The 60,948-nt window shown below is 40.0% G+C and overlaps 3 protein-coding genes across 4 annotated transcripts; 1 reads left to right on the top strand and 2 right to left on the bottom strand.

The window, feature by feature from the left end:
* Window positions 1-1,874: 1,874 nt before the first annotated feature.
* On the top strand, window positions 1,875-10,256 carry lrif1 (ligand dependent nuclear receptor interacting factor 1). The gene is made up of 3 exons (XM_084366758.1): window positions 1,875-2,831; window positions 5,872-7,633; window positions 8,634-10,256. Exons 1-3 carry the CDS (start codon window positions 2,815-2,817, stop codon window positions 9,468-9,470), a joined length of 2,616 nt encoding a protein of 871 aa, XP_084222884.1. The 5' UTR covers window positions 1,875-2,814; the 3' UTR covers window positions 9,471-10,256.
* Window positions 10,257-15,876: 5,620 nt separating this feature from the next.
* renbp (renin binding protein) lies at window positions 15,877-28,684 on the bottom strand. 2 transcript variants are annotated; one of them, XR_014623602.1, is made up of 12 exons: window positions 28,589-28,684; window positions 27,076-27,182; window positions 26,840-26,915; window positions 26,663-26,738; window positions 24,810-24,991; window positions 22,659-22,886; window positions 20,412-20,493; window positions 20,096-20,271; window positions 19,826-19,957; window positions 18,588-18,675; window positions 17,474-17,629; window positions 15,877-17,163 (listed from the first exon to the last, which is right to left on the bottom strand). XR_014623602.1 is itself a non-coding variant. In XM_084367422.1 (11 exons), exons 2-11 carry the CDS (start codon window positions 27,174-27,176, stop codon window positions 17,547-17,549), a joined length of 1,224 nt encoding a protein of 407 aa, XP_084223548.1. In that variant the 5' UTR covers window positions 27,177-27,182; window positions 28,589-28,683; the 3' UTR covers window positions 15,877-17,546. The 2 variants fall into 2 exon arrangements, 1 of the variants encoding a protein (XP_084223548.1); XM_084367422.1 differs by having other exon boundaries at window positions 15,877-17,629; window positions 28,589-28,683.
* A 6,680-nt stretch (window positions 28,685-35,364) lies between these two features.
* On the bottom strand, window positions 35,365-39,447 carry pex10 (peroxisomal biogenesis factor 10). The gene is made up of 6 exons (XM_084366499.1): window positions 38,980-39,447; window positions 37,921-38,001; window positions 37,405-37,817; window positions 36,730-36,896; window positions 36,164-36,299; window positions 35,365-35,578 (listed from the first exon to the last, which is right to left on the bottom strand). The coding sequence occupies exons 1-6, from the start codon at window positions 39,089-39,091 to the stop codon at window positions 35,510-35,512; spliced, it is 978 nt and encodes a 325-aa protein (XP_084222625.1). The 5' UTR covers window positions 39,092-39,447; the 3' UTR covers window positions 35,365-35,509.
* Between the last annotated feature and the right edge of the window lie 21,501 nt (window positions 39,448-60,948).

The following is a 60,948-nucleotide window of genomic DNA, read 5'->3' as shown; positions in this document are numbered from 1 at the left end:
AATGACACCCAAGCTTCCGCTTCCTGACAGACGGCATGACATTTTCTCCCAGGATTTCCTGATACTTGATTGAACCCATCTTGTCCTCCACACGCTGCAGGTTTCCAGTGCCAGAGGAAGCGAAGCAGCCCCAGAGCAGCACTGAGCCACCGCCATGCTTCACTGTAGGCAGGGTGTTCTTTTCAGCATATGCTTCATTCTTCCTCCTCCAGACATACCGCTGATCCATAGGCCCGAAAAGTTCCAGTTTTGTTTTATCACTCCACAGAACAGAATCCCAAAACCTCTTTGGCTTATTTATATAGTTTTGAGCAAATTGGAGCCGACTTTTCTTGTGCTTTTGGGTCAGTAGTGGTGTACGTCTTGGAGTTTGGGCATGGAGCCTTTCAGTGTTTAGTATGTGCCTTACTGTGGAAACTGAAACCTCAGTGCCTGCTGCCACCAAGTCTTGTTGCAGGTGTTTTGCAGTCAGTCGAGGGTTTTTGACCACCTGCCTCCTCAGGACTCTGGTGGCAGCCGTTGATAGCTTCCTCTTTCTGCCACGTCCAGGTAGTGTAGCCACTATCCCTTTACTTTAAACTTGCGAACTATGCTTCCAACTGTATCTCTAGGAACATTCAGTGCCTTTGCTATCTTTTTGTATCCTTTTCCTTGTTTGTGCAAGGTAATGATCTCTTCTCTGAACGCTTTGGACAATTCTCTTGACCTAGCCATATTTCTAACATGAAATGAAACGTTACCGTCAACAGTCCAGGTATTTGAGGTGTGCTTGAGACCACACCTGATTTGCAAATGTGTTCTCTTATGAGGAATTCTATTCAGGGGGTTGAATATTTCTGAGACTACAGTAGTCATTGGAAGTAGGATTTAGTGTTGAATTTGGATAAAATCCTTGTAATATAATATATAATTTAATATTTTAATAATATTTTATTTAACTATTTAAACTGTTCTTGTGTAATTTGTTTATCGCAAACACCTGAAAGATTTTAAATTTTGCCAATAAACCTAAAATGCAATGGGGGTTGAATAGTTTTGATTGCAACTGTATATATATATATATATATATATATATATATATATATATATATATATATATATATATATAGAGAGAGAGAGATAGATAGATAGATAGATAGATAGATAGATAGATAGATAGATAGATATAGATATCTAGTAGAATGTATATTTCTCATATTCTATTTTATTATTCTTCCTTATATATAGTTTTTATTTTTCTGCATATTTTCTCAGACTTTTGAATGGGAGCAGCTGTAACACGAGCAATTTCCCCTCGGGGATCAATAAAGTATTTCTGATTCTGATTCCGAAAGAGGGACATTTAAGTGGGCTATTGATCATGCTCTTTCCACTCTGCCCTGCTTTGCCTATATGGTTTCAAATACACTTAAAAGCATACATTTTGAGACTAATTGCTCCAAACGTGTGTCTGGTACTACTTATGACAGCCAGGCATTCAAAGTGATCATTTAGAGACATTTGTCTGTCTCAGTGGTACCATATGAACGAAGGACCAAGAATGTTATATTTAATCTGGACACAGGCGTGGGGGCAAAGCCCCATTCATTCATTCATTGAAAGCTGCTCAGTAGTAGTTAATTTTTATTTTTCTACCCTTCTTCTTTACATAACTCGGTGTTATATTGCTTGTCTGTTGTCTGAATAAGGAATTGTTATTGTTGTTGTACAGGGTTATTGCTGTTATTTGATTTGTTGATGTTATTTTTGTAATTTGTGAGAACTTGAATAAAGTTACTTTGAAAGGAAAAAAAAAACCCCCGGATCTTCCGTGTTGTAGGGCCCATAGAGCATGCGCACTAGAGACTTCCGCCGACTGAGCTGGCTAACTTCCAGCTTTAGCTTTAGCGCCCGGCTACTCTAAAATAGAGTAGACTAGAACAGACTTTCCAGTTTTATTGGACATTATGACAGTGAAACAAGTCAATTCGCGGGGGTTGTGAGGCAAAAAAACCATTATCCACCATTTTACAGACGCTTCTTTTACCGTGTTAGCTTATGGGAAAAAAATCTTTCTGGGGCCCAGTGCATCACGTGACGATGTAATTACAGGGTCTGGCCACTACGAAAACTGGCCTCAAAACCTGGCGCTCTTCCCGGAGGCCTGCCAAAGGACCGCACAAATATTTCACAGAGCGGAAGAGCGGAACCGGAACCTGTTAGAGCGGATGTCAGTAGAAAAAAATGTTCAAAAGCTGCCGTGTTTTGGTAACACTACTCTACGTGTTACTTATTGCGTTAGGTGGAAAAGACATCCGCAAAAACACAGGGTGATTATATTTAATCTAAACAAGAGTATTTGCTTATAAACCACGGCTTGACAGCGAAACGTAACATCAAAACAAAGCTGAAATGATTTGCTGCATTGAATACAACCCATGTAACAGACCGGAAGTTTGTTGTAACAGATGCGACGCATGAACGGAAGCCGAGAAGTGAAGCTCAGAAGAAACAATGTGGAGTGAAGATTTTGTTTAGTATAACGCTTATGAAAACGGTGGTTTGCCCTGTCGATGATTGACCATGGCGAGGCAGCGTCCCCTTGTACGTTAAGGGCGAAAACAACGACAAAATAACTAGCGTAACGTTACATTCAGATACCAGTAACTTCATGGCCATTGCTTCAATGTAAACATAGATAACGTTAGCATGCTCCAGGATTGATTCTGTACCCTGTTTCGTCAAAGTTGATGTTTTCGCTACTGTAAACGACCGGCTGTAGACATTTACAAGTTTCACGTGATTTCATGAGCGAAGTGTCCAGCAGTTAAAGAAATGGATGCAGTTCACAGGTACGTTACAGTTACTCGGAATTAAAATACATCTGACAAATGTCATAATGTTAATCGAAAATTGAATGAATGTTAAGCAATTGGGAAACCTGTAGAGAGATAGTGCTGGTGTTATTCCTGGTCCAAATTCAGTTGTTTTATGTTCTGTGGTTTAAAAACTGACGGGAGTCAGGCCAGCATCACGAATAAGGGTATAAAAACATTTATATTTGAAACTTAATTTGAAACTTAATTTTTAATTAAAATCATGGATCATAATTTTTTAAAAAAGGTCCTATTATCGTGGCAACTAGTGTAATACCAATAGTTACTATACATTTTGATAAAAATACATACAGTACTTCTGACAATAACGTCTGATCATAATTGATATGATTAGCTGCTGCTTCTAGTACTGCTACTACTACTGCTGCTGCTGCTGCTACTACTACTACTACAGTCTTTATATTACTACTACTACTACTACTACAGTCTTTATACTACTACTACTACTACTACCACAGTCTTTATGCTACTGCTACTACTACAGTCTTTATACTACTACTACTACTACTACTACTACAGTCTTTATACTACTACTACTACTACTACTACTACCACAGTCTTTATGCTACTGCTACTACTACAGTCTTTATACTACTACTACTACTACTACAGTCTTTATACTACTACTACTACTACTACCACAGTCTTTATGCTACTGCTACTACTACAGTCTTTATACTACTACTACTACTACTACTACTACAGTCTTCATACTACTACTACTGCTGCTACTACTACTACTACAGTCTTTATACTACTACTACTGCTGCTACTACTACTACTACTACTACTACTACTACAGTCTTTATACTACTACTACTGCTGCTACTACTACTACAGTCATTACACTATTGCTACTACTACAGTCTCTATACTACTAGTACTACTACTACTACTACTTCAGTCTTAATAGTACTACTACTGCTGCTACTACTACTACAGTCTTTACACTATTGCTACTACTACTACTACAGTCTCTATACTACTAGTACTACTACTACTACTACTTCAGTCTTAATAGTACTACTACTACTGCAACCACTACTACTACTACTGCTACAGTCTTTATACTACTACTACAGTCTTTATACTATTGCTACTACTACTGCTACTACAGTCTTTATACTACTAGTACTACTACTACAGTCTTTAAACTGCTGCTACTACTACTACAGTCTTTATACTACTACTACTACTACTACTACTACAGTCTTCATACTACTACTACAGTCTTCATACTACTACTACTACTACTACAACTACAGTCTTTATACTACTACTACTGCTGCTACTACTACTACAGTCTTTACACTATTGCTACTACTACTACAGTCTCTATACTACTAGTACTACTACTACTAGTACTACTTCAGTCTTAATACTACTACTGCTACTACTACTACTACTACTACTACTGCTACAGTCTTTATACTACTACTACAGTCTTTATACTATTGCTACTACTACAGTCTTTATACTACTAGTAATACTACTACTACTACTGCAGTCTTTATACTACTACTACTGCTACTACTACTACTACTGCTACAGTGTTTATACTACTACTACTACTACTACTACTACTACATTCTTTATACTACTGCTACTACTACTACTACTACCACAGTCTTTATACTACTATTACTACTACTAAAGTCTTTATACTACTACTACTACTACTACTACTAATACTACTACTTCTGCTACTACAGTCTTTATACTACTACTACTACAGTCTTATAATACTACTACTACGACTACTACTACAGTCTTTATACTACTACTACTACAGTCTTATAATACTACTACTACGACTACTACTACTACAGTCTTATAATACTACTACTACGACTACTACTACAGTCTTTATACTACTACTACTACAGTCTTTATACTACTACTACTACTGCCACTACAGTCTTTATACTACTGCTACTACAGTCTTTATACTACTACTACTACAGTCTTTATAATACTACTACTACAGTCTTTATACTACTACTACTACTACTACTACAGTCTTTATAATACTACTACTACTACTACTACTGCTACTACAGTCTTTATACTACTACTACTACTACTACTACTACTACTTCAGTCTTTATACTACTACTACTGCTACAGCCATTGCTTAACTACTGCTACTGTTATTACAGCTTGTACAAGAACTGTCTTAAACTTGTTTGGTGGAGATATGCAGTATTACTATTAGGAGTAGTGCAGCCCTATTTTAGAAGCTCAGCTAACTTTGATTACACCTACTGCTACGTGGCAGAGTGAATAAAGCACATGTTTTGTGAAGCCGTGGTCATTTTCCACCTTTTTCACCTCAGGATAATGTTCCTGTGTATTTACTGACTTCACATATGCGTACACCTGTTTGACTGTATGATTGATTAGCTGTAGTTTCGTCTGCTGCTCGGTGGCAGAATGCGTAAAACACATGGCTCATGATCACGAGGTCAGGGGTTTGAATCTTCATCTTCTTACTTTCAGAAAAAATTCCAATGTAGTTCAAACCTTCACACATGCATACACATGGTTGATTATGCTGGAAAGGTTTTCCATAAGGAAACTGTGTAATGGCATTTTTCCATGTACGACTGCTAGCCTGGCTCTACAAGGTTTGACTCGACGTGGCAGGGATTTGCATTTCCACCACAACTGGGCAACCTGCTTGAAGATGTGTCTTTAACTAATGATGCGCTTGTCTTGAGCCCTGCAGTACCATCGATGAATTACTGTTAACCAAGTGACTAATCGATTTTGAATTGAGAATCGCTTTGAGTCAAAAATTGATTCTGAACCAAATCGGACACCTAAGAATTAGAATCGAATCGAATCAGTAAACTTTATTGTCTAAAATGACATCAATCCACCAAAACGGTAAACTTCAATGGGAAATCAATAATTATAAATTACCCCTAAAATTGTAACATGTCTTTACTTTTAGTGACTAACGTGTCTGTGCTCTGTTGTTTTTCTTTCTCAGTGGGACCGGTGTCTTCTACCAGGCAATACCTGCTATTGGAGCTGATGGAAAGAACATCATGAAGCTGATTCCTGTACAAATGGTCAATGGACATTTTTTCCGAACTCAAATAAGCAAACCCAAAACCAGTCCTACACCACAGAAAGCCATAACCATAAGTATTCCCTCATCTCCTGTTCAGGTGGTTAGAAAGGCAGTTTTGAATCCTTCTGCCACTCAGCAAGTTGTCAGAAAGCAGGTTTCCCTCGTGAATGCTTTGCCTAATCAAGTATGTTTGGATCCTAGTAATTCAATAAACAAGCATTCCCTGCAGCAACAGACTGTGAAATTAATGGCCAAAGTACTTCAAATGGCATCACCTGCAACTGCAAACTGTGAGACGTCAGGAAAACTTCCAGGTCAGCACTCAGTGACGGTGCAATCTCCAGCACTCCCCAGAGGCCAGTGCCTTCAGATTCCCCCTTGTGCAGAAAGAAAAATCAGAAAAATCCCAACATCGGGCATTAAGAAACAGATTTTTATTTCATCCGCCGGCTCCTCTCCAGGTTCAAGCGTACCCAGTGTGGTCTCCATGTCACCCATCACAACTGTGAATCAAGGTGTTTCTGCATGTCACTCACTCAGTCTGCTTTCCAAGACATCAAATAAAACTTCATGCGGATCCCCCTCAAAAGGATCAAAAAAACATTTAAAATTGATTCCAGCTGTTTCACAAAGGCCCAACAGCCCCATAAAGTGGATGGTTGAAGAAGAGGAAAGCTCAACGGCTCCAACTCTCAATCCTCTTCATTCTCCTTCTGTTACTTCAGAGATTCTTTCGGCTGTGGCAGAGAGAGAAAAAGCTAGTAAGCAACACCATGATGTCGGTACAAAACCATTTTCTCAGTTGAGTCGGGGAAAATGTGCAGTACAAGAAAAGGTCAGTACAAAACCATTTTCTCAGTTGAGTCAGGGAAAATGTGCAGTACAAGAAGAGATCAGTACAAAACCATTTTCTCAGTTGAATCAGGGAAAATGTGCAGTACAAGAAGAGATCAGTACAAAACCATTTTCTCAGTTGAATCAGGGAAAATGTGCAGTACAGGAAAAGGTTACATTCATGTGCAATGGGAAGGTGTTTTTTGTAGTCAAAAAGGACAGCCTACCAGCTGAAGTGGGAAAAGGTGAATTACCAGCCGCAGTAACAAAGAGTTATGAATTCAACAAAATGGAGGTACCATCATCCCAACCATCACTGGAGTCAGCTGCAACTGAAACAAGACAGCACCTCAGTATTATCATCCCAGATGAGTCAGATGAGGTGATTGACCTTTGTGATGATGACCAAGGTGACTCGTCCCAACGAGCAGCAGTCACCCATTGGGACGAAGACAATGTAATATTTGTGTCATATATCCCACCCAAATCTGAGTCTGGGTCAGCACAGGATTTGATACTAAAGGAAACAGACCAGATGGGCACACACAGCTCAAGCAGTGTGACAGAGCAAAAGTGCCTGGATGGTCCAACAGGCAGTGATGGCAGAGATGAAATCTGTGCTCTTGGAGGAAGGAAACCTGTCAATAATTTGACACATGTTTGTGGTTCAGCAGTGGTGAACATGCATGATAATGAAGACTCAAACATCAACTGTCAGCAGAGCATCGCCACCCAACAGTTGGAGAGCATGGATGTAGAAACCGAAAGTCCAGCAGACCCCAGCCCCTCTGATGGCAGCAGCAGAGTATGCTCTCTAATAAAGAAGGACACTCACAAAATTGAGGTGAGGGCGTCATTTGTTACTTTTGACTACTCTGTAGTGTTTTCAAGCAGGGAATTGTGTAACAACAGGACACTAAGATATTCTAACACATTTAACTGCACAGTTACTGTGGAGCAGTATCCAGCACGTCATCACACAAGATTGTTAGACCGCTACATGCTAACTTTTATCATTTCAACAGGTAAAAATCTGGCATCACAAATATAGTCACATTAAACTTCCATTAGGGCTGCATAATTAATCTTCATTTAAAGAAGCTGCCATTTATTGATACAGGTCAAATGTGTGTCAGTGCTGCAGAGGTGCCCTGGGTACAAATCTTCTCCAGATCAGGGTTCACGTTAGCACACAGTAACACAGTACAAGCTTGGAACACATTACAAACAACCACAAAATGCTGACATTTAGCTCAGTGGGCCAAGCTTCAAAAATGTATAACATGACATAAAATGTATTTGGAGCACAGCTATAGGATTTTGCAAGGTACCATGAATTTAATAGTCGTTTCAACATGAATTTTTCCAAGAAAATCCATGACATGAACTGGGTGGCCCTAGGTGAGTTGGTATGGAATGACCCTGCTAGAGTGGTGTTTTTTGTGTTCAGCTGAATTAAGGCATGCAATTCTGAGAAATGTGACAACAAAGAAGATTTACCCTGAAGGATAGTTTACAATAAATTGCTCTTAAAAGCAGCTACTTACATTCTTGACACCTGAGCTCCCATGTTAAAACTGACTTCACCAGTTCAGCATTTTATTCCACTGTAACAGCACAGCCTTCAAGGCCTACTGTTTATTTGCCAATGGGGTCAATAGACAAATTTTAGCGGGTGTACCCCTGTTAAAAAAAACCTGTGTAGACCCGCAAATGTTGGTGGAAAAGCGTTACTAGTGAGTGTAGTCCTCTCATAAGCAATGTGTGTTTTAGCAGGCTGTGGACTGGTAGTCTTGTTTATCTATTGTTTGTATTTTAAATAGTGTTGTTTCTTCTACTTGCAGAGCTCTATGTATCATGCAACAAGTTCGACATCTTCACCGGCACCAAAATCCTGTCAACTGGCCGACCATACGTTGAGACAGATGTTTAGGATAACAGCCGATGTGAAAATCTGCCTGCAGAGGATTGATGAGGCCTCAAATGGGTTCATCTGGACAGTGGAGGATCATCATGACCCAATGAGAGGGCTGAAAGAGAAAGAACCTTCTTTACAGAACCTTAACAGTCCTCAAGACACTGACAGCGACAGCAGTCTCATCAATGTCAAACAAGGGAAACTACTGAACACAAAACCTCTCTCTGCCTTTAAGTACCATTCAGATCAAAGTTCACTCAGGGGCACATCATGTGATGTTGAAGCTGAGCCAGTGATTGGCTATGTGGAACCCATAGATGAGGACATCCTCAGCACAGAGGAAAATGACATTCTGAATTCGCAGGACTGTGTGGATCTGAATACAAACACGAGGAGGGTGGGAAGAACAAGAAAGCGTACATTTTGCCCATGTTGCATCCCTGGTACTGAAGTTCCTGCAATGAAGTCCAGTCCAAAGTCAGTAGAGACAGAGAACTGGTCATGTAAGACAGAGCAGATGAGTAAAAAAGGTGGAAGAACAAAGGCTGTGAGAAAAGCTTTTAAAACATCTGGAGGAATCAGCTTTTTAACAGCCAAGAACAGGCAGAACAGTAAGATGTGTGAGGGTCCAGCCAGTGACAGTTTATCCACAATGTCCATGGACTCTGATGAACTAAGCCAACATGAACAGATCAAAAGACTCAAAGAGCTTCTGAGAGAGAAAGAAGCAGCGTTAGAACTGATGAGAAACAGCATGAGTTGAGATTACAAATATTTCAAACTCAACGATTCTAACAAATTTAGTTAGAAAGTGAATTTGCTTTAGTATATATCATGACATGCACTTGAAAATTCTGAATAACTTTAAAGTGGATATTGAGTTAAGATTAATATGTCACACATATTGATCCTGAATTCAAGAGTGAACTTTCCTTACCTTAGTTAATTGGCGGTCTCGCCCCTACTGTGGTTTTAAAGACGAGAGGAGATAACGAGGAGATTTGACTGATGTGATTGTCTGAAAATGGGGATTAGCAAGAGAAAAAAATAGAGTTTTTTATTATGATGTGACATGCTGAGTGGGGATTAAGACATTGTGGAAATATTGTAAAAGCATTTAATCTGAGATTTTTAATTAGTCACTCAAAAGCACTTCTGTTTTATTTTTGTGAAAATGTTATTCCTGAGGAGTTATTAAATTATTTGTCTATTTCAGTCATGTTTGTTACTACTAATTCAATACGTATATTTTATTTGGGCACTAAAATCCCCTGGTTAAAATGAATAATTTGAACACATATTTTGTGAGCTGTAGACAGCAAAACTGAGTGTATAGTGTTTGGATGGGGTTCTATTATTACTTGCTATGTTTTTAGTAACATAGCATTGATGTTGTTGGGTCGATCACTCAGTTGAGAAAATGTTCCACAAAAACAAGATATCTCAAAAATGACTGGCTACATTTTCTGGCTGTGGGTGTTCAACGTCTGGGGATGGACACTAATGTTTTCACCATGACCATTCATATAAAAGCAACATTTCCACTGTTCACCATTTGAAGTGAAAGCTTTTTCTTTCTATGTTGTTCACTGTTGGATGCTGTTGGCTGATGGTGGTTTACTTTCCCTGTAAGTTAGTTGCAGTGATATGCTTTTGCTTTGGTCTAACCTTGCCCATAATTCACAACTTTTCTCAGTTCATTTGATATATTTTTACAAAAAATTCATGTCAAAGCTTCTAATAAATTCACGGGACCTTGCAAAATCCTAAAGCTGTAATCCTTTAAGTTATATAGTTGAAGTTTTGGCCTTTGGAGCTTGGATATATGTATCACTTTGTTGCAACCACTCTACACTTTAGTTCAGGTTCTTTAGTCCTCCATATATATGTATATATATGTGTGTGTGTGTATATATATATATATATATATATATATATATATATATATATATATATACACACACACACAGACACACACACACACACACACACACACACACACATGTATACATGTATATATATGTATACATGTATACATGTATATATATGTATACATGTATATGTATGTATACATGTATATGTATGTATACATGTATATGTATGTATACATGTATACATATGTATACATGTATACATGTATATATATGTATACATGTATTTATATGTATATATGTATACATGTATATATATGTATACATGTATATGTATGTATACATGTATATGTATGTATACATGTATATATATGTATACATGCATACGTATATATCCATCTGGCCATGGTGTAGTTACTTCTCAGTTCACACTTGCTTGTACTACCAAATCCACAAGGTGGCGCTTCAACACCTTGAGACAATGGTTACTGTGAACATTTCAGAAGTACGTTTACAATTTTGTTCTCAGAAAAATGCAAACTCAGTGGAGGATCCCCAGTTTCTATAGAGAGCAATTAAAGGTTTTGTTAGGAATACAATATTTCCTTTTCCTCTCATCTTAATCGAACAAAGTTGGATGAAGTAAAGAAACTCATGAATGATTTGCAAAAGCTCAAAACACGAACAGCAGAAGGGTGTATTATCTGATGATATGAAAAAGGAAATCAACTCAGTTGTGGTAAATCCTAACAACTTATTAAAAACGAGCTGAATGGCAAATCCACAGAACCAGAAGGTTCAACACCAAGTCGTTTACTTGCTCTGGGTTTACAAAAATGTGAAAAATATTCTAACATCATGTCTATTTGTTCAGAGCAGAGGGTACTCACTGCTCCTAAGGAAATAAATACAGAATTCAAATCATTTTATTCTGAACTGTACAGATCTGAAATCAAACGTCCATCCTTTTTACAAGATTTACAACTCTCCACTCTCACTCAAGAGGATCAGAAGGAAGTTTCTAGCGGAATCAATCATGCTGAGTTAAGTGAGAAATGCTTTAGCTGGTATGAAAAAAGGCAAATCCGCGGGCTGGGATGGGATCACCTCAGAGTTATATCTCACCTTTTGGGGTGAGCTGGGACAACACTTTTAGCCATGGTTCATATGTCTATTTAGGAGGGTGCTTTCTTCAAATATGCAAATTCTTCAAACTTCAAACTTTTTGTGGAAGTGCAGAAACCTTTGGTCGTGTCTTGGCCCTCCTGTTTAGAACCCCATAAAACAAAATGAATTCATTGCGATCAGACGAGGTTTATGAAAACGTGGCTTGCATCATACAACATTCCACATTTACTCCATGTAATTCATACAGCCAAAGATATAGCTTCTCCATGTGTTGTGTTGAGCCTTGATGCTGAAAAGGCCTTTGATAGGCTAGAGTGGGAATGCTTATGGGAGGTTTTGCAACATTTTCAGGTCGGTTCCAGCTTCATTAAACTAATTCAGTTGTTATATTAGAACCAATCAGCTATGATAAACACCAATGGCATTTGTAACAGCCAAGATCACGCTATCATGTTCTTGCCAACAGGTCTGTCCATGAAGACCTTTCCTATTTGCCTTATCATTAGAGCCCCTCGCTCAGGCTATTCGTCTACACCCATCTATCGGCCCCCATCACCTTTACCACCTCAGTGCCTCATGTATTAGACTCTTTTGAAGACTTTGGCTCTCTGTCCAGCTATAAAATTAACTGGATAAAATCAGCATTATCTCCATTAGACTCAGTACTGGATCTTATTCTGTTGCTCCAACATATCCGAGTTGTCAAGCTGTTTAAATATTTGGGCCTGGATGTTTTTCCCTCATTAGTTAGTATGGCTGATAAAAACTTTCAATGCATCTATAATAAAATTTAGTTGGATCTTGATAGATGGTCTTATCTGCCAAAATCTCTGCAAGCTTGTGTGTCAATTGTTAAAATACAATTAACAACACTACCACGGGTACATTTCATCTAATCTATGTTACCTCTACCACGACAACAGACTACTGGGACAAAATTCAGTCTTTGGTATCTAAATGTATTTGGGGGGGTAAAAGACCACGTCTAAAGCTAACAACCCTCCAGCGTCCGTAAAGAGATGGTGGTGTCTCAGTCCCTAATTTCAGACATTATTTTTGGTCTGAGACCATTGGCAGATTGGCTTTATCCTGACTCTGTTACCTGTTGGAAACCAATAGAGACTAATTTAGCATATCCACATAGACTGTAAGATCCAATTTACTCTGTGGTCCCTTTAAAACTGAAGCTGAACTACAGCTTGGCCCTGTACAGAGTTTTCTTTCGTCATTTTGTTGAGAAGGAATCTAAAATCACATGCAAATTATATTTAACAAGCCCAATTTTTTTAAGTATTGTCTTCTCATTGGGGGGATTCCATTCTCATGCCCAGCCTGGAGTGTAAATGGTGTCCACACTTGTGCCAACATGTACAATGAGAATGGACCCTGTACCTTTAGTGATTTGAGACTGTCTTACAGTTTATCAAGCTCACCTGCAACTGCAGTCGACCAGTCGCTTACTACTCATCCTGGAATATAAAAGCCCAAAGAGAGGTCTGGTTTCTCAACTATAATCACTCCTCCTGACTACATCTTAAAGCTCTCTCCATTGTACATGTATGGTCTAAAGAACTGCTGCATTATACTGGAGAGGATTCACTGGACTAGGACAATATATGGACTTTGATAGTCCTTGCTTCTTAAAACCCAGATCATCAACAGATCCATTTCAACTGTATTCATAGGGCATACCCCACTCCAAGGAAAGGCTATCTCATCAAACAGTTATCATCTCCTAACTGCACCTTGTGCCCAGATGGACTTAAAGGGACTTTAATGCACATGTACTGGGAATGCAAGGATGTAAAGCTTTTCTGAAAGAGGTTTGTGCTGGTCTGTGCTATGCTCTCCCATCGTGCCACTCTTACCCGATACCTTAAAGCTAGGAGCTCCACATAAAGTCACAAAAGCTCATCGGATTATTACATATGCTGACATAATCAACGTGGAGTTATCAGTGGCAAAAATACACGGGTTATGGTTATGGTTAGTATGGTTTTGTTGTATTTCATATTGTTATTGTCTCAAAGTTTCAATAAAAAGTTGATGTCTTTCCTCAAAGTAGTTTGGTCCACTGCCTATCATCCTGCATCTTCACACACATTAGCTGTGCTGAGCTGAGCACAAAAAACACTTTTTTTTAAGGTTTTGCCTTAAAATAGGAACTTGTTTTGGGTCGCCACAAACATGGCAGCAGATGGCCCAACATGGCTAGAAAGTGTGTGTGAGGATTCCTCAGAAATATCCAGTTGTGTGTCAGGTTTAAGAATGTTAAAACATAGTCTGTTTGCCAGCCTATATGGCTCCATTGTGAACCCGGAAATGTTGAGTACACCAAAGTTTTATGTTAGAAATGGACAGTATGGGTCCCCAGCATTAAGAAACTGCCAGATGCTAACTAGCATATGTTGGGCAATTTGCGTAATTAGCATTATTACCATTAATTAGCATAATCGCCTCTATGGGCAATATATTTCAGCAACTGCTTGGCCGATTTGGACAATATTGGAGTGGTTTTGGGGGTTATTGAGGATGCTGAATCCATTTTTGACAATTCCAAAATTCAAAATGGCATTTTAAACCAAAGGTGGCCATATTTCAACTCCTGGTGGGCCGTTTTTGATGAATTTTGAGTCGATTTTTAGGTTATTTATATGCTTAATACATAGGACCTGCATTTCAGAATCAAGAGAGCACAATGTCATTGGTGTGAATGTTGAGACGTAATATTTCCTCAAATTTCTTCAGTTCTGCTCACGTTTTTTGGCTGCGTAACTTTGTGTCATTGCTGTTGTGGTTACTGCGTCAGGCGGAATACTGGCTGGATGGAAAGACGGACAAAACAGAGCTTGTTATATTTGGATCATATCATCTCAATGCAAGTAAGTTGATCAAATAGAGGAAGATAACCATGATTAACACAGATTAAGTTCTGTCCAATGACCATTATTTCTTCTAATCCCGGTCTGTTGGCTGCCCAGCAGGCACAACCAGGGCAGCTGGTGCAGCTGTAGCTCAGGAGGTAGAGCAGGTTGTCTAGTAATTGGAAGGTTGCTGGTTTGTTCCCGAGCTCCCCCAACTGCATGTCGAAGTGTCCTTGAGCAAGATACTGAATCCCAAATTGCTCTTGATGAGCAGTTGGCGCCTTGAATGGCAGCCCATCTAGTTTCTACAAAATTTTTAAACAGTGATTCACATGAGTCTCTAACCAGTCTCTAAGTTCCTCTTTAATGCATGAATATATTATAACATATGCAGTATATTAACTGACTTAATTAGATGTCTTTGTATCTAGATAAATGAACATTAATGATAAAGCATTAAAAGAAATGTTTGCCCAAATCATTATCTACTAAACCCCTTGCTGATTGAAAGTCAGGTGAAGATTCATGGTCCACAAAACATTTCTGGAACCAAACAGCAAGACGGCGTTGCAGCATTCTCCTAAACAACTGAAGTATCTGGGGACTTGTTTTAAAATGTGAAAAAGCTGCAGAAAAAAACATACATCTTATTGGCGTACTCTGGACAAGCCCTGAAATCCCAAATTAATTAGAACAGCTGTTATTTTCACCCTTTTTTAAGAGGACATCTTTATCGTAGATGCTAAGCTAGAAGTGTTAGTGTGCACCGTCTGAAGTAGGTGCACAAGCTTGACAGTGTGTCAAAGATGTAAATAACATTTCTGCAAATCAGCTTGAAATCAGTAACACAATGTGTATGGAGCCATTTTATGTTTTTTTTTTTTTCAGCTGTTTCTTCTTTTTCTTACATTTGCTGGACCAACTTCCTAAGATTTGCAAATATTCTGAATATCAGCTCATGCATATGCACATCTTTGTTTTCAGCAGCAGCAGCCAGCTGTTTTCAGTGAGCTGTGATCATCCCACTGCACATCACAGTACATTACTTGCTTTGCACCAAACAGCAGTAAGACACAGTCTGAGACAAGGTGGTGAACATGGTGGAGCATTTATCAGCTAAAGAGACAGATACTTTAATCAGGAGTTGGTGGAGACCAGGTGAACATTAAAATCAAATAACTGTGGCTCCATGTCAGTAGGTAAGTAAGCTGTATCAGCTTTACCTCAGGTAAAGTGTCAAGAGTGGGATGTTTGGACTGTTGGAAAGTTCTGTGCTAAAAGCAGCAAAAAGACATTTTAGGAGGACTGGCTTCACAAAAAGTCTTTTAATCATCCATCATTACTGAAACTTCAGTGTCACTGGCTAATTACAATAGATGACAATTTCCATACATCATATTTTCCATTTAATCATCAGCTGTAATATCTTATTATACAATTCATTTACTGGCCAGCACGTCTACAGATGCCACACGTCATTAGCAATAAGATACTGCAGCTTTAGAGAAGTAATTTGTAAAATATGGCCAGAATTTGACTCTGACCAGGGCTATGACTTCAGGGACAAGAAGACATGGCAGGCAGGGACAGGAGAGGCATGAAGCGGTAAAGGACAGAGAGGGAGTCGGGCATCAGCAGCGGCTGAAAACAGCGAATATATATTTTCACATCTTACTCTGTGAATTAAGGATTCATTTCAACCAAACCAGATGTGACTGTGGAAAGACACACCGGGACTGTGTTGGTAAGTTTACTTTGTTTACACTGAGTATGAATGTCTTACAATGAGTTAACGAGGCAATTCATTTGGTGGCAGAGAGAAACTTGATTTCAGATGATGTATGGTTGGACTTTTCTATTCAGTAAGAAAAGTAGATGTAAGAGTTTTTCTTTTCTTTCAGTTTGTGAGTTTATTTTGTTCATTTACTACACTGACTGCAAAGAGAACTTGTGAAATGTAACAGACTGGCATATAGTAACTCCCAGCTGAAATTTTGGGGGCTATCAAACCTTCACCTCTTGTGGTTCAAAGTGATATTACAGTACAGGAAAGGCTGGGGCTAGCTGGTTAGCATGCTAACTTCCATACACATCTCAATCTACTGCTACACAGTACACAGATGTCTGACATAACGTCAACACTGTTGTTTCTTCACACTCTGTTGATGATGTTAGTTCATTTTTTTTGTTTTTAACTAAAATTCTGGCCATATCTTACAAATTTCCCTTTTAACTGTTCTCCACCATACATTGTGGATCAACAATATGTTAGTATAGCAATTTGTATAGAAAAAATACACATGTAGCAGAGTTGTTTCATTAGCTGAATTAACTGGAATGACTAGAAAATAAAGATGCTCTTTTAAACGTCTGGCTCAAAAGTCCAGTGTGCATGTAGAAGGCACATATTGATATAAAACAGGAGTGTATTGGTGTAAATGTTTTTTCGTCTGTACGAGGAGGCAGGGACAGAGCCTCAGTGGTTAACAATGTTGGCTCACAACGTGCGAGGTCCTGGGTCAGAGCTCGATCCAGGATGCTGAGCGGGTTTTGTGTGGAGGTTGTTGGTCCTTCCCAGGTCTGCATGGGCTTCCTTTCACCATCAAAAGACATGAAGCCAGGTCAAGCAGGAATGATATATTTCTATATCCTATAGATATCAGCCAGAGTGTAAAGTGCATGATGCAGGACTGTCATATTAGCTATCCTGGATCATTGTCTCCCGTAATTTGGATATTTCAGTCAATGAGCAACTCATAAAATCTATCTGTCTCTCTGTATATCTATCCATCCATCTATCTAATTTCATGAGGTGTTCAGTGACTGCATGTATGTGATGAGATGACAAAAGATAACTTTACAGTAGTTCCTATTCAAGAATTAGTGTGTTTTTGCTTTATAACCTGATTTTTGTGGTTTGATTTGGTACACGGAGCGAAAAAAATCAGATTCAGTCCCATTATTATAACATTGATGTCAGATTGCTGAGTCCTTGGTTGCCAGCAGATCATCCAGAATACGCTCACACATGTACAGGCAGCGAGGCACATGGAAGAACCCTGAAGACAAAAAGAGAAACAATTATCTCACCATCAAGGCAAAGCAGGAAACTGCCTTGTGATCCACAGGCTCCAGGTTCACTGTGAGGCAATTAGTTTGCGGTTATTTGTTTGGTAACACTGTATACAACTAAACAACTAAACCACTAAACCACTAACACCACTAAGCCACTACAAGCACAGGATAAACTGAAATGTTAAAGATGAACTCCACCATTTCGATCCATCAGTGAATAAGGTTGTATAACGCCTTCAGTGTCTAGGGAGCTGTGTGAAGTCTGATACATGTTCTTGAGTGATGTCACTTGAGTCAGCGTCTGTTTGTTCTGAAGACTCCGAGTTTGAAAATGAAAACAGAAGAAGGGAGCTTGCCAGACCTCTGTAGCTGCTCCTCATCGCCTGTGAGGATCAGGGCTGCAGGCTACATTAGCATAATACACCACAATCTGTGACCAGACTCTACAGATACTTTCTGTATGTTTTCCCACATGCAGTAGAACTGTGTACATTTTCCTCCTTCATAATTAATTTGTTTACTTCTTTGTTCGTTTGAAAAGTACTGCCTCTGAGCTTCACCAAAGTTAATTACATTTGAATTATTTAATTCAAATTTAATTGAGGTTAATTGTGGTCCCTGTGCAGGAGACAAGGATAACATCTGTTAAAAACACAACACAACACTGATGTGCACGCATCTCAGCTGGTCATTCTAGTTGTCCTCCCATTATCCAAGCGCAGATATATGAACCATTTAATGGTCATTAATGAAGATTCATGCTTTCTACTTCTACAAGGACATGACGTCTCTGTACCCTGCTGTAGTTGGTCAAATGCAGCTAAAACTACAGTGCCCATCTGTTTTATGCTAACCTGTGTTCCACCAGACATTTTATTGAAGTGATTTGGCTTTTCTGTTGCTCTGGCATCTTGCAATTATCCAACTCAATTATGTTCTTACCTTTAAAGGGACCACCTTTTAGATCCAGAGCCACTCTCCCCTCTTGTGTCAAATAGCCAAACCACTCACCACTCGTAGCATCAGGAAACTGCAGAGTCAGGCACATGTACAGTATATATTAGACCTACACTGCACTGCAATATACAGATGTATTTATTTTGAATAAAAAGGCAACAATAAGCAAGCTTCAAACGTTCCATCCCCTTGAGTCATCCACATAAAGTATATGTAAGTGATCTTTATATGTTATGTATAGTGAGTAGATGGAACATGTTGTGTCTGTACCCTCTCTGGAGTATCTGGTATCATTCATCAAAAATGTGTGTATGGATCAAAATACAGTCATTTTCTACATTTGTTGACAGTGGATCAGTTTGAAATATGTCACGGAGTGGTTTTACATGGTCGGTGGAAGTAATGGAACAAGAAGGAGCTGTTAGAGGAAACTCCAACTTCTCAGTGAGGTAACTAACTCTTCTGCCATCATCCGGCCGGTCAACTCTCCTTCCTCCGTACATGTGAAAAGTGATATCTGATGCCTTCTACCAAGTGGCAACCTGCAAGCCGAAATGAAGCCAACGTGCAAGTACCAAAACTGCAGTCCACTTGAGGCTGGCTCCAAAAGAGCCCATGTTAAAATGGCTAACTATATAGCAGAAATTAACATGTTACAGCTGGTACAAAAAACATTTCTTTTCTCTATAGCTAATTTCCCCACTCATGACAACTGTATGGGGGGTGAGTTTTTATACAACACACTCATTTAAATTATATTAAGGCTTTAAGTTATACATAATTGAGGGTGTGGCTGTATTAGGTGACAGCTAGCTGTGAGCTGCTGCTCAGCTTCACCTCAGCTAATTGATCTTGACCTCTCAGCCGTGTTTCATCCTGGTGCAGGATGAGTCATCAACAATTTTTTTATCGCTTTCCGGGAAATTACAAACTCTAAAATACCATTAAGAATACCCACAAAACTTTTCAGCTATTGTTGGGCCTGATACTGGCGTATAGGTGAGAGATGGAGCGAGACAAATGTGATAAAAACACTTACATATTGATTTTGACTTCATTGGAACTCTCAGAAAAACACATGGGATTGATACCCATCTGAACATCTCACTCTCACAAAGAAAGAGAATGTGTCTCTCCCTAATATGTTGAACAGTACCTTCAAATAAGAATGAAAAATGTCAGTTGTCCTACTGTGCCTGGTCAGCCCTGCAGTGTAAACTCACATGGCTAAAGATGTATTCATAAACTTGAGAGAATCTTTCCAGCAGCTCTGGCCTCTTGGTTTGACTGTAGGCCATCAGGAAGGCGATGAGAGCCTCACAGTGAGGCCACCACAGCTTCATACTCCACTCCAACTGGTCAAATACACAAACAGGGTCAGACAGCTTAATTTAATCCGTGGTATCAAATGTGATCAACCAATGTGCAAACAATATCTACCATGACAAGCAAAATGCAACAGCATCCACTACCTCCAGGAATGATTGATTCACCTGTGTGGGGCAGTGACCATCCACATCAAGGAAGTAGAACAGACCACCATGCTCTTTATCCCAGCCGTACTGATAAGGGAGCTCCACAAACTTGTCGATGGCAGTCCTCTGGAGCTCCTCATCGCCCCACTCTGCACTGAACTGAAGCAGGAACCAGCCTGCTTCCAGGGCATGGCCTGAGTCAGCACGGGTAAGCATGTGTGGAAGATCCAAGGAAAATGGAAAATGTTGAGGTCGGCAACAAAGAACAGGAAAGAAGCTCAACCCTAGCTTCCTCATGCACTCACTGTGCTTGCTATTATGTGGCAGTGTTTACCTGGGTTCTGCAGCCGGCCCAGGCAGCCTGGCAGCTCTCTCCCCTCTGGTGACACGTTCTCTAGAATAGCTGTGCCGTTTCTCTGTATCAGATCACAGGAGGAAAAATTAGGAAGTTTTACCTTCAGGATGTTAAACACTAATTGGACAATCATCTAGTTGTCTGTTGCAGAGATATGAAAATCCCATTCAAAATAAAAAAAATACACCAGTTTTTGTAACAAAACAGTTCACAGGGTTCAGCACCTCAGCTGTGATATCTCTCCCTCTCGCTTTCTTTTCTTAAGTTTTTTCTTTTCCTTTTAGGTCTCTCCAAACGGGTCTCATGGCTGCAGGCCAGGAGTGTCAAGGCCCTTTGACACGCCTCAAAATGCTTTTGATGCGTGTTCGGCCATTTAAAACAATATGTTGGCTTCAAAACGCGCATGTCAGATGCTTTCAGTGTGTTTGGCCCTATAGTCACACATGTGCAAGTGACAAGCAGGTCTGAATTTTTAACGGTCAAGTCTTAAGCGAATCCCAAGTTAGAATGAGAATCAAGCAAGTCAAGTCGAGTCTCTGCTATAAGTCAAGCAAGAGGAGTCAAGTCATTGCTAAGGCTGAACGAGTCACAAGTCATACCAACTTTTAATGATCGACCCCAGTTTCCACATTTAAATCAGTTAATAGACAGTGGTCAGGAAAAGCTAAGTTTTATTTTCATTAATGAAAACTGTTGCAGCCTGCCTTTAAATCTCATCATCATTTACTCCATCACATGTACTTGAGTTACTTTTTTTGGGTAAATTGTACTTTTTGGAGTAGTTTTAATGCAGCGTACTCTTACTCTTACTTAAGTAGATTTTTTTTTACTTTTACTCTGTTACATTTGGAAACAATGGCGCTACTTTTATTTGTCACTTTATGCATTCCTGCACATTCCATTAAGAGGCAGGTGGTCAGCTGGTCCCAGGTCTGCTGGTGCTCTGTTATCAATCCTACCACAGTCAAGCCTCCACACGACTCCGTTCAAAGCAGCAGGAGGATGGCTTTCAAATCGCACTAACTGCTTATATTTACTTTCATTAACAGCGCGCAGCACAGCAGACTACAGTGAAGTCAGTAGGAAATCAGAGAACCCATCGCTCACAGAGAGCTGAGTGCATCTGTTGTGGTAATAAGTTTGATAACACTGTATACACACAGTATATCATGTCTCAGAACTACTGCTCCTGTTCCTGCTGTCTACCCTCATGTAAATATTCAAGCTAATGGTGTGTGAGCACCCAGTGTCATGCATTTAACTTGTCATGCTTATTGATGTAATCTGATCAGAAGAGACAATAAGTAGACCCAAATTATTCACATGAAAAACACAACTGTTTCTTTTCATGTGAACATTACTGATATAATGTTTAACCTTCAGGTCTAAGTGAAAAAGTGAACACAACTGTATTAAAATATACAATAATAAAACATCACAGGCACAGCATCATCTCCTAATTCACCTAAATAAGTCATTTAAGCACTTCTGTAGTCTTATTGTCTTCATGTGATTGGACGGACCTGGATATGGGAGGCTCACACCTGACTGTGGCAGAACTGAGACCTCTGCACTGGAGTGACCTGTGGAAACTCTATATTTACTTTTTGACATAACAGACAGGGTCTATTATACACAAGAATTGCTGATTTATTTGCTAAATCATAATATAAAACAGGAGACAACAACTAAAGAATGTATCAAGAAACTTTATTTATAATAGTGTTTAATAATGTAATATTTTGTGCCAACAAGTTAGCTAGAATGCCAATAGGTTAGCTAAAAAGACACACTTGCGTACCTTTCTTTGTGGGTTTTTGGAATAAAGTGATGCTTGTGTCACTGATTTTTGAGCCTTGCATACTGTTGTTCTTTTCCTGTTACCATCATTGAGAACATAATCCTTGAATCCAAGTTTCATTATTTTTGGACTGGCCCCCTTGTACATTGGCAACAGCCATTCTGCCAGGTTTGTGCATATTGCACTGGAAATCATCCATTCGTGTTTAAAAAACATTAACATTCTTAAAGTCAAATCCTTTCGAGTCATCTGTTTCAAAGTCAAGTTGGGTCTTTTTTCAATGTTAGTCAAGAACGTGGCAGACTCGAGTCTGTCTTGGGTCAAGTCATTGGACTTAAGTCCCCCAGCTCAGCCACACACTAACTGAACTGAATCTCTTTACTTCATGAAGCGTAGGAACAAAGAAACTGTCTATGTGTCCATACCTGGATGTGCTGTAGAATCTGCTGTACACACCAGTTGCCCAGCTCTCTGTACTTCTGAACCACCTCCTGCCCACGGCCTTCCACTAGCTGTTGCACTAGACACAACAGCATCATGGGAACTGCCATGCTGTTGATAGGAATGTCTCCAGGAAGCTGGGGCCGGCCCAGGCCTGATGAGTCCTCCTGAACCCAGTAGATTAGCTGCTCCATCATCTTTTCAGCCTCCAGCTAGCAACACAAGAAAGAAGACAGAAGCCTGTCAGAGCAGAATCTGAAATCTTGTTTCTCTCAAGCATGTTCAGACATGTTTACTTAGAAATGCAGCCTTTTGTGTACTGAACCTCAGGTAAGCTAAATCACTGGTGAACTGCATGTCCAGAGAACACACAACACAGCTAGAAATGCAACACAAAAGCTGTTACCTCCATAATAATTCACACTGTGCCTCAAAGACACTTATTATTATTATGTATTTTCAAGAAACAACATCAACATCTCTCTAGAATAAACTTCCATTTTAAATACATTTATTTTTACAATCAATCTCATGTTTTTTAGTCTTTTCTGGCCACACTGGAATGAACACAAACATCTGTTCTGTTTATCCACACTAAGTCAATAACTTTCACATGGATTGCTACAGGATTCTGTAGAACTATTTACAGTCCCAAGAGAATGAGAATGAGAATTTGAGACTTTGATTATCTCCTGAAAATTCCCAACACTAACATGCTAGCTTGACAGCAATGAGTACTAACCATATAGCCATGTTCGTTGTTCACGTTCATTATGATAATGTTCAGTGTTTCTTATGTGTGAGACATGAGATAAAGCTAGTTGGATATGGTTAGCGATGGTGATGATGCGCTGTGCTCACAGCCACAACCCCTGAGCCTGTCATTCAGCAGCTAACTCAGTAGCACAAAACCCAAAGAACAGAGCCACAGTGGCAGTAACACACTCGGCTGAAGAGAGGGGCTTGGATACTTAAAATTAAAATTTTGCTTGCTTTAGTTTCTAAAATCTTATCAACCCCGACTTTAAATCTAGACTCCTACGGCTCACATCTGTGTGGGCTATGCAGAGTGGACGGGCAGAGTGTCCGCAGGGAGGGCTGCCTGACCTATATACATCCAGCCTGTCCGCTTTCTGTAACCCAGAGACACTCCAGCAGTGAAAAGCGGCTCTGGAGGAGAAGTATAATCCAAAAAGAGGAGCAGCAGCCGGCCAGTCTGGAGAGACTACAACAGCCAAAGAGTGCACTGTGTTTATTGGGAAATTACAGGTTATAATCCTGTTAGAAGCACTGCCGCTAAGCACCGGAGCAGCCTGAAAATGTCATTCGGCCAAACAGTCCAAAGACAGTTGCTGTGGTCTGTGTCACTGCTATGTGTAGTTACATTCCTGTGGAGGTGCACGTCATGCTACAGTGTAGGCTACGGTGTAAGGCATGCACCCACACAGAGGCTATGATTAAACGCAGAAGCACCAGTGGTGTGTGAATTAACATCACAATAAGCGTTTCACAAAAATTGGGTCCAGAGATTCATAGTGCCAAGCATATTGGCACCATATTTTAAAATGGTCTACTACTTTATGACCGAAGACCCGCAAATCGAATGATATTCCCTCAGCTGTACATTGTGTTTAATGCTCAGTAGCAAATGAAAAAACTTGTTAGATGAAAAAGCATTGAGATAACATTTAAAAAATCTAATTGTAGATTGAACACAAGTACAAAACGTACATGCGAATATTCTGAATTTGCTATTCATATACATTTTGATAAACCCTCAAATAAAGTAACTGTGCCTACGTCATATCAGTGTAGTCCTTAACAACGAGTAATAGAAATACAAAGTGTGACGTCCCATGGTGTCAGCTGTTACATTATTTTGCCACAGTTGTTGCAAAAAAAATGGGGAAGGAGTTTCACCACAGCTTGATGAATTTCAACATCCTGTTCATGTACTATCAGCAGAAAAGTAGCACAAATCCAGCACATATAACATCTACAGTGTGTCAAAACACAGTGGTCCAAGTTTAAAACCGCCTCTCTGAGACAGGACTATTGTGTCTTTCAGTCTATTATTAACCTCAACTACTACAGAGAGGTCTGTAAATGAAAATGGTTAAATAATGGCTTTGTACCTGCATATCCTTGTCACCGGTGACTCTGCTCAGCTCATCCATGGCCAGGATGTAGAAACACTCACTGAATATAGTCCTCTGAACTTTAACTGCTTTACCATCTCTTGTTAAGCAGAAGGCACACTTCCACTGGCCACTGCTGGCACCGGGGACACGAGCAAACTTCCTCAGGAATCCCCCTCCTCCAAGATACAAACAGAAGAATAAAACATTAGTTATGATGAGACACATTTCATGAGCCAATAGTATAAAGCCCTTCTCAGACATGCATACATAACATTTCTGGCTTCATCTGTTGAAGTACTTGTCAGTCAGACATAAACGTAGCATGTGAATGTTTGCTACAGCTCTTTTTTCAGACATAGCAGGACCGTTACAGAAAGACTCACAATGGTGGCACAGTTTTGCTGCTGGAGAACAGCGGTCAGTTGGTTTATAATGATATGAAGAACACAGTGTTTTCTGTTTTGTCACAAGCCGTCCCTGTGAAGGATTTTAAAAAATACAATGCCGACGTGGTTTTCATACACACAATATGAAATTTCTGCCCCTAGAGGACACATCAGATTCTCCTCTGATCCGGAGCTGTTTACCAACAGGAAGAGAGCGCAGGGATGAACATTTACATTGCTGTAAACATTTTGGATAATGTTAGTTAGTGTAGAATTTAACAACATTTATAACAAAGGTCTAGTTGTTTTTAGACATTATAATGCAGCAATGTATTATGTCATCAAGTTCTAAATAGTTGAATTTTTCTTATTATGTGAAGAATATTTAACTCCAAATGTTTGTATGTTCATGTTATGAATTCAATGAACAGAAGCCATGCTTGTGTGTGGGCATATCCCACTGTTTTTACACTTTTATTTTAAAACCTTTTACAATTTTCCAAGCTAAAAGCATGCCTGTTTTTCTTAGTTGTAATAGTAAGTGAAATCTTGCAGATCCCATGTTTGAACCCGAAAGTGACAACATGTTGTGCACTTTACTGTGGCTGCCTGTGATTACTGTGCCTGGTGATCAGCAGAAAGTACAAAGCAAACACTATCATGGCTCATTAATCTCAGCCTACTCAGCCATTAAACTCAGCCTACAAAAGAACACCATGCTGCACCATCTGTTACACAGATTTAACTGTGGATGTGTTAATCTTTAATATTGCACAAACATATGCTAAGCTCCAGCTCGACTTCTGAACATCCAGACTTTTAAGGCAAAAATCAAAGGGTCCAGAAATCAGATGCGAAGATCTCATTTGTCTCTAATTTGCACTCTGTGTTCTGCTTAAGTTTAAATGCACTATTTTAAGTTACAAATGTTATTCTGTGAATTCTGAATTCTGTGTAAATTCTGATGACTGGATTGGAAAATGAGAAGTTTCTTCTGAGAAGAAAGACAGAGCTAGAGCCCAGGCTCTCACTGCTGTAATCTTTAACATATCAAATAATATGAAAGTGCTGGAATGAATTTACAGTAATGAATTTGTTATATTCTTCCAGAGGCTCACCGGTACTGAGGTTAAAGATGATCTAGGTTAATAAGAAATAAAGGGATCATCCTCTGGGGAGCGTGAGTTCACAAAATAACTTTAACCAACCAAAACAGCTCGAGGGATCGCAATGTCGGCTGGTCTGCCTCTTTGGTCCAGACTGAAACTATCTGCACTTCTATTAAACGGCTTCCTGCAAAATTTGGTACAAACATCTATGGTTTTCAGACGAACCACTGTGGGCGAAAGCAACTAGACATTGTCATACTGTGTAGCTTTTGTGGAATCCAAACAGTACTTGGTAGTGAACTTGGACCTGCTCAGAGTCTGCAGCACAATCAAGCTTCACAATCATACACACCAGCTTTTGCTGCTTCAAGGATTTCAGGCTTATGGAAGCGATCCATGGTTCGGTACAGGCGACAATACATCCACACCTGTGACAGAAACAGTCAGAATACTCACATCACAGATGAGGAGCACATTTCATGCAGTGGGTTATATGTTTTACACAGCCAGTATCACTTCAGAGACTTACCTGTCGACCCTGCAGCCAGACGTACTTCAGCTCATCATAAATCTTCCCATCCTTCCCAATACAAGTGAAAAAACCTCTGAAACAAGAAGCAGAGATTCAAGTTCATGACACAGATCCAGATGACATGCACACTACAGTTTGACTTGGTGCTTGGTGCATAAGTTGATAGTACAACTTAAAAACACATGAGCAGACAATACTTTCATTTCAAAAGCATTTGGGTGTAACTACAGTACCCGTGCACATCGTCATGAGAGTATTTGAGCCAGAAGTCCACGACATTGTCCAGTTCTGTGCGAAGACGCTCTCGACACTCTTCCAGCTTCACCACAGACATTTCTCCCTTCAACAGGAATGTGAAAGTCAGTTTGGAATAAAAGGTGTGTTGATGATATTCCCTTGTTTCCTTTTGCCAAGAATACACCTTACTGAACATGAATTCAGATTTTTAGTCAAGTGTAGTAACTTTGGCATATGATTTACAACAAAAGCACAGAAGATCTCTAGAACCAGCACAGTTTCAAGGTAGACACCCACGATAAGTGTCACCAGTTCAGTACTCGACACAATGTGAGATATGTTCACAATCTCCCTTTTTGTTCCTTCAGTTATGGCATTGAATGACGGCTGGTGTTTTTCAGGTCATTATGATGTCACAGTGATTCTGACCTTTGACGAGATCGGTACAGAGTAGTGCTGCATGATACTGAAAAAACAATGCACGGTCAAGCTCATGCACCCACTACAGACGTGCTGCAGCTACTGTGAAGATTTCAGCTTTAAAAAGGGAGTTAATGGGGTCTTTTCAAATCAATGTGGCTTCCAGAGCTGTATGGAGCCATTTTATGTTGGATTTTGGGATTGACTGATTGATTGACTGATTGATTGATTTTGACATGTTTAATGTCCCCAGCTACTTCAGTTGTTTAGGAGAATGCTACAGTGCTGTTTTGCTGTGAAGCTCCAGAAATGTTTCTGGAGTACGAATCTTCACCTGACTGTGCATCGACACAGGGGTGAACTTTAATTTAACAGTGAACTGTTCCTTTAAATACATTTCAGTTACATTACACCACTACATGTATTCAACAACTGTAGTTACTAGTCACTGTGTAGGTTAATACATTCATTAATACACACAACAGGTGATCGGTGATCGGTGATAGAGTTACATATTGTTGCAGATTACATGATTAGAGGACATGAAGGTTAAAGTAGCTTTAGCCTCGACCAGCTACATTAAAATGCTGCTTACACATAATGCACAATGAACAATCATTTATTACAGCCTATATTAAAATAACATTCTGCATCACCTGTATTCTTCATACTGGCCAATATTTACATATTAATACTTGTGTAGCCTACATGTACATGTTAATGCAGGATCACAGCAGTATGTGGAGGTCTATCGGCCTGTTTCAGTGACAGGGATGTTCTGTTTAACTTCATTTGGAGGAATGAACGCACACAGCGAAAAGTTATCTAGATCTGAAGCTTCCTGCATGTTCCGCCATCAAAATCAGCAGTCAGGTCAGAAAGCTGTTGGTTTGTAAACGACAGTCCAACACTGGGTCTGATCCCTGGTGCTCGGTCTTGATGACAATCGAGAGAAACGACCTCCCAGCTGTGCGCCGTCACGCTGCACGGTGTCGCGTCGGGTTTTGTATACTAGTTGATAATGTTTCTCATGCAGGCTCACTGACAGTTAATGTCCCGCCTTGGCATTAATAAGAGGACAGAGCTTACCTTCGGTCCGGACACTGGTCGCTGTGCAGCAGTGTGTGTGTGTGTGTGTGTGTGTGTGAGCGGTCATATGACCACACAGCTGAGGCTGCAGGAGGAAGTGGAGGAGGATCACATGGAGCACGGACTGATCCTACTGAAGGAAGTGAAGCAGAGATCACAGCGTGCACGGGACTTTTCTATCCACTGGTTTGTTTTGTTCAGTGAGAACAGTGTGCACAGAATCCAGACAACAGGAAGCACAAGCCAAATAAATGTTGCCTACACCAGCGACATAAGGAAAATCTACAATACATCAAAATAAAGGAAAAACCTCAGGTACAGTACAGGTACATGCAGTACAGGTACATGCAGTAGTATGCGTACTGAGAAATGGTTTTAAAAAAGTTTAATAACCACATTAAAATCCTTATAATGGCAGCTATACTGTCGCCCCCATTAACATTTCCAGAATCTGTGAATGTGAAAACATTTTCATATCACAAGTTTAAAGGACAAGTTCACCCAAAAATGTAAATTCAGTCAGTATTTTCACACTCCTGTGCAGATGGACAGTCGGGTTAAGGACCTTCACAGCAGAACACCGTTGCAGCAGTCTCATAAACACCTGAAGCAGATGGACACTTAAACTATATAAACGTATTGATATTTTCCTGACTTACATCACTGTTAAAGCTGAAACCCTCACTGTAGCTGCTAAGCTAAAAATGTTAGCACAGCTCTTGTCTGAAGTACAGTATGTGCAGCAAGTGGATGTAAATATTGTCTTGTCAATCAATCAATCAATCAATCAATCAATCAATGTTTTCTTTTTTTTCATTTTAAAACAAGTCTCCATCAGCTGTTTAGAAGAATGCTGCAAAGCTGTTTTGCTGTGACGCTCCAGAAAAGTTTTGTGGACCATGAAACTTCACCAGACGTTCAGTCAGCACAAGGGTGAGGAGATCATGACTGAATTGTCAGTTTCAGGTGGACGTACCCTTTAATGGACACAATATGTCTCCTACTTCACTGTTACGTCCATTCTCAGTGTATGTGCACTGGAGGCTTCAAGTTTCCATACCACACTTGTGTATGCTGAATAATGGACCAGGATTGGCTTCCAAGTTACTTATGCCCATAGGCCTGCCTCTTAACAGCCTATCAGATTCAAATATCAGATCAGATTTTCACTGAGCACAGAGAAAAATCATACTTTCAGCAATGAATGCAAAAATAGTCTTCTGATGCGTCTTTTACAGGGGACTTAAACTGCAAACCAGAGGCAGAAAAAATCTACTGTCAGACAGCTGCCATGTTTAGAGGGAGGTCATTTTGGAGCCCACAAAAGCTCACAGGAGACATTTTGGCTTGACACAGTTGGAAAAGAACAGGTATAATAAAATGAATGATGGCTGAAATCCTATTAGTGGTTTCAGTTACAGGGTCCTGTTATCGGTCACACCTGTGTGCTCCGGAAAGGCACACTGTGCATTGTTTACTCAGACTTATGCATATCTTAATCAGTGTGCATATTTGGAGTACGGAACATGGACAAGATCTGAACTGATTCTCTCAGGCAGTGTTTAAATTAAGAGAAGACGGCTTCAGGTTTGCATTATTATATTTATCTGCTGGCCTTCATGAGAGACTATACCACAATACAAATCTACAAATCAAGTGGTGTCAGGAGACGGTTTTGTTCAATGCCTCAACTGTTTCAATCAATATTTTAAGATTGCCCTTTCCAGAACATTTGTGGTTGAAATTTCCTTAAGCCATCTTGGTTTTGGGCAATGGCAAATTTCAGTTTTTCCTCCAGAGTTTTAATCTTCTTCTTTGGGCTCAGTGCAGTGCTTCTCATAGGTGATCCTCTCTTCTTTCAGAGCAGAGGAAGTTTGGTCTACTCTTGGCTGTAACTCCTGTTTCAGGTCATCTTTGAGTTCTAGCCTGCTTGCCTGGGTTCCACCGTGAAAGGACAAAGGGCTGCAAGGACCCCTCCCCAGACAGCTTAACAACCACTCACACCTGGGCCCACCTAGCGCTAACAACCCACATGAAGGCCGGTTGGGTCAACAACAAGTGGCCCTAACGACTCTGAAACTCAGAGCTCACATGTGACCTTAACGACTCTGTAAGGACACTCCCACACAGAGTTTAAAAGCCTGCAACTCCTCCAGTTAGTTAGAACTGAAGAAGCCTCTTGGATGAGAAGTGAAACGTGTTTAAGAAACTGAAAGATGTCCAGTTCCCCACGATACAGCACTTAGAACAAAACAAGTACAGTTTTGATGTGATTATGAGTGACATGATGTGTGTAAAAATGATTGATTCATTTATGAAGCTTTCTGTGGTTATATTAATTTTAACAGTCTTTTAGAATGTACCACACATATTGATATAAACACTTTCTATTGCTGATTGTGTTTTGTGTGTGTAAATGTAATTGGGAGGTTAATATGAATCACCTCCAGAGATATGAAGAGTTCCTACTTTGGGTTTGTATTGCTGAGAAACCAGCAGATGGCAGTATAGACTAATCCACCATAACATTCACAAGCATTTCAAGCCTTCTCTACTACCTGTCACTTGTTGATTTACAAAGACATTACACAACCGGATGATATCAAGTATCACACAGAGATTATTAAACATATAAGTTAAAAGTAGTGCTTGTAGCACAGCACCGCCCTTCCTCTCTTGGAACTGGGTAACTGCCTGTGTTGCACTGCCGCTGATCAAATCATCTGCCGGCTCTGGTGACAGTACTGACTCACATGAAGGTGTATGAAAAAACGGACTGACACAGTTTTCAGTCACACAATGTGATGACTCATGTCAGACACTGTGCAGGCACTGCTGCAAGCCACAGTGGGACTACATACGTTCCTTTGGGCACAAAATGTGTTTTCTTCCACAGGCTTTAAATGTTCAGGTTCTTACTCTGATCATTGTTCTCCTACTGTCCCTCTACCAGAGTACAGACAAGCTCTAAGTTGATAAAAAATGAATAATTCTGATATGATATGTTATTCAGTTGTCAATAACAAGGAAAAGTTCACATTGGAACTGAAATTCAGTCATTATCTATACTCACCCTCATGTTGATATTTTGTAGACAACAAAACATTTCTGGAGCTTCACAGCAAAACAATGAGTTTTGCTGGATTCTCCGGGACATCTGAAGTAACTTGGGGCTTGGTTTAAAAAATTAGAAAACTGAAAAAAAGACGTTCTACACACCCTTCACTAAGATGAAATCTCCACTGTGGCTGCTAAGATACGTTATAAGAACCTGCTCACAACATTGCCATTGAGTTTCAAGTTCAAATGTATATTTTGGCGCTTTGCTACCTAGTAACATTATATACAAGAGAAGGAAGGCATCTCTTAGGCATGTTGATGTCATTTTTTAAAAATGTTATTCTCATCCAGGTATGTAAACTTTAAGTCATAGTGCCCCCTAATATTACATATTATGATGTTAGATTTTACAAATCATTTACAGATGGTGACTTTAATGAATTTATGAATTCATTTGGTCTCTTTCCATCCTCAAGCAGCTGCCAGATTTATTCTGTACACCCACCCAACTACACCAAGATCACTATTGTTGCAAATAGTTCAGCAACAGTATCTTTACTAAGCCCAACCTCACCTTGGAGAACCAGAACCAGAGCCTTCCAAAGCTCGACCACACCTGGCTGATCAACAACAACCAGACTTTGATGGATCTTGATTTAAACTTTGGCTCTTAGCAGCAAGAGCAGTCTGTCAAACAGAGAGCACTGAATGCTCACTCACCACCACACTGTGTCATGGCTGAAGGGCCTTATTGTCACAGAACTGTGTATCTGCTTGCTTTTTGGACAACAGCTGCATAATTATATCTCTTGAGCTCATATGACTTCCCATAGACCAGTTGAAGTTCGATCTGCCACACTGTCCGACCAATGTGGTGATTGTTTGTGTCCTTTTCCGCGACTTCAACACAACATTAGGTCAGATGGATGAAGAATAACATATGATTTGTTTCATCAGTTCTGATGATTCGTTAAATGTTATATTTAATCATAAATATTTTACGGTCATTTCAAAACAAAATTGAAAGTTAAAATCTTATTGTAAATGACCTCTCGCGGCCCACCTACAGTACCTGCACGATCCACCAGGGGGCTGAGGCCCACACTTTGGGAATCACTGGAATAGTTCAGTTGCCAGTGACAGCTACTTGGTGTAGTTTAGGAAAACATTGCTGATTAGATTAAAATAACTACTGTACATAACTTTTGTAAATTCAGTTACGAATGTTGCTTTACGTACGTGATAGATCATACTGCTTTACCTGACTTCCTCTTTTGGTGCTGTAATAGTTACTACAGCCTTTAGAGGTCGCGACCAAATGTAAATACAGGTCAGAAAAAGATTTTTTCAGTCTCTATGTGCCAGTGCACTATGACCAGCAGAGGGCCTTCTCCAAACAATATGTGTTCCTTGGTGTGTATATAAGTACGCCATGATTTCTTAACATTACAAAACACAAAACTCATGTTTAGCAGTGTTTAAATCTGCGCACTAAGTAGAGCTCATTCTGCAGCTAACAACAGCTACAGTTTCCCTCTCTTGCCTCCCTAAAGACACTGGTAAAAAAAAGCGAAAAGGTTTCATATTTTCAAATTAATACTATGCTCAGGGTAATTGAACATATTACACAGCCAACTGCCAAGCTGTTAATCACAAGGAGAGTGAGGAGGAGAGCAGCAGACATCCATCATTGCGGTGTAATAGACATGATTGAGCTCAGGGATCTGTGCTAGCCTGGTAGCATCTGCCTCCACTGACAGCCATACTCTCTATGGAGGGGAAACCAGATTATCCAAAATGACAGCAGTGTGTAAGCAAACTGGCCGGTTGTCAACAGGAGAGAGAATACGACACGAGAGTGTGTTGGGACTGAATGTTTGGACGTAAACACTTTTGAGTGCTGGCAGTTTGTGTGGGCCATCAGAGAGCTAGAAAGTCATTATACGCTGAGTTTTACTTCTAATGCTCCTTTAATGGTCCAATGTGCAGGGTTTAGGAGAGTCTATTAACAGAAACAGAATATAATATTCATAATTATGTTTTTATTAGTGTATCACCGCCTGAACTTTCTCATAAATGTAATCATTACCCTCGAATGAGCCATGTATCACTACCGAGAGAGCAGGCCCTCTCAAAGAGTGGAATGTCTCCAGTAGCCAAGACAAGACCAAATAATGGTTCTAGAGAGGTCCGTTTGCAGTTTTAGTGGTGATAGCAGGCTTACTTTGTACTGCTCCATTTGGGTCTCCATACGCTACACTTTGGTCAGGTCCAGGCATCCTGATAAAGAAGCCAACAGCTTAAAAGAACAATTACTTGGTTAAAGCAACATTATGTAGCAATTGGTATTTTGTGCAATTTGGAGAGGATTTGTGGCATCCTCTACCATCAGACTGCTGAAAGATCTTGGAAGCCACGGTCAGGAAGACTATCAGAGCAGTCTCAGAGGCAGCTGAAAGAAGCAGCCAGTGGATTTGGCTCGAGCAGAACGACCCATGCTGGGCCTCAAGTACCACTTCAGGGTGAATTTCAGAGGCGGTTGAGCACAGGACACAAGCTGAGGGCTGAGCGTCCTGTAGCGGGCCACCCTTACGGAGGGTGTATGGTGTTAAAAGGCTGAAACACCCAGTGATGCAAGGGCACACTACTGAAGATGTGTGCTCTGCCCAACTGTCCCGGAGATTCACCTCCCACACAACCCGGACTGTAGCAGATTATGGAAATGGAAATACTAAGGTAAAGTGAGTAACTCAAAATTGTACTTAGATACAGTACTTGTAAATGTAAATGTACTTTCCATCACTGTTTAAAAGAATCAAACATTGACTGCAGTAAAGGAATCACATTGCTGAACACACACTTTATAGTCGCAGACAACAAATGATTGAATCTTGGAACATTTAGGTTGATATCATAATGTCTTCCGAAAAATACAAACACCCTGTGATGTTTTCATCTGCGGTATTTTCTAGGAAGACGCTTGTATTTTTATGAATGAAGCTTCAGCTGAAGCAGAGATGAAGTTAACAGATGATTAGACCTAATCCCAGAGCTACATGTGACAGCACAGTGAATCTCACGGTGAAGAGATGACTCTCCATCCAGACATGACAGTCAATCACTTCACATCCACAATAACGACAGGTTGAAACATGTCTGCTCTTCCCATTCTTTCCATCAGAAAGAGCAATGGGTTTTTTGTTTTCCTGTTTTTTACAGCTAGCCTGGGGAGACTACAGAGACACATACCATCAAAGACAGCAGCCTATTGTGAAGCTGCTGTGTTATGGGAAGTTTAAAAGCCTATAATTACAGACCCTGGTATTTTCTTGACACCATCATATCACAGAGAGCAGCATCAACAAATATCCGGAAAAAAAAGGGTGTTGTGCAATCTCTTGCTCCAACCCCAGCCTTGTTTATTCACTGAACTATCTGACATTTTGACACAGAAACTTTATCCATGACAGCTGAAGGGACAAAACAATGAATATTAATTACCATTCTTATATACTGGCTCTTTTATACTGTCCACTGGCTCAGGCACACCAAACCGACATCAAAGAACTAGCAGTGATCTTTCCAAAGGGGAAAGTAAGGGTGTGGAGGCTGGAGGCGTCGGGGTAAGAGGGCTTTAGGCCAGTGTGAAGAGGTGTAGGACAACTCTACTTAAATGGGTCATATTCAACTATTTAAAAAAAAAAAACAGACAAATATTTGAACATTCCCCTCATTTTATTAGAATCTCGTTTAATTAAAATAAAATTAGTATTTACAACTTTGAACAGATACAATCCAAAATTTACAGTCCACCAACATCATGTGTGTGTGTGTGTGTGTTTAATATCAGACTCTGTAGTTTTAGCTGTAGTTCCTCAGGTACACCAGTCTGTGAGGCTGGAACTTCTCTCGACACAGAGGGCACTCAGCCTAAGAAGTAAAAAAAAAAGACAAACACACACGACAGTGTTACATTGGCACACACACAAAGTTGTGGGCAAATTTACAAAGATTTTGGGGGGGAAGATTTGCTGCTTGGCCCCCACTAACACCTCCATTCCTCCCACTCCCTCAATGTGGTTTCAGATTTGCTGTGTGTTAATATGGTTTATCACAAACTAGATTGGAAAATATGCGACGTATGAGCACCAGACTGGAATAATGAAGGTCTGGAAACTATACACAGGGACCTGCAACACAGAGCCTCACAAAGTAAGGCTCACCCACTTTAAGGCCCTTGTCATCAGTGTGCTATAATGCGTTTTTATACTTTAACATTAAATACCAACAATACGAAACAGAAATCTCATTGGAAATGCTGCCTCAAAATCAATCTTACACAAAAGGTTTTATTTAATAAATTACAACAAGATGAAATACTAAAAACTCTTTGGTTGCAATACAAATTGTTTAGGGGAAAGAGAAAGCTCTTTTACATCTCGGTGTTCAGTTTTAGTACAGATGACAACTGATTCAAATTATAATGAATTGTGCCAGTCATGACACAAGCCTGACCTTGGTGTTGCACCACTCTGTGATGCACTCCCAGCAGAAGAGGTGTCCACAGGGAGTGGACGTGGAGTGTCTCCTCTCCTCAAGGCAGAGGATGCAGCGGGCAACTCTGGAGCCTGAGCTCTGTGTACGCTGAGGACTGGAAACAGACAAAGACTTCAGCACTAAACTCAAATTATAAATGTTACTTTCTGTGACAAAGCTTTTATTACAAAAAGTGCAGTCGCTCTTGCAGTGTCCTGTTGTTTAGAGATGGCGATAAATAGAAATCCTGATTGAGTAATAATCGGCCTCCACAATTTTCTTTATGGCTCACCTGCTTGGTGCCAACAGACCAAAATAAAATTATTTGACCATAATAATTTCAATTAAGTGCCATCTGATCTGTGCTGCAACTTCTGACTTGGCTTCAATGGCATTTTCATCGATAATTAAGGACACTCATTGAAATACTGATAAAACTCTGTTCACTTCAGGACTAAAATATTAAACTGTAGAATAAGGATATGTTGTTTTAAACTACAATTCTGTCCAGAGCAGTGTTGTTTGGTCTGGTCCTTGTAGTGTACCTGAGGTCCCTGTAGAGCCTCCACTCCTGCCTGGCTCTCTGTCTCTGTCTGAAGTTGTTGAGCTGCAGACAAACTGTGATGAGCAGCTGGAAGAGAGACACGGCCCCCAGCAGCCTGTAGCTGCTTCTGATGGTCCCGTCATCGCTGTTCAGCCCCATCACACGAAGCTACACACACACACACACACACACACACACACACACACACACACACACACACACACACACACACACACACACACACACACACACACACACACACACACACACAGGTAAGTCGTAATCTGAGCCTCTTTTGAAAAGACATTATTTATTTATAATATCTTTTCAATGGCTGGCTACTGTTGACATTTGAACCAAAACTGGCACCTGAAATCGGTACCAGTACCCAATGGTACCTTTTTTCGGTACGTAACGCTCTCTGTATTAACAAACATTGGTAGATAATGACTGAATTTTCATTTTTGACTGAACTCGACCTTTAATAACTAGTAGTGAATAAATGATGGCCGTGGATATTTAGTAGAGATCTAATACATGTGAATTATATATGAATGCTGACTTGATTATATATGTAAATGTATGTATTAAAACATAGAATAATATAAGAGTACATTTCTGTTCTGCCTAAAATGTGAGATACTGTACATCTAGGTATGTAAAAAAAATGACCTACATAGCTGATACCAGCCGCCCTCTTTGATAGGTGATAGAAAGAGCCACTGATGTAGAAAAGAGCCACATGTAGTCTGTGCAGGAGAGTCAGACCCCGCTGGAGGAAAAACACGGCGGGCAGGCATGCCTTCCTCTGGGGCTCTGACAGCAGCCCCACTGCCCTCTGCATCCATCTCCTCAGCCAAGACTCCAGGCTCCACAGCCCGGATGGTGCCTGCCGCCGACTGACACCACTGCGGCTCTCCTGCCCACCTTCCAGCTCATTCTCAAGGCACACCAGAACCTTGTCCAGAAGGTAAGGAAAGAAGGCGTGGCAGAGGACAAACAGGCTTCGTCTAGCCCTGGAGGGGATTTGACGTTTACTGGGATCCACCTGGATGATGTTGACATATTCTTCACCAAGGGTTTGGTAACCTTGGGAGGAAAATGATAAAAATTGAAACAGTTAACCACAACCCAACTAGTAAAACATGCATAAATTAAGGTAAGATTTCATGCTGGTTTGTTCAGTAGCTACCTGAGAATGTTGTTATTCCGTAATATGTAAGGTCTGCCAGCAGCTCTATCTCTCTCCTCCAGTCCAGCCATCTTTTGGATCCTACAGAAAGAGAAACAAGTTGAACAAAGTTGAATACTGAGAACAGGTGCTGAATTTCCTACACAGCTGTTTCATAATTGAACAGGCAGTTGCTTTATCACTTTGACATAGAAAAGGAGCTTTAATTGTGACGATAACCAGCCCATCTATTGCTTGAAAGAATAACATAACCACATTCTGATAAAACTTTGGCCTATATTTAGAAAACCTATGAGTAGTGAGTGACCACTGAACTGAATGTAGTGTGACTCATAGCACATGTACATTATAAGGTTAGGCCCCCACAAACATCCTCACCAGTGCTGGGGTAACGTTAGTTCACTTTATTTTGGAAAATTAACACCAAATATCAATATGTCAGTTTCATTATGCTGCTTAGAGTTTTAGAAATACATACATATATATATATACATATACATATATATATATATATATATATATATATATATATATATATACACACACACACACACACACATATACATATATATATATATATATATATATATATACACACACATATACATATATATATATATATATATATATATATATACATATATATATATATGAACTTTTAAATTAATAGTTTATGTATTATTACTCACATTTATCCGATAGAGAAGCAGCATTAATGTCAATACAATTCAAGTTTTTAAATATGTTGGGCCATTAACGTTTTTTCCAGTCCAGCAGACTCAACAGCAGTATCCAGGTTAGCGTGAACACTTTCCTCAAAGTTTCTCACTGACTACATATTGCTCAGTATATTCAATGATGGATGCCGAATTGATGAGGGACTAGAGATCTTCCAAATTATTCTTTAAAATCAGTGGCTATGAAAGGAGTTTTGCAACCAACGAGATAAGGAAATAAAACTGCGCCGTAAAACTGGCTAGCGACATGTTGGAAGTGAATTAAACTAGCTGACGAAGACGAAAGCTAATTCCTCCGTGTGTTACATTTAGAAAAACTTACCAGCAAGTGTTTGAAAAGCTTCGTTGGCGTTGTTTCTCAGGAAGGTCTGATAATATTCGTCCTTCTGACTGGACCGAATCAACTGGGACTGGTTTGCAGGAGCGAGGGGCATCGTGAGCTAACATTAGAGACTAACGTTACCAAACCCAGTTATTGTTCATGACGAAATGTTTATGTCCACTGGCCGAAGCTTTTCTGATAGACAACCCCGAGTAACGTTAGCTCTCTGCATCCATACAGTAGGCTGAACGTCTAGTTAAACACCAGCATGTCATGTTAGCCTACAAACTGCGAGCAAACATTCAAGAAGCAGCACGCCGATATAAAAACAAGCTAACCTAACTTCGACTCGTGTCCGTGGTTCAACACTCAGTCCCTGTGTTCTGCATACTCGGGATATGCACTGATATTCCTTTATAAAAGTTTTGACAGGTCCATGCAGCCAAATCCAGGGAAAGGACAGGAAGTAGATGCGTTAACAACAAACAACTGAGACTGATTATCAAGCTCATAACTGACAGTGCCATCTAGTGGCAGGAGGAGGTATTGCAGGCTCACTTGTAATTTCACACCACGAATGAAGTGTTTGCTGGAGATAAACCTCCTTGTAACTTTTGAATTTCCAAAGAGGATTTAAATTTTTTTTTTAGGTGTAGCTTTTCATCATGTTCTTCATGCTTTTAGATTAATATTTATCCATATTGCTTATTGTTTCACTTGCCTCCAGAGCAATGATGGCTGTTTTTATTGTGATTTTATTTCATTCCATTTTCATTTAAAGGTCCACTTTGTAAGAAAGTTGATTTTTGAGTGTCATGCCCAACTTGTCAAACACTGATGCTTTGGGATTGTAGGTCGGGTAGACTGCCATCCCAAAGCGTCAGTAGCCTATGTGACGAGTTTGGAATGAGACTGAAAAATCAACTTTCTTACAAAGTGGACCTTTAACTCTGTGGTTTTATTCTTTGGTCAAAGGACGGTCTTTTTCACAATGGCCAAGAAAGGTCGAACCAAATGCAAAAGTCACAACATGAATGCAAAAGTCAGAAAACAAATGGCTGGCTGGCTAACCATTTCATGATTAATGTGGCTCACGCATGGGTCGAGGCTGCAGTGGGCCGTCATCTAGAGGTTCATCTAGACTCTTGCCTATTTTTACAACAACGCACACACAGTTCTAAAAAAACGGCGGAATACGTCCTGTAGATAGTCATATCAATATAATACCAATGTTTTACTACAGTTTTAACATCTGTGTCTGTAGAATATGTCACAGACATGAAGATAATACACACAACAGGTGAAGGGCAGTTCTTTTCCTGTGCACTCTATTTTTCTTACCCTCCCTCCCTCCTTCTCTTCCCCTTCCCCTTTTTGCTCTTTCAAAGGGGGTAAAGGAAAATCACGTCATCCTATTTATTTTATCAAAGGTAAACTCCATGTATAGAGATAGGGCAGGCAGGAGCCGTGCAGCAGCAGCAACGCTGCCTGTGTGGACACATACATGTGACTGAGCTGCAGCAGCTCAGCAATGCAGCCGGCACGCACTACACAAGCAGCCAATGTGGACAAAGTGTTAGCCAAGCTGCCCTGCCGCTGCTTCGCCACCCAGCCTGTTCGCACTACCTAACGAGCCTAAGAGACACTGTAGTTGGGACAGCCACAGTGTCCTTGTGTTTACCAGGGCAACTACAGTTCCCAGTCTGCTGCTTGTTGTTTTAAACAACCATGAGAAAAAACACAAGCACCGCCCAGACAACCACTGAACATACGATTAGGAAATAGCATGCTAGATAGCCAATTCTTGTCTCTTTGGTAGTCTAATTGAATGGTACATTTATTGTGGCCTACTGAGCTCACTCCATCTGTCTGGTTGTACAGCGGGACTACCAGGTCACCCTGTGTGGTGTGGACACAGGATGACAGCCAAGAACAGGCTCTCGACGGTGGGCACGGTTCCCACTGATGTCCCTCTGTAAGGTGCGAGAAAGAACTTCATCCACGTTTATTCATTTGCACTTTTCATTTATTGCCTTTATTTATTTACCACCTAAACTTAGAGCAAAGGGAAATGGGAACAAAAGTTTATCGAGTCTCTAGAGCATGCTTCTCAGCTCAGATTGAACCACTGAAAAGAGACATTACCAGAGCTTCTGTGTGTTGACAGTCAAGCCAACAAAGCCGACCAATCAGAGGCGGAGTAGGGTGGGTCTTGCGAGAAGATGAATGGGATCCATAATGGAGTCTTGTGGGCCATCCAAAATCACTTGAAATGAATATTCTAGAAATAATATGAATATGTTTAATTCTGAACATTTTGAGTCAACAAACACAGCAATCAATTCAGGCACCACCCACCATATATACATTTTTAAATTGTAGATTGTAGACTTCAACTTAAAAAAAAAAAGAACTGGAAAAAAGAAAGTGAAATCCCTTTAAGCCTGTTGCTGTAGAGTCCATGGTTGCATTAGGAGTGGTTTCCCCTTATACCCCTGCCTCTGCTTCAGTGCCATTTGGCTGTATTAGCAAGAGTGGTGTCAAAAACACTGCTTTATCATAGCAGCACTTTGTATATCCGCAGTCCAGTCCAGTTTCCCTCTTTGAATGACAAATACAGACCTGCTATTTCCTCTTACACAGGCACAGAACATAACGAGCTTGTTAGCCATCAGCTCTAGTCTTTGCGGTATGTGCAGCTTTTAGGCTGAGACACAGGCGACATGAGGGCGACGCAACAGTTGAGCTTCGTTGCTGCTTGTTCTCTGATGTCATTTTGGTGTGTCTGGGCCTGTACAGATTTAGCCTGCTGTAGCCCAATGATTTTCCCACAGTTCCTCACAAATGTTCCTAATTTGTTTTTAATGTAATTTGAAGAATGTCCATACCAGCATACAGGATGACAAGACACTCTCAATACAAGAACTGTGAAATAAAGCAAGACATTTGTTAACAATGTCGAAACTTTCTAAGAAATGGAATGCTGTGTTGGCCCTTCTTATAAAAAGATGCTTATACCCTGTCACCACCTCAATCTCCTCTCCTCTGATGAAAGAGGACCTGTAGTGACTATGCCAACAATGAAACTAAGAAAAAGTGACTTTAAAGTTTTTTGACTGTCCAACCATATGCGTTGTAGGTCTTCCTCCTGATAAAATCTAAGTATAATTTTACATATAACATTAAATCTGTATTCAGTTGTATTATTGGTTGCATATTTTAAAATGTGGAATAAATGTGTAATTAAAGCTGCTGTCAGCATTGTCGTCATTTTAGCTAACTTCCTGTCCCTTTTGCAGTTAGCATTCCCCTTGCTCATCTCTATGTCACCACATTAATAAAGAGTGGTAGCGCCAGACACAGCAGCAAACTGGAGGATCCTGCATTCTGCGCATTCACAAGCAGACAGGACCGCCTCTTTATGGAGTTCTCTGTCCTGATTGGATGAAGTGAGCAGGCGTACCAGAAAATGTCTTTTCTGTTTTACTGCATGAGCAGGGGGAGGAGAGACATGGGTTAGACATGGGACCAAACACTCTGTAACAGTGATCACTGATGGGATATGGAGCCATCTAACACTGATTTTAATAAAAATACATCACTTACAGCAGCTTTAAGAAAAAAGTCAAGCAATCCTTTGGTACCATGTTGTGAGGTATAAACTATTAGGATGTCTTGATACATTTAGTTCCATTTTACATTTTATGTGAGCCTATTTTTATCATCTGATATATGGTCTTGATCTATTCCTGTCTTAATAGAAGAACATTTCCATCAAATCTAGGTTAATAAACATTACAATTGTAATACTTGCTTCACACAAGTTGAAGTTATATTAATTATGACTTGGCTACACACTGTGCTATGTACCTGATTTTGGTTGTAACCCCTAAAATACATGTGAGACAGAGAAGGGCGATGGGCTGTCACTGATACACTGATATCCAGACTACTGTGACAATCTACTATGATCGGGTCAGCTGATAATACATTTACATTTAGGGCATTTAGCAGACGCTTTTGTCCAAAGTGAGGGAGGGAGTCATGCTATGCGGGGTCGAGGTGAAGTCCGAACAAGTGAGTCTTGAGTCTTTTGCGGAAGATGGCGAGTGATAATACACAGATTAAGTAAGTAAGTTCCCAGTGGAGAACATGAAGGTATCCTTCTTGGATTGTTCTGAAATGAGCTAGAATACAGGATTTACAGACACCGACACTTTTAACAGGTGTGTTTATGGCTTGGATATTTCTCTAAAATAGACTAAGATTGAATTTAAGATAAGTAAGATTGAAGAGCAATTTAAAAAATTCAATTTCAGCCGTTTCTGTGCTTTGCTTTCTAGGGCAGTATAGTTGGTGGTGGAGCCTCACTCCCCCTCTGGTTGATCTTCTCAGGCAGTAAAAAAATCTTTATGGCCTTTTTATATGTTTATTGGAGAGAAATGACAAGAAATGAGGGAAGAGAGAAGTGGAATGACATGCCACAAAGGGCCACACTCAAACCGAGGCAGTTGCGGTCTATGGTTGACATCTTAACCCCTAAGTCACATGGTCACCCCCACTGATCTACAGTTATAACATAGCCTTATTAGATATGTACTGAGGGATGACCTCAAATATCTCTGACATTTCTTATTTCTTGGCTGGCACATACACTTATACTGATATATCTAAATGAATACTGGCTGATTTATTGGCCTGGACCTGCAAGTAATACACCAATACATCCTTATAAATATCTGAACACCCGACCAATAAAATGAAACGATTTAGTTCTAAAAGTTGCATTTACTGCAATGCTGCAGTTGCTGTATTTTGACACAGCAGCTCAATGGTGACCCACTGTGCAAGTTGCTACAAGGCAGGTACCTGTATGAGTCAGTGCATTCATTATTTCATTTATTCATTCAAAGCCTCGGCAGCTCCGCGGTGATCAGTTCAGAAAGTTGCAGAACCAGTTTCTTTGTCTCCTTAGTGCTGCTTCCTGAGCCAGCCAGGTGTACTATAACAGCTACAATGAACATCCCATTATAAGCCCGCTACTATCCTTTCACAGCGACTGCTCTCGGTACTTCAACCATCAACCCTTGGACAGTCTGTCCCACCATCCTGCATACCAGGAAGTTGAACTTTGCTCTGGGTGAGGGGAGGAGCTGGGTTTTTCCTTTCCCTCCTGGCTGTAACTCAGGAGCTGCTTGTAACTTGTTGCAGAGAAGGGATGTTGTGGGAAGCACTTTGCTGCTTGGACTAAACCACTAACGAGAACACGGGGACAGTCTGGGATTTTGACAGGTAAGACACAAACCTGACTGGACGTATACATCTTGTGTTTGTCTACCTGCTGGTTTCAGAAAAACTGCAGTATTTGTTGGCTAAGCTCGTTTCAAGACATCACTCCAGACATGATTTGGAAGGCTGATAACAGCGGTATAATGATCGCAGCTGCTGCACTTTGTGATTAACATCTTTATTTGGACCCTTTGCTGCGCTCAAGAGTTCAGAGTCTCCAGAACAACCTGTGAAGTTGATTTTGATTAGACTAGAGAAAGTTCCTTGACACAGGTGCATCAGTCAGTTCAAGTAAAGCTTTTCTAAAGCACTTTTGTATGAGTGGATTCATTAAATTAGGTGCATTATATTCACCATATTTGAGCTGGATGACTGAGCAAAGCAGATGTGATTCTTCTGATAACAGATCCATAACATCACCATGCATACATGCATCCCTGCATATGTAAAATCAGTTGTGACTTCTAGTACACAACTGATGTTGAAGGACCTTGATCAATGTCCCTTATCCAATGTACACATGGATATATCAAAGTTGTGAAACAAATTCAGTTTTCAACAACTGAATATTGAATTTTATGTGAAATAAATCATATATCTCTACAGGGTTGTGATATATCAATATCAATATATTAATATCAATATATTAATATCAATATTATATCGTTAATATGATATGAGGCTAGATATCGTCTAGTATTGTCTTTTCCTGGTTTCAAAGGCTGCATAACAGTAAAGTGATGTCATTTTCTAAATTAACCAGACTGTTCTACTTGCTCTGATACTTGCCTACTAAGTCATTATATCCACATTACTGATGATTATCTATCAAAAATCTCATTGTGTTAATATTTTGTGAAAGTACTAATAGTCATCCCTACAATATTGTCACAATACTGATATTGAGGTATTTGGTCAAAAATACTTTGATATTTGATTTTGCCACTCAGTCTTTGCATTTATGAAAAGCTCTTGAGTTTTCAAAATCGAAGGATATATATCATGTATCGCAATAGAACCTAAAAATATCATGATATTATTTTAAGGCCATATCATCCAGCCTTATGTCCCTGTATGTGTGATGTGAAATTGTGAAATCCCATTTTACATGTGATATTATATGCAGAATTGTTTTCATATTTTATATTCCACATGTAACTGTATCTTGTTAACTTATCTATGTATATTTGTAAAAAAAATATCCAAAAACAACTTGCAAAAAAGAGAGGCCAACATCAGTATCTTTATGTTGCTTATGTTGCATATTGTGGTAAACAGAAATGGACCTGTGTAACTGAAGCTAAACTGAGTACACAAGTGCAAAATAACAACAGAGTATACCAACGCTGTAAAACTATGTGTTTTTATGTCGAACCATAACAGTCTAATGCGGCAGCCACACACAGACTATATGCTAGACTATGCTCATAAAGATAAGATAAGATAAGATAAGATAAGAAGAAACTTTACTAATACTGAAGGAAAGTGTTGTGCCAGAGAATAGCAGTTACAAAAACACAGTAGACTAATAATAAAAAGTGTAAAAGGACTAAATGCTGACATCAGTGACTAATAAAATAACAATGAAAATAAAACAATAAACATTTAGGAAAAATTACTTTTGGAAAAATAAGTAAACTATAATAAAAACAAACTAAAGATGGAAGTGTAAACACAGCAACTTTTAGCCACGTGTGCTGAGATTAGCACAAAAAGCTGACTGGCATGATGTGAGTCAGTATTACAATTAGCACAAATGGAGAGTTAGAAGAGCTGTAGATTCATTTTGTTGGGAACAATTTGTATTCCTGCTCAAAAACAACAGCATCGCAGAGAAAGATGTGTATAACTGCTCAACCGCTGTAGAGCATGTGAATGGACACATGAAGAACATAGATCATATGCATTTGTTTTTCCCCACTGTACCAAACTCACTCTGATCTGTGACTCCTACATTTAGTACTAAACCGAAGCCGGAATTCTGTGCTCCATTACATCCAAGAGTATACAGGAGCTGTGGTAGAGTGTATGTGGGTGGCAGGTTGTTTGTCAAGGGATATCCTTAAAGGACCCCATAAACACACACAATAGACAAACAGACACACACACACACACACACACACACACACACACACACACACACACACACACACACACACACACACACACACACACACACACACACAAACAAACACACACACACTGGAAGGAAATGGGAACTGAGGCAACACCTGCTGAGGAGACAGAGAGGAAACTATGTCCATATTAACCTCAGAGAACATCTGTTTGAAGTGTAGAGTCAATGAGTTATGTCTGGGATTCACAATGAACCACAGAGACAGATGCACACACATTTATACTGTATAACATGTGATTTCCTGCATGTCTGTTGTCTTGGATGTATCCAGGGTCTGTGGACCAGCTAAGACACCCTAGGAGGTTCCCTGAATGCCTGAAGTGCTTCAGGAGTCCTCGAACTACTTCTACAGGCACTTGTCATCCTTGAGAGGATTCTAGAGGTCATTGAGGAGTTTCAATAATGTGCATGAGGTTCTTGTACAGGTTTTAGAGCTCCTTGAATTGGATTTCAAGATATTATTTCAAGTCACCAAAAAGTAATTCACAACCCACAGGACTCAAAAGGATCAGCACCAAACATCCTAGTTCCAGGTACCACAGGACGCCCCAAGAGGTCCTGTGTCTATGTCTCAATGGGTCAGAGCTGCCCTGGAGGCAGGAGGGGGACCTACACAACATTAGGCAGGTTGTTTTAATGTTGCAACGATTTGGTGTCTGGCACAGAGGAATAAGATATACCAGGTTCTGATACAAACAGACAGTACTAGGGATATGTTCAGTGTTGGTAGGAGTTTGCCACAGGTGTTGTTGACAATAAGCAAAGTTTATCATCAGGGTGAAAATAGGAACGTTTTGCACACAGTCCACTTGAAATACATTTTGAAGGGGATTTATTGAAAACAGTGTTTCAGTACTAATGCTGTCTTTGGCTGTGTGTGAGACCTCACCTTATTGCTCTCAGTTTTTAATCCAGTTTTTATATTTGATCAAAAAGCCTGATATTTCATTTGCATTGCTCTGAGTTGATTAAATCATAGTTGATTGCTCTGTTTAATTCCAATGAATATCAAATGGGTAATTCACATCTGGGTTTTTAAAAAGGAAATCATTTTGTGATGTGTTTTTTTTTAACAAAATATCTATGTGGCACAAATCTGGCATTCACATTTCTATCTTTTTTCTTTTTACTTCATCAAGCACTAAACTCATGCAATTTCTAAGCATCGATGAATTGTTTCCGATGTTTCATTAGCTAATCGACATGGGATCTTAATCCAGATTACAGGGCTGGAGTCAAAGCGTAGTTATCTCATTTTAGCATAGAGACTGTAAGCAGGGGTTACAACAATCGAGAAAACAATCTTTGTTATATCGAGATAACGAAATAATTAATTTGTTATCACGAGAACACAATCTTTGTTAAATCGAGATAACGAAATAATTAATTCGTTATCACGAGAAAACAATATTTGTTATATCGAGAGAACAAAATAATTAATTTGTTATTATGAGAAAACAATCTTTGTTATATCGAGATAACAAAATAACTAATTCGTTATCACGAGAAAACAATCTTTGTTATATCGAGATAACAAAATAATTAATTCGTTATCACGAGAAAACAATATTTGTTATATTGAGATAACAAAATAATTAATTCGTTATCACGAGAAAACAATATTTGTTATATTGAGATAACGAGATAAGAAGTCGTTATCACGAGATAACAGTGCATAAAAAGAAGAAAAATCCATGGCCGTTCTCGGCTTCCGTACTAAAGGGTCATGCATTCATGCATTTTATTTCCTCCGTTTTCCAGTGATTTAATTTGTTTTCTCGAAGTATCTCGAAATAACAACTGTCGTTTTCCTGAGATAACGGGATAATTTTCTCGAGCTCCCGAGATAACGAAACTTTGTTTTCCCGAGATAACGATATAATTAATTTGAGATCTTGAGATAACGAAAAGATAGTGTAGTATATTTAATCATTGCAGGAAACGTCATTCAGTGTAGCAATGTCAGAGGAGCAGGAGCATATCGATCACCGCGTCACATATCTTTTCAATCAAGGCCTGACACAGGCTGAAATAGCATCATCATGGGAAAATGGAGGAAATAAAATGTGTGAATGCATGGCCCTTTAGGGCTTCTGTAATATATATATATATATATATATATATATATAAAAACACAATTTGGGCAAGGTTAAATTTTCATTGGAGAGGGTCTTTAACATAACAAGATGTCTTGTTATTTTGCGAGCTCATTGGAAAACCAACAAGTGGCAGCATGTGTACCTCTAAGTACTGTGTAGTGACACCACCCAGCAGTCATTACATTAGAAAATCAAGCACAGCCTAAAGACTGAGCAGTGGAAATAGCAATTAATATGTCTGAAGTGTGTAATTATCACTGCAGCACTTCCATATGAAAGTGTCAGCAGGTTCAAACACGACAAAATTACATTTACTTTCTGCAACAAGAGACCACACGTTATGTTCTTTCTTTGAATATGTCATGCAGGGAATACCATCCACCTAAAACCCCCAAACAAACTCTAATACAATATAATGCAAGTTTGGAACACACCTCCTGACCTTTTCAGAGTAGCTGTTTATTCCTTTTTTTCTACCAAATAATTTACTACTTTTCATCTTGTGCATCTGGTCGGGAGTCACTATGACCTTTTCAGATATGTTTCCCAAATGCCAACTGTTCCGGACCATCTGGTTGACCATACAGAAAGAAAAACCATATCTGACTTGGAAATAACTTGCTTTTTGACTGTCAAATGCCTGCTGATGGAGCAAAGCCTTGCAAAGATTTTTCTTCCTGCCTTTTAGAGCTGATAGCTTTGCTGAGCATATGTTTTCCATATGTTTAGTCTTTTTGATGAAAATGTAAATTAGGTAGTCATTTATAGATGAGCCATACCGCTCCAGCAGGTTCTGGGTCTGCCCCGGGGTCTCCTTCCAGTCGGTTGTGCCTGGAAAACTTTCAAAGGGAGGCGCACAGGAGGCATCCTAATCAGGTGTGAAGGAGCAGAGGCTCTCCTACAAGCTCCCCATGGATGTCTCAACTCCTCACCCTACCTCTAAGGCTTCTTTGGGTCACTACCTACAGCTCATGTCCATAGGTGAGTGTCTGAATGTAGATGGACTGGTAAATGGCCAGACCAAAACGCCTGTCCATCTCATCCATCTCCATCTCTTTAGTTATTCATTTAACCCGAGATTGGGTTGGGGTAATGAAAACCCTAGACATGTCAATCTAAGATTTGTCAGGGAAATTGTAGTCACATTCTGAGACTACAGCTGTCACCATTTTTGACCATGGTCAAACATGTAATGTTAGCGTTAGCTTGTCTTTTAAAAAAATGTTGGCATGTTGTCCATCATGTTTTTGTGGTTTGTCCTGGTAGTCCAGATGATATGTAACACAATTGAGGTGAATCATTCACTTTTTCATAAAATCATAAAACTTGGTTCACTTGTAGAGTTTGGGGCCCTGAGCATTTTCAGAGCTGGAGCCATTTTACTTTTCAGCATTACTGAATTCTGTATTTTGTTTCATATCTCTTGAACCGATCATGATAACACAAAAAAGGTGATGTTTACCCCCATGTTATGATGGTCAAGAATTACAATGATACAATGAATACAGTGATACCATATATGATATGATGTAAAATAAGTAATTCAGTTGGCTTTGCTTTTATGAAAAAGTGAATGATATTTTCACATATCATCTGGACTATAGTTGTTTTGTTGTTGCTACAACCACTGCTATTTTAGAGACCACTCCCATGTGCACTGCTCCCAACTCTGCCAACTGTCTCTGTACTGTCAAGGTTTGTCCCACACAACATATAAAGCAGCATCAGTTCTGCAAGGCCATTCAGTGATGTGGAGCGAATGGTGAAAGTTGAGGTGTGTGAAGAGAATGAAGCGTGCAGCGTTTTTCTTTGTCACATTTATTTGTCCTCTCTTGTCTCAGTAGTAAGTAAACCACCTTATCACCCCTGATTTGGCCTGCAGGGTTGGCACAAATTGTTAATGTAATATTTTTCCTTATCCTATATTTTGCTATATCAACTGTGTATGTGTGTGTGTGTGTGTGTGTGTGTGTGTGTGTGTGTGTGTGTGTGACTTTGACTTTTCTGCATCTGAACACACCACATAGACTCTGTGACATACTGCTGACCAGCTGTATCACCTGACCTGGCAGCTATGAACGTGTTTGTGGTTGAAGGAGAGAGCTGGTTCTTTATCCCTTTGTGGAGGCTTGTTTTTCAGCAGTGTTGGTTTTCAGCCTCTATTCAGCTCTGTCATGGGGGATTTTACAGCATCGAAACCCAGCACCTCACCTGGGATAAAGACCTGAGTGATTGCAAACAATCCAACCTCTTGAGCAAGTGTGTTGCTGCTGGTGTTTGTGTTGTATATAGGGGGAATATGCAGTTATTAATATAACAGAATGAAATGGTAAAAAGATAAAAGGTTCTTTGGGGTGTAAGGTACAAAACTATTGAACAACATAGAAAGCAAAGGCAAATGGTTCATTCTTGGATGAAACAAACAACATAGTGATAATGATGCTATTTTGAGCTGCTAGAGAAAAAGCCAATCATCATTATAATTGAAGGGTTCATCCCCTAAAGAGCATAAATGTGCTCAGTAAATTTCATAAAATATATTTTCCTAAGTACCCTGGGACTGAGTCAGCATATAGGACTGCTAACGACGCTGCATGACTAACTGAGTGAACTACCTAACGACAGCTACATTAGCAGCAGTTAGCACTTACTTCAGTAACAAAACAGATCAGAATCTGTCCATCAGGAAATTCCATAAATCACTTCGCCTCTGTCGTCATTCTTGGAGACTGCAGATGGCCCCTTGTCTCGAGGTGTTTGTTGGGAGGCTGCTGGTTAGCATAAGTTATCAATTAATTTAGCAGCAAGTAAAGCTGTCTGTCCAGAGTTAAAGTAAATACTTTATCCATAAAATATGATCCAATTGCACCCAAATATTAAGTTTTGTTTTTGTATAGTAATCAAGGAGGTCAGTGTAACTTCCTGTTGCCACTAGGGGGCGCTATCATTGTAGGGGAATATCGGCATATTCATGTGTTCATGCTGGGACTCTTATCAACCATGTGAAGCTGTGGGCAGATTTGTCCACGTACAGAAGAGTTACAACAACTTCCGGTTTTATGACGAATTATCAAGCTGTTAATAACTTTTCATCACAAAGGTGTTAGGATTGTCCTGTAAAGCTGTTGGAGGAGTTTGTTGAAATACAACACATACAAATCTCCAACAAGGAGCAGAAATAATCTCTCAGGTGCTGCTCATCATGCAGTTAGCCCTGCCCCATATTGAAGGGAGGGTGGAGGAGAAGGAGCTCTGTCTTCCTCCACAGACCTTCCACCTGTCCTGACCATTTTTATATTGTCTGTGTCTCACCATGGTCTCTGATATGATAGCCTTCTGATTTTGAAATGTCTACATCTACTACTATATAACGAACTACATCAAGGTTGCATGACTTCAACATCACCCCCACTAAGCATCTTACTCCACTATACTGACACACTTTACTATAACTGCGGTCAGTCTATAAAGACAGACTAGTGAGTAGATGAGTGTTCGTGTTCGTTATGATGACATTTAATGTCCCTGATAACCTCTGTAGTCTCATTCAGACACTTTTCAGTAACCTCCCTTTTAAGGATACATAAAAACATTCTATAATTAAATTGTGGGACATTTAATGCTATATTTCATGTCATAGAACAAAACTTGAAAATATCTTACGCTTGTAGCATAGAATCATTACCATGTAATGATTCTATGCTACACAGTACAGTGTTTTATCACATGAACTCCACAGTGACTGGTAAATTGCAGTATTTAGTCACAGTTAGTTATATGGGATATTACTGGAATATAGACTAGTTGTTAGTTTGTTGAACCTGGTGACGAAGCACCTTTTAGCATTTGATTAGATGAGTATGGAATGGCAGGGATTAAGCTAAATTTCTTTCTTTCTGCAGCATGTCCATCATTGTCATGAACTCTTCTGGAAGCCACACATTACACACTTTTGTGAAACTTGTGCAATTATTTGCCCTGAATGCATCCCATTGTGTGTGCATGTGTTGCGTGGAGGGAGCGGCCAGGTTAGTACTGTGGAAGAAAGAGCCATTGTGTTAGTTTGCCTTTGACTGTTGGCCTGTGATACTGTATGTATACATGACAAATACCATAAACATACACACCAATAGCTCTGATAACATATATCAGCGCTGAAATGGAGAGATAAAAACACTGAAAATCCAACCTCCAGGGGTATGCACGTCTCCCTCTCTCTGTCATTCTCCCTTGCACAAGCACTCCAAGAAAGCAGCCAGTTCTACAGAGGAGTGTGTAATAATCTAGTCACAACAACGCCCAGCAGTCCAAACCACAAGCTGAAACACACTCCTCAGGGAGATGAATCAGGCTAACTCATACTTAACTCAACACTCTTTATGCATTATTCAAGCTGTCATTGTGGCTGTGTACACTTAGTTCCATCTTGTGTGCTGAATCTTTAACGACAGTCTGCAAATGGACTGATGTCACGTCTTTTATCCACGGACTGTACAATACAGTGTAATGTTGTATTTCATTCACATGGTGTGATGTGAAAGAATTCACTTTAGTCAGTCTTGGTGTTGTGAAATGGAGGTTAAGTGCATGACCGTGCTCGAGCTTGTCTGTACTTAGCAACAAAAAGGGTGTTGACCTACAGTTTAATGTTACTGCCTTCAGGAACTCTTTTGTTCCATTTTACAGTCATTATTCTTCACATAGCCTTACTCAACATGCAGCTCTACACGTACGAATCCACAGTCCTAACGTCTCCCACTAAATGATACTGGAAAAGTTTTGATGAGGTAAACTGAAGTATTTTTTTTAAATTTTTTTAATTCCTCTTAAAAGTTCAACATAACATAATTTAATTTAATTTAATTTAGGGATGACTGGATTGAAACCTAAATATCATATGTGAGATTCCCTTTGTAAGCACACCAAGTGGCAAACTCAGGGGCTGAAAAATAGAGCCAACGCAGATTTTGTGGCTAGCTGTCACTGAAAAAGGCAGTCCATGGTACATGGTTCATTTTTCAGCCCTGGAAGTTGCCTCTTTGCTCTAACATAAACACAGCCTGAAAAAATATCATGTCAGACAAAAAACAAGCATACAACATACATTGACCTGATTTAAGATAATTCATCTTACTGAGATTTTGCTTTTTGCAGTGTTGCCCCATAGTATTTTGATTCTCACATTATTGTTATCAGGCTTGGTGAATAACGGAAAACATGTAACAGGATTACATAATTAGGGTACCAAAAAAGTTAACTATTCCTGTAAAGGTACGTAAAAACAGACGTAGTTATGTTACAGAAACCTTCAGTGGGAAAGGGGATTACTAACAGGATTATATATAGAGAGATGTGCACACATGACAACACTCCATGAGTCTCATACAACATCACTCTGGTCTGAGAGAAGCTGAATACACAGCTCATATGTTATAGAGATGAAATTAAAGTCATTTTATTGATATTTCCTTCACTTGTCTTTATTTAAATATGTTTGGTATTGAGGTAATAGAAAAGTAATGGAAAGTTATCAAGTTACATTACTTTAATATTGTGATACTTGGATTACGTTACTGACTACCATTTTTTTTTGTCAGGTAAGTAGTAATTGTATCGCAATACATTTTTAAAGTAACCTTACCAACCCTCATCATGTTATACCAGGCAGCCTGATTAGGATCTAGGTGTCTTGTTATTGCAGACATAACAGTCTTAGACTGAGATTCTTGGTGACGAACATTGTATAACTGAGACTGTAAAAGAAAAACATTGAGAAATAAACAGATACTGTTGACATGTTTATGACTACAGCAACAGTACTGATAGTAGCTCCTAGTCAATCATACTATCAGGAGAAGTCAGAAATACATCAGTGAATGGTGGATGGTAATCTCTTAAAGTATGCTCTCAAAGGCTGCCACACATTTGGACTGTTGGTTATGAAAGTTGGTTATAATGTCCATTGTACTGCTGCATGTGATGGAGCTGTACAATTGACAAGGACAAACAGAGCAGTTGCCTGTGCAGGAAAAGACAGACGAGATGCTTATCTCCCATTTATACTCGTAGACAAAATCTTGCGCTGTTATCTTTTCAGTGTTTTGATAGCAGCACCTCCTGCATCCACAAAATTCCAGTCACTTCCATGTGCGTGAGACTGCAGGGCAAATATAAGTCATTGACAGAAAACCCTAAAGACTACAAAAATAAAATGCATTTTAATTACCTCTGCAGCCTATACTTATTATTATCATGTCCAGACATTTGGATGCAGCCCAACATAACCTACACATAGCCATGTTTAAACTTCATACTTAGGGAGTGATGTCTCTCGTCAACCATCTTGTGGCCAAATTAGAATTTTAATTTTCTCAAGCGGAGAAAAGCACATTAAGGAATCAAAACCTGTAAAGCTAGCTAAATTCTCAAGCTAGTACATCAGTAATAACCTGGGGTTAAACTACCCTGGTTACAACAGCATTTCAGAAAACACAACAATATTTCAGAAAACATGACATTTTACAAAACACAACATTTCACAAAATACAACAACATTTCAAGAAACACATCTGCTGTCTGCCAGACTCGTAAAATGACAAATGACAGCTAAATAATGTAACTAATGATATTGATTTAGCATAACCTAGTCAGTTTGTTGGTCCTACATAAAAGTTAAACTTAACTTCCAGGAGTAAACACAAAGTAACGTTACAGTTACCTCTGTTATACATGGAAAAGCCTCTGTCATCCTGTCAGTACTACTGACTCTTTGTCACATTTCTGTTAGTCATTGTTTTTTATTGCAACATACTCCAAACTGGAGCAAATGTATTTCAAAAAGAATGTGGCACACTTACTAAGCAAACTACAATGTTCACCTGAACATAACAATATTTAGAAATTCTTTCACTGCACATTCCAGCTATAGTCACACACAAAAGCTCCAACACTTACAAACACACACCTTCTCCCGTGTCCAGGTGGAGTGTGTCTATGTGTGTTTGATGGTAACAGGAACGTGCCCAGACCTGCAGCTCAGGCAATCTGACCGCCAACCTTTTGCAAACAGTTCTCAACATGTCCTCAAGCCGGCCCACCATGTCTAACTAGCCCTGAATGACTCCCACACCACACAACACACATACATCCAAATTGTTCAGTGCTCAGCGGGGCAGCGGATCACATACACAAACTTCTTCAAACCGAAAGGTAACTGTATTCAGATTTATCTTATCTTTGTGTGGGTGGGTGTCTGGGAGTGATGTGTGGCGGGAGGTGTAATGGTAGGTAAACAAAAGAAGTTTAGGTAGCAGAGGTGAGGTGGGTCTGAAGTGTGGTGTAACATGTCGGTAGCAGTCATGCTACATTGTACATAGACTGAACTATGAATGTCTTCAAATCCTTTATTAATAATCCCTTTACTTTCATAGTTTAAACCCTTAACAAAATTCAAGTTTTATGCTTCTCACCACATTCTCTCCTCTCTGTCGCTGTCTACAGTCAGTTTCCTGATGCCTCATTTTTACACAGCTATCTGAACATTTTTAAAATGTGTAACTTTTGCTGTGACATCCAAATACAGCAGCATGGTTAATGGAATCTGAGGTCAACTGAAGTTTGAGCATGCCCAAAGGGGGCCAAGAGTTACCTTACGTAATCCCTGACAGTCTAAAGCTATCAGCTAGAGCTGCTATGTCTTTATGCATGGTGACATACCGGTGAGATAACATGTGGGTCTGTTCTGTCTCGTGCAGTTCGTTATTTGTCCACCTGCCGTATGATTGTCATACAGGTTTAACTGATCGCATACATAGTACATTGTAGAACTTAAAAATACCACATTGGTTGTGTATGGGCAGACCTTAAAGGGGAACTCCACCAATTTAAAACATAGAAGCGTTTCCAGGTGTTAGGCAGTACTACTGCATATGTTGTATAGTTGTATTTAGTTTGGGTGGGTCAGAAGATTACAAGGTTCAAAATGAAAAAGATTCCTGAAAACCACCATTCTTATACCAAGATTGGGAGACTAGTTGTTTCGTTCCGCCTCTGATCCGCCACTGGAGGTAGTAACCGAGCCGCAACAGAGGTGAGAGGCTGTCTGAGTGAATGGAAATGCTGGCAGCGCAGATCAGGGGTGTGACGGTCTGATGGTGTTCACAGTCCGACAGCTAAACTCATCAAAATAAAAGAGAAATGTCCCACACTTCAACTCACAAAGCAACGTTACAGGACCAAACAACAGTAATGTGGTATCAGGTTGCGTCTTCAGCATCTTATATGAGGAAAAGAATACAGAATTTATAGGTGGAAAAGCCTCTGTCATCCTGTCTGTCCTACCGACTCTTTGTCACATTTCTGCCTGAAAAACAGCGTCTGTCCCCGGCAGCAGAGCTCCCGCAGTTAAATGGCGGTGATTATGTGACGCGATTTAGAGCAAAAGACTTTAACTCGCCGTGTGTTTGTCTCCTTCTACTATTGTGTTCACTGAGAAAAATCACTGTGACGGTCAGCCCTCCTGACTTCAGTGAACTTTCCCCCAGAAAACAGCATCCCTCCCCACGAGTGAGAGTCAGACAGCGTCCTCTGTTTACTGATGGTGATTATGTAATTATGTCATTAAGAGTGAAAAACGTAACTTTGTCACTTTGTCACTTTCCAGGATGCATGGTGGGTCAGGATCTCAATCACAACACATTATAACTGCATCCATATGATTATAAACAGTCAGCGGGTACACGTTAAGATTAACAGGAGGACACTGGGGGAAACCCACATCTCAACGTTATAATGTGACCGACACGCCTCTTTTAGTTCCGCTACACCAGCGTGCTGTATGAAATGACACACTGGAGCAGCTTAATGCCGGAGCTGCTTGGTTCAGTGTGAACGAACCAAGGCGGTGTAAAGGCGAGCCTTCGTTGCTGCGATAACGCAGAGTCTCTGTGTGAAAAGAAAAGGGCCTCTGTCTATTTCTTTTCTCATGCACTCATTTGTTTTGCCAACAGCCAATCAGAGTGATGTCTCTCACCAACTTGCACCACCACTGATTCGACATGTGCTGATTTGACACACTCACCACCCACCCAGTCGTTGACCTGGTGTGTCAGGGTGTTAAGACCCTTTAAGCTTGCTATGAGCAGTGAGAGTGTATGTGGTGTCATCTACTGTTTGTGGTGGGGTTTGTTTATGTTGTATATGCACTATGTACTGTATATGTTTTACTAATGTATGTATTTTTGATGTATCTTTACTTAAATTGTATTTCTTGCTTTCATTTCCTACATACACAGAGCACATCAATAGACTGACTGCTCTCAATGGGCCACCCTTAAAGGTTGGATGAAAAATGAAAAATCTGTGTATCTCTGTCTGTCTCCTCTTCTGTAGTGGACTGCAGCAGCTTGGCCTGCCTGACAGGAGGAGCAGAGGGTTTTGTGAGTTATGGCCTCCACCAGACGTCCTTCATCATAATCTGCTCTGCACAAAGGAAAGACTAGATGTTCCTTCCCCGCAGTTTCTCAACGCTAATACAATTTGAGGATCCCCTCAACCAGTTTTCAGGAATGTGTCGTGAAGTTTTCATCAGAGACTTCCTCCTGTGACTTGGGATTGATCTGACAGCTTTTGGATAGTGGTTATAAATTTGCAATCCATCTTACTTCTACTGAAATTCAGTTTGAGGAACTACTCAGACTGTATTTGCTCATTAATCCCAAGCTGACCTCTACCAGTGACTTTATGGAGTGTATTTGACAATGAGACACAATATTACTTGAACTCCATTTTTGGTTACTATTGATTACTGGATTGTATCACAGCTTGTAAAAGCACCGACAGACAGCCTCTTTGGGGTTTGTGGTCTGCAACGACTCCTTGAAAATCTGAACACTGTGTGATCGCCTGGACTTGTCCATCATCCGTCAGCAGTCATGGATTCTGTGGCAGCTAGGATGGCCATGGTGACTGACTCCCCCAACCTGTCGCTGAGGTCGAGGACTACTGTGACAACAGATGGTGACTCTTTTGTGAGCTCTTCCAGCCTTCCCTGCAGCCACTTCCTGTCTGCCAACGTCATCAATGTTGGTAAGTGATTGCTTCTGTCACCTGCAAGAAGCCTATGCAGGGTGATAAGTGCTTGTGTCATCAAGGAAAAATGATGACGTGCTGAGAAACTACCTGAAAGTGTGAATGTGTCAGCTCTCATGTTGTGTTGTTGTCTCTGGGCCCTGCTGTCTTGTGCTTTGTAGTGCTGCTTAATTTAATGCATATTGGTTGGCTGACAACAAATGCAGTTCTGCCTGCCTTCCTTTCAGTGACTTGAGAATGGAAGAAAATCTGATTATCTTTGATAAACATGAAACAGACTTTGGCAGAGAATTCATCTCTATGAAGGAAAACCTCACAATGTGACATCACTGTCTGCAGTCTGATGGAGATGTTATGGAGGTCGTGAGCTGGAGACAGGAAGAGCTGATTGTGGAGAGTGGTGGACATGTCAGTGATTGAATCATGGCCGCTTCATGCATGCATGCATCTGTTACCCTTTATGCTACAGTTCTGAGGTAAAAGTGTTAGCGTGAACCCCGCCTGAATCAAAACACACATGGTATCATGATAATAATGTTATAGTGTATTCTTCCTCAGTAAAAATCTGATATTGTGACAGCTCTAGTTTAAAAAAAGTTAATTGTGCTGATTATGACAAGGTGTGTTTCAATTTAACTGAGTTAAGACTCACAGAAGAAGTGCTGATGTTTGTGGTAAATTGTGTAAATGTAGAGACTGGTCAGGGCATCATGGGGAGCGAATACTACATGAGTGTGTGACGGGGGGTGCTGAGGATGCTGCAGCCCCTCCTGCTGGCCAGGGTTAAACACAGTGGAAATATCATTGTTCCCTTCAGTCTCTGACTTCTGTTGATGTGCTTGTGGACACATTATTTCTTTGTGTTTAAGTATTATAGGATAAACACATATGCTGTTATAAGCATCCTGGAATTACTGCGTGCCTTCACATCAGCTTTCTGTTGCCACAGACCTGCATAAAATAATAGCAAAGATCAGGGGGGTAGCTCTACAGACCCAGAGAGAGCTGCTGGAGCAGCTTTGTATTTCTGCATGGCTAAGATGGACACATTTGTCATTTAGCAGCAGAGTTTGGTGCAGTGAGTGAGTCCTGGGGCACCAACACAAGAAACAATGACATAACATAACTTCCACCTCCATCCAAGTTTTTTTTTTTTTGTAGTTCTGGATTTGGCACCTGTTGGCCTTGAGTGTGTGTATTCATTGTGTTGTCTAAGATAACAATTCCATTAACATAGATGCACATAAATCATTCGACATTTTCTGTTTTCTCAATCCCAATTACTCAATCAAATTTTGATCACTTGTACCTCAGAAGTCATGAGTTCATTATGACTACTTGGTGCGAGAGAAATGAAATACACAACATTTTTGTGACTTGCTAGGTATGTTAATTAACAACATTTCCTCATTATGTTAATTAATTCAACAGTGTGCTGAAGTAAGTTTCCCTCAAAATTCTTCGCTGTTTCAAGTAAGTTGTCTGTAAAAGTCATTTCTAGGAGATAGGGCTGCAGAAGTGGTTCATTTCTGACCTTCACAACCAGACAGCTTTTTCTACACCAACAAATGATGCAATTATTATAAATGCAGAAATCCACTGAAGAAGAAGCAAAAATGATATTATTTTACACCCTGAGAGTTTTCCTTAGTTAACCAGAATGTAATGCAGCCTTAAGCAATCTTGAGTTTCGAGTTGGATGTTCACAAGCTACTACATTTATGATGAAATACTCTCTGAAAATGAGACATTTTGTGTGTGTGTGTGCGCGCGTGTGTGTGTTTGTATGTGCCAGCTAAATGCCAGCTAACTTGATAGCTCATCCAGGGAGGACTGACAGGGCCAGTTCTTTTGCCTACTGTCCAACCCTTCCACTGTACACTACAGAAAGTATGGCATGGCCCTTCTCAGCCAGTGACTCAGTTCCATACAGCTGCCAGGGTTAGCAACTTCAGAGGCATTCAGCTCCCTGATTCATCAGGTTCTCTGCTCTCAGCCCTTATCACTAAAGCCCCTGTCCACATAACGTTTTTTCTGAGCGACAGCGTCTTTTTAAAATGGTTTCTAATGAGGAGCTAGTATCTGCGGCAGCATGTGGCTGTCCAGAGAAAAAGTGCTGTGCCCAGCATATTTTCTCAGAGCACTCCGCCTTTTTTGTGCTGCTCTGAGAGCTTTTTATTGAAAGTCTCTGAACAGAGAAAGGTACTGGTGGCATCACTGGCGCTTTTTTGTTTCAGGCAACCAATCATAATAATTCCGGTTGGGACTCGTCACCTGTTGCCCTGGTTTATCCAGAAAATTGAGGAGAAGCTTGTTCTAGCTGTGTTGCTTTTCCAGAGCTTTATCAGATGGAAA

This window comes from Pagrus pagrus, assembly GCF_965226575.1.
Source record: "Pagrus pagrus genome assembly, chromosome: 11".
NCBI classification, from domain to species: Eukaryota; Metazoa; Chordata; class Actinopteri; order Spariformes; family Sparidae; genus Pagrus; species Pagrus pagrus.
This window is presented reverse-complemented; position numbering and strand designations above follow the sequence as displayed.

Coding starts and splice junctions, on each gene's coding strand:
- lrif1 (XM_084366758.1), top strand. Junction 7,634..8,633: donor AGGACACTCACAAAATTGAG/GTGAGGGCGTCA, acceptor TTCTACTTGCAG/AGCTCTATGTATCATGCAAC.
- renbp (XM_084367422.1), bottom strand. CDS start 27,176: ATGTCTGTGGTGAAGCTGGAAGAGTGTCGAGAGCGTCTTCGCACAGAA. Junction 22,887..24,809: donor CCGGTGACAAGGATATGCAG/GTACAAAGCCAT, acceptor TTGTGTTGCTAG/CTGGAGGCTGAAAAGATGAT. Junction 19,958..20,095: donor ATGGTCACTGCCCCACACAG/GTGAATCAATCA, acceptor GTATTTGACCAG/TTGGAGTGGAGTATGAAGCT.
- pex10 (XM_084366499.1), bottom strand. CDS start 39,091: ATGCCCCTCGCTCCTGCAAACCAGTCCCAGTTGATTCGGTCCAGTCAG. Junction 38,002..38,979: donor AGCTTTTCAAACACTTGCTG/GTAAGTTTTTCT, acceptor CTCTTTCTGTAG/GATCCAAAAGATGGCTGGAC. Junction 37,818..37,920: donor CGGAATAACAACATTCTCAG/GTAGCTACTGAA, acceptor TTTCCTCCCAAG/GTTACCAAACCCTTGGTGAA.